The sequence below is a fragment of the Glycine soja genome, chromosome 7 (assembly GCF_004193775.1).
Source record: "Glycine soja cultivar W05 chromosome 7, ASM419377v2, whole genome shotgun sequence".
In the NCBI taxonomy this organism is placed as follows: Eukaryota; Viridiplantae; Streptophyta; class Magnoliopsida; order Fabales; family Fabaceae; genus Glycine; species Glycine soja.
The window spans coordinates 25,236,490-25,308,578 of record NC_041008.1 but is presented as its reverse complement, the minus strand read 5'-3'; the positions used below and the strand labels follow the sequence as shown (position 1 = coordinate 25,308,578).

Here is a 72,089-nt window from a genome sequence, read left to right as displayed (position 1 = left end):
TCATGCCGTAACCACGTTGGAAACCAAAAAAGAGGTAAAATAATAATACAATAATCAAAAATATCTTTTAGTAAAATAAATCAAAAAAATCAATCGGACGTTTTTCTTTGGGATTTCTCTTTCTTAAATCGAATCGACTAATAACCAAAGTGAAACTAAGCCTAAAATCAATATGTAACTTTGTTACCTCTTTCAAAAATAAAGAAATCATTAATGGTCCAATGCCTTAATGTTTTCTCACTTTTCAAATGAATCGAAAGATTGTCTAATGGTCCAACGCCTTAAATGACCTTTCCTTCAATAAAAACTAAAAAATAACTTAACCAAAACGCTTTGTTCACAAAAGAACTACGTAGGTCTGTTTTTATCATCACAATTGAGGAATACGTAGGAGCAAAGGGAAACACCCTTGTCGACCACAAAAAGATAAAAAATATAAAAAGGCATAAAAAAGACATAAGAACGTAAAAAGGGAAGATAACATAAATTGAAGTCATATTTGAACATTTGATTAAAGGCTACCGTGTCTTGTGACGGACGCGTGGGGCGCTAATACCTTCCCCGTGCGTAAATACAACTCCCGAACCTTTCACTTAAAGTTCTTAGATCACGTCTTTTCCATTTTTTCTAGACGGTTTCCTCAAATAAATGTTGGTGGTGACTCCGCGCGTATTCCTTTCTTGGAACACGCACCCGCGAGTCACGCGTCGCCCTCCCGCTGAAGGGTAGGTTGCGACAGTGCTCTTGAAGGATTGCTCACCATATTGAAGAGGAGATAGAAGGTTTTAAGAGTAGAAGATGTTTGGTTTCAGAGAAGGGAAGTAATGGGGGTTTTAGAAAAGGTGTTGGTGCAATTTGTGGATAGGATAAGGTTGGCTTTTAAAGAGAGGCTTTGGCGTTTTGGTTGGCTGAGGTGAGTGGCGGGTGGTGGGAGTAAATTTTGTAATAATGGTGGTTGATGAGGTCAAGATGAAGAGGTGTAACAAAGTACAACACACATAGAACACACAAGTAATCGATTAAAATTACATGGTAATTGATTAAATTTGACGTAGCTCCATGTGGAGCTTATAGGCCTTGGATCTTCTTCATCAATCGAGTCCTTTGCCTCTTGAAGATCAATGGAAGTGGAATGGAGAAGGAAGAAAGATGATTGCAGATGCCACTACAAGGAGAAGATGAGTCAAGAACAAGCTCACCACCATAGGAAGCCATAGATAAGAGTTTGAAGGTAGGAGAAAATGAGTGGAGGGAGAAGGAGAGAAGGAGCATGAAATTTTGTGCCTCAAATGAGATCTGAAATTTGAAGTGTAATTCTCAAATGATCAAAGTTGAAAAAAATGCACACACATGGCCTCTATTTATAGCCTAAGTGCCACACAAAATTGGAGGAAAATTTGAATTTCTATTCAAATTTTCACTTGAATTTGAAATTGAATTTGTGGAGCCAAAATTTCACTAATTATCATTAGTGAATTTTAGCTATGGGTCTGTCCACTAATCCAAAATCAAGTCCAAGATTCTCCACTAAGTGTGCTTAGGTGTCATTAGGCATGTAAAGCATGAAGGACATGCACAAAGTGTGAATATATGATGTGGCAATGGGGTGTAGCAAGCAAATGTTCACTTACCCCTCTAAAATTTTATTGGATTGGGCTTCTCCCAATTCCATTAAATTTATTTCCCAACACACACATCAAATATTCACTTAATGCCCTTGAAATTACAAAACTACCCTTAATACAAAAACTAGTCCAAGTGCCCTAAAATATAAGGGCTGAAAAATCCTACTTTTCTAGGGTACCCTACCTACATTATGGAGCCCTAAATACAAGGCCCAAAAATAATGAAATCCTAATCCAATATCTACAAAGATAAGTTGACCCAACCTTGGCCCATTGGCTCAAAAATTTACCCCGAGGTTCATGAGAACCTTAAAGCCTTCTTCAGCAGCTCTAGCCTAATCCTTTTGGAGCCTCTTGCTCATGGCTGTAGTGACTGGTCCCTTCCTAGGAAGGATTGCATCAAAGTTGGCCCTTGTTTTCACCAAAAACCAAAAGTTGATGTAAGTAATTGATTAAAATGAAGAGTAATCGATTAAATATGGCATAAAAACTCCCCCTGAGGGCTTTGTAATCGATTAAGATGTAAGGTAATCGATTAAAATAGAAAGCAAAGCCAAAAGAAGCAATAAACCATAACAAGTAATCGATTAACAAGAAGTTGTAATCGATTACAATAGAAAGCAAAGCCAAAAAAGAGTTGTAAGCCAAAGCATGTAATTGATTAATACGATGTAGTAATTGTTTAAAACCAATATTTGATCAATCACCCATACACAATATCCTTTTGTTAAAGTTTTTTCAAAAAGAAATTCTCTTTAAACTCAACAATACAATGAGAGGGAGAGAGATAAGATCAAGAGAAGAAGTACAACAATTTTTACATTGGTTTTCTATCTTTAGAGAAGCTACTATAGTATCTAATTCAATTTGAATTAGATTTCCACTATGCGCTTTGTGTTCTTACAAGCTATCTTATCAATCTTAGTTCCTACCCAGAAAAAGAGACTAAGATGCCTAACCCTAGGGTCCTTTGTGAATAAGAGACTAAGAGACATCTACCCTTAGCCCAAACTAGAAAACTCTATTCTAGCTTGCCTTAAGAAACCCATGCATATGCTAGCAACATGTAAAAACACATGAAAAACTGAGTCAAGGAGATATACAACCTAGTCATTCAAATGCAAGAACCTATGTTTGATTGAATGGATCTCTTCTTGATCTTACAAGATTTTAACAACTCACTTTTACCATGAACGCTTTAGAAACGAAGACTAGAATGTGTGAGTCACACAAACTTATTCTGAAACACTTATTCTGATCTCTTAAAAAGGAGAACATAAGCGGTTGTTTATAGAGAAAACAATTATATCTGCTTGTAATCAATTAAGTTTCCAATGCAATTGATTATCTCAAAGAAGTAATCGATTAGATTATCATTTTAATCGATTAAAGTGTTCTTCCCACAACCTAGAAGGCTTTCAAGAACATTGTAATCGATTAAAGTCTTAAAGATGAAGGAATTTCTCTCTGGATAATATGGCTAAGGACTGGTTGTACCTTCAACTAGATACCATCAACATCTGGACAGATATAAACAGAAAATTCTTAGAGAAGTTCTTCCCTACATCCAAAACAACATCCATTTAGAAAGAAATTTGTGCCATAAGGCAGCAACCTAGAGAGACATTATATGAGTTCTGGGAGAGATTCAATAAGTTGTGTGCTTCCTGTCCTCACCATCAAATTAGTGAGCAATTGTTGATCCAATATTTTTATGAGGGACTGATGTTAATGGATAGAAGCATGATTGATGCAGCCTATGGAAGCGCTTTAATGGACAAGACTCCTATTGCTACGAGACAATTGATTTCCAACATGGCAGCAAATAATCAACAATTTGGAACTAGAGTTGCTACACCATCTAAAGCAGTTGCAAGTGAAGTTTTTGTTTCTATGGTGGCTGATAATCAGAGGCTGGAGAATAAACTTACAAAGTTAACATCCCTTGTGAGGCAGTTAGCTATTGGTCAACAACATAATGTGATGGCAGCCAATCAACCAAGGTTGTGTGGAGTACGTTGTTCTCTTGATCATCAAATAGATGCATGTTCCACACTCTAGGAAACAAAACAAGCTACTAATGTTAATGCCATGCAACTTGGGAAGCTATTCAGACCTCAGCAGCAACAATAAAATCGTCACTCCAACACCTATAATCCTGGTTGGAGAGATCATCTGAACTTGAGGTATGGTCCTAGTCCATAGCAGCAACCATTCAAACAGCCACAGTTCCAACCGTCCACCAACAAATATCAAGCTCCTCCTTTCAAACAACAACAACAAAAATTCCAACAGTCTAAATCTTCACTTGCACAACCTATGCAAAAACAGTAGTGCTGGACCATCCTTAGAGGAGCTGATGTAGCAAGTGGCTACCAGCAACATGCAGTTTGAGTAGAATATGAATGCCATCATCAAAGACATGTAGATTCAGATTGGACAACTAGCTACAACTATTAACCAATTGCAACGACAAGATTCTGGAAACATTCTCACACAACCAATTATCAATCCAAAGACAAATGTGAATCATGCAAGTTTTGGTGATGCCAAAAGAATTTACTTGATGATGGTTGTCATCATCAAAAAGGGGGAGAATATGAATCATGCAAGTTTTGATGATGCCAAAAGAATTACTTGATAATGGTTGTCAATATCAAAAAGGGGGAGAATGTGAATGTATGTATACAGGTTTTTGATGATGCCAAAGTATAAGAAAACAAGATTGGTTCAAGAAATATTCAAGGTTAAGCAAACAAAGATTGCTTTAAGATTAATTCAAAGTCAAGAAAACAAGATCAAGAAAAAGATAAGGCCTTAGTTTATTTGTTAAAAGAATTTCACACTGGTTGATCAGTTTTGGCCTCAAACAATTATTTTCAACAACTCAAGGCATTGGTAATCGATTACCAAGTATTGTAATTGATTACCAGAGACAAATTGCAAATGGTCTTTTCAAAAAGGGTTTTGAAATTTGAATTTTAAATCTTGTAATCAATTACCAAATATCTCTAATCGATCACCAGTAACGACACTTCAGAAAATACTTTGAAAAGTCATGACCCTTCAAAATATAATTGTGTAATTAATTACCAGAAACCTGTAATCAATTACCAGTGAGAAAATTTCAAAAAACTTTTTGAAAAGACATGTCTCTTCAAACTATTTTGAAAAGGCACAATGGGCCTATATATCTATGTGTCTGACTTCGAAAAGTACAAGATAGATTTTTCTAAGAGAACTTAATTGTCAATTGCTCTCTAAATAACTATTGGCAAAATACTTGCAAATCTATTGAGAATTCTTCTAGAAACTTCAATTTGTATTATCTACTCTAAAGGAGAGAAATCTTTTTGTTCATCTCATAAACTCAGTTACAATCAAGAGACTTTTTGTCTCTTGGCTTGAGAGAATCTTGAACACAAGGGTGATGGATCCCAAGGTGTGTCCAAATACTATAAAGGATTTACAGGGATATTGGAAAATTTCAAGTGGGTTGCTTGAGGACTGGACATAGGCACAAGAAGTGGCCGAACCAATATAAATCAAGTTAGCAATTCTCTCTTCGCTTATCTCATTTATTTTATTGCAACTGATTTTGTCTTGCATGTTTAAAGAGCATTGGTTAACTTAATTGCTTCTTCTTCTTCTGCATTCTGAGCCTATCATATATCATTTAAAAGGGGATTAAAATTTGTTACTAGGAAAATTTTGAAACTTAATTCACCACCCCCCCTCTTAAGTTATTAAGGCCTTTTGTCCAATAGTGGTATCATAGTAGGATTCTTGTTTAATGTTTAAAAACTTCAAGAATAATAATGGCCACATCAAACTTTCCATTTCCTGAGGGAAACTCCATTAATAGGCCTCTTATTTTCAATGGTGAGGGTTATCACTATTGGAAAACCCGTATGTAGATCTTTATAGAAGCCATAGATTTAAATATATACGAAGCCATTGAAAGTGGTCCCATAATTTCTACAATGGTAATGGGAAATGCAACTATTGGAAAACCTAGAGAACAATGGGATGAAGATGAAAGAAGAAGGGTTCAATATAATTTAAAAGCCAAGAATATAATTACTTCTGCATTAGGCATGGATGAGTATTTTAGAGTCTCAAATTGTGAAAATGCAAAAGAAATGTGGGATACATTACAAGTAACACATGAAGGCACAACTGATGTTAAAAGATCTAGAATAAACACTCTCACACATGAATATGAACTTTTTAGAATGAATCAAAATGAGACCATACAAGATATGCAAAAGAGATTTACACATATAGTTAATCATCTTGTATCATTAGGAAAAATATTTCCTAATGAAGATCTCATTAACAATGTGTTGAGATGTTTAAGCAGGCAATGACAACCAGAAGTAACTGCAATTGTGGAATCAAAATATTTCCTATTTCTTTTGATGGACTTCAAGATGCATTCATTGACTTGCATAAAGAATCAGTCAAACTTGCCAAATTAGTTTCATTTTCTAAGAAAACTATTTCAAATTTAGAAAAGGAAGTTTTGAAATTAAATGTAGAATTAGAAAATCTCAAATCTAAAGTTAAAACATTAAAACCAATAGATACAAACCAATCCTCTACTAAATGCTTAATAAAAGAAAACACTAAAGTATCTCATTCACGTGAATGTCCTGATAAATTTATAGAAGAAATTGTAGATTTAAAAAATTGCTCTTGCCAAATTTACTCTTAGAAAAAATAATTTAGATATTATATTAGGCAAACAAAGATATGTTTTTGATAAAGCTGGATTAGGATATAATGCTGAAAATCAACAAAAGATGTATATTTTTTTTTTGCCTCCACCCGAAAGACTAGTTCTCCCTTCTTAACATGCTTTTACTATGGTAAGAAAGGTGATAGTGCATCAACATGTTATATTAGAAAGAATGGTAGTAGCATTGGAAAAATGGTATGGGTTCCAAAAGGATCCTTAGTCCAAAACTAACATTCAAGGGCCCAAGAAAATTTGGGTACCAAAATCAAATTATGATTATATGCATGAAGGACTCCTTGAAGCAAAGTTGGTACATTGATAGCAGTTGCTCCAAACACATAACGGGAGATGCATCAAAGTTTATTCATATTTCTCTTAAAAATAGTGGACATGTGACCTATGGAGACAACAACAAAGGTAAAATTCTTGGTGTTGGAAAAATAGGTACGAATCCCTCTACCTCCATAGAAAATGTTTTACTTGTTGATGGTCTTAAGCATAGTTTATTAAGTGTTCATCAATTATGTGATAGGCTTTTAGGTATCATTTGATTCTCATAATTGCTTTTGATGTGACTAATTCTATTAGACCAAGAAATGGTACTTTGAGCAGTATGGCATGCTCTGCTCTATTAATTCATTATAAATTGCAGAATGCTTTTTTTCTCTTTGCTCATGATTTGTTTTTTATGTTGGCAAAGGGGGGGAGATAGATAAGATAGTAAGGGGAACTATCTATTTTTTTGAAAAACCTTTTTCTATATATGGAATCTTCAATTTTTTCATATAAGCAATCATTGCAAAATCAAGGGGGAGTGAACGAAACAAATAGATATTCTTTTTACTGCTTACCTACAGATGGTTGTCATCATCAAAAAGAAAGAGAATGTGAATCATGTTGCTTATGTTGATGCCAAAAGAATTTACTTGATGATGATTGTCATCATTAAAAAGGGGGAGAATGTGAATCATGTAGGTTTTGATGATGCCAAAAGAATTTACTCGATAATGGTTGTCATCATCAAAAAGGTGGAGAATGTGAATGTATGTATACATATTTTTTATGATGCCAAAGTATAAGCAAACAAGATTGCTTCAAGAAACATTCAAGTTGAAGCAAACAGAGATTGCTTCAAGATTAATTCAAGGTCAAGCAAACAAGATCAAGAAAAAGATAAGACCTAAATTTATTTGTTAAAAGAATCTTACACTGGTTGATTAGTTTTGGCCTTAAACAATTATTTTCAACAACTCAAGGCACTGGAAATCAATTACCAAGTATTGTAATCGATTACCAGCGATAGATTGCAAATGGGCTTTTCAAAAAGGGTTTTGAAATTTGAATTTTAAATCTCGTAATCGATTACCAAATGTCTCTAATCAATCACCAGTAACGACACTTCAGAAAATACTTTGAAAAGTCATGACCCTTCAAAATAAAACTTTTTAATCGATTACCAAAAACCTGTAATTGATTACCAATAAGAAAATTTCATAAAAACTTTTTTAAAAAACACATCTCTTCAAACTATTTTGAAAAGGCACAATGGGCCTATATATATGTGTGTTAGACTTCGAAAAGTACAAGAGAGATTTTTCTAAGAGAACTTATTTGTTAAATGCTCTCTAAACAACTATTGGCCAAACACTTGAAAATCTATTGAGAATTCTTCTAGGAACTTCAATTTGTATTATCTACTCTAAAAGAGAGAAATCTTTTTGTTCATCTCATAAACTCAATTGTAATCAAGAGACGTTTTGTCTCTTGGCTTGTGAGAATCTTGAACACAAGGTTGAGGAATCCCAAGGTGTGTTCAAAGATTGTGAAGGATTTACAGAGATAGTGGAAAATCTCAAGTGGGTTGCTTGAGGACTGGACGTAGGCATGGGAAGTGGTTGAACTAGTATAAATCGAGTTTGCAATTCTGTCTTCTCTTATCTCATTTATTTTATGGCAACTGATTTTGTCTTATTGCTTCTTCTTCTTTTGCATTCTGAGCCTATCATATATCATTTAAAAGGGGATTAAAATTTTTTAGTGGGAAAATTTCGAAACTTAATTCACCCCCGCTTAAGTTATTGAGGCCACTTGTCCAACAAATGTGAGTGTTATTACCTTGAGGAGTGGCAGAGAGCTTCCGAAGGCAACAAATGTTGGTGCCAAAATTGATGATAGTGCCAAAATACATTCTGCCCCAAAGCAAATTCCTTTACCTATTACTTAAATTAACAGAAAGTAATTATACAAAGCAAGATTGTTGGGCAGAAATCTTCCTATTATGTACTCATAATAGGAAGCTAATAGGGGATGGGAAAGTGAAGTTGGGCAGAAATGTTTTTGCAATTATACAAAGCAAGATTGTTGTTACCATTCCATCATCCTCCTTGCCATAGAAGAGCAAAGATCCTGGCACTTTTACTATCCTTTGTACCATTGCAGATTGCTCTTTCACAGATGCCATGCTTGATTGTTTGATAGCCAACAAGTGCACCGGATCATGCAAGTATTATAAAATGGTAAGCCAATACCGAGTGTCGAACTCTCGGGGAACTTGTTTTACTTGGTAAAGCTTTGGTTCAGTAAATAAGTGTCTTTGGATGAAAGTTTGGTATGTGGTATGGACAAGTATGCAAACTAAACTATTCAAAAATAAATCATGTGAGTAGCGGTGTGTGAAGACAGATAGACAAATTATTGGTCTTCTTACAGGGTGGACTGATGTTATCAAGGATGTTCTCTACCTAACATTGTTCCTGTGTTCTATGTTATCTCCTAGAATACTAAACATTGATGTCTCGTGCATGTTTAGCCTAATCCTGATCAAGCGTCGTCCTCAGATCCCTCTTATTGGACTAAACTTAACCAAAATCACATTAAGACATAACATACCAAAAACTAAGTTACCATACCCTGATGTCTCATGAAAATATAATAAGCTAACCCTATCCTGTCAGGTTCTAAGGATCAAACCATTCCCCAATGTTGAGTGACCCTAACTAAGCATGCACGTGCGTGATCGAGGCAAAGGCACACTAGAATTAAGTATTGATAGCACAGTGAACACATAAAGCATCATTAGATAGATATACAAATATTTACATCAAGTACTCCATAGGAAGAACCAACTGAGGGTTTAGCTCTCCATAGCAGGGAAGCTTCCTTTACAACAATGAGAAGAGAAGATGAAAGATAGAAGAAATACAAGTAGTGGGGATGTCTCCTCCACCTCTAGAAACCTCACAATCTCATCCAAAGCTCCGCAAGATGGCTTCCTCATCAAGCTTAGCTCTTTCTCAGTCTCTCCACAACCAAAAACTCACAAAAAGCTCAACAACCCCTTAGAAATCGTGATTTTAGCTTAAATAGGCAATCCTGTCGGTGGATGCGTGCTTAGCACATGTAAGTAACTTCTGACTTAGCGCCAGTCATACTCGCTCAGCCTAAAGGTGAAGACGGTGTGTGTCATACCCTAATTTCGTCCGGGGATTATAATTTGATGATAAACAACCATTGATTGGCTGCTTCGAGATATTTGACACCCTTTGTTGCACAATATGTGAAGTCCCGAGACGTGCCGAAAATCAAAAGGAAGGAGGCTTACGCGATCCGTGAAAATTCCGTGATGTGACGGAAATCGAAAGGAGGTATTTTTCACAATCCGTGAGTTTCCATAACTTCTTCGAAAGCTAAAAAAGAGTAAATATATAATCCGTAAGGATTCGTAACCTTGCGGAAGGAAAATAAGTATCGTTACGAAATTCGTAAAGTTTCGTAACGTTACGGAAAAAGAATTACCAAAAAAATAGAAGGGGGTGCATTTAGTAAAAAGGGGGTACAAATAGCAATCTGGCCCACTTGGGCCTTCCAGATCCTTCCTCCAGAAGGCTGTTGCTTCTGGAGGAAGCAACCTTGCTCGCCTGGGCGAGCTAGGTGGCAAGCTCCTCCCCTATTTTGCTATAAATAGGGGGAGGAGTGAAGAAGAAAAAGGTTCAGCCTTCTTGGCACTTCTTATACTCTCGAAATTGCTGAGGAAAATTATTTCCGTGAAGAAAATCCAAGCCGAGGTGCTTCCGTAACGTTTCCGTGAGTAATTCCGCAAAGATTCTCGACCGTTCTTCAACATTCATCGTTCGTTCTTCGTTTTCTTCAGTCTTCAACGGGTAAGTACCTCAAACCGAGCTTTTCAATTCATTCTATGTACCCGTGGTGGTCCACATTTTGTTTCATGTATTTTTATTCTCGTTTTCATTCGCTTTTTATACCCCCTTTTGACGTGCGTAAGCTATTTATTTAAGTCATTTCTCGCCTAATCTAAAAATAAAATAAATTTCCACCGATCATTTGAATTGTATCATCCGTTAATTTTGATTAAAATGAATTCCGACCGTTCGGTCGTGCCGTAACCAAGTTGGAAATCAAAAAAGAGGTAAAATAACAATATAATAATCAAAAAATACCCTTTTAGTAAAATAAAGCGAAAAATCAATCGGACGTTTTCTCTTTGGGATTTCTCATTCCTAATTGAATTGACTAATAACTAAAGTGAAACTAAGGCTAAAATCAACTCGCCTAGTCAAGCTCGTCCACAAAAAAATAGGGTTTTGAAAGTTTATCATTTCAGTTTCTTACCAAGTAAAATGGATCATTTTTAAGGTCCAACGCCTTAAAATGATCACCTTTCAAGTAAAAAGAATCACTTGATTCACGCATAAGAAAGAACTACGTAGGTCTGATTTCCTCTTCAATGGAGGGTACGTAGGAGCAAAAACCCCGCTTTTGTCGACCTCAAAAAATAAAAAGAGCTAAAAGTTAAGATAACACAATTTCCACAATTCTGAAAAATAGGCTGTTGTCCTTTGAGACAAACGTAAGAGATGCTAATACCTTCCTTGAACGTAAATACAACTCCCGAACTTAGAATTTTCATTTCGACCGGTTTCCTTCGGTTTTTCCGACGTTTCCCACAAATAAACGTAAGAGATGCTAATACCTTCCTCGAACGTAAATACAACTCCCGAACTTAGAATTTTCATTTCGACCGGTTTCCTTCGGTTTTTCCGATGTTTCCCACAAATAAACGTTGGTGGCGACTCCGCGCATCTTTCCTCCTTTGGAAAGCGCACCCGTGAGCCTCGCCTTCACTCGCCCACAAAAGGGCACGTTGCGACAGTTGGCGACTCCACTGGGGAGCTTTTTGTGAGTTAGGCCTATTTTAAGGAATTGTGGATTTGTGAAACTTCGTGTGTGCTTTTGTTGAACTGTGTAAAATGTAAATAATTGTTGTCTATTTCGCATTCTTTACACTGCATTCTAAGCACCCACGGGTTTGAGTAAAAAAAGGGGCCCTACACCCGGGTTCATGGGAATTTAAGGAGTGGAGGTGAATCTGATGCAATCCTACTCCGCAAGGGCATTGGATAGAAAAACTCCAAGTAGATTGGGCCAGAGATGCAAGAGAAGGCCCTAGGGTTCTTATGAGCCTTAGGGTAGATTTCGGGCCCATGGGCTAAGTACGAGCCCGCTTATCTTTGTAAATATTAGATTAAGGTTTCATTATTTTTGGGCCTTGTATTTAGGGCTCCATAATGTAGGTAGGGTACTCTAGAAATATAGGATTTTTCAGCCCTTGTATTTTAGGGCACCTAGACTAGTTTTTGTATTAGGGGTAGTTTTGTAATTTCACATGCACTAAGTGGATATTTGATGTGTGTGGTTGGAAATAAATTTAATTGAATTGGTAGAAGCCCAATCCAATTAAATTTTAGAGGGGGAGGTGAGCATTTGCTTACTACACCCCATTGCCACATCATATAGTCACACTTTGTGCATGTCCTTCATGCTTTTCATGCCTCATGACACCTAAGCACACTTAGTGGAGAATCTTGGAATTGATCTTGGATTAGTGGGCTGAACCATAACTAAAATTCACTAATCATAATTAGTGAAATTTTGGCTCCAAAGTTTGGCTCCACAAATTCAATTTCAAATTCAAGTGAAATTTGAATTTCCCTCCAATTGTGTGACACTTAGGCTATAAATAGAGGTCATGTGTGTGCATTTTTTTTGAACTTTGATCATTTGAATATTAAACTTCAGATTTCAAAGCTCATTTAGAGCACAAAATTTCGTGCTCTTCTCTCCCTCTCCCTTCATTCATCTCCTTCTTCCTCCAAGATCTTATCCATGGCCTCCTATGGTGGTGAGCTTCTTCTAGACTCATCTTCTCCTTGAAGTGGCGTCTCCTCTCTCTCTCCCTTTCTCCATTCCGCTGCCATTCATATTCCAAGAAGCAAAGGAATCCATTGATGAAGAAGATCCTAGGCCTACAAGCTCCAATGGAGCTTGCATCATGGGAATTTAAGGAGTGGAGGTGAATCTATCATCATGCTAGGTCTCCGACTTGCTTGATAATAGTGAAACCTCGTCTAGAGCTTTCTCTCTTTATAATGTGTTGTCGCTGGTATTCCATACCGCCACAATATTATTATCTTGAGTGATGATACCTCTAGAGAACGGTCGTGTGAGTTATAAATTGTTGGGAAGTAGTTATTAGAGACCCCTAGATATTATCCTATAGGTTCCCAAATAGGGGCAAAGAGCAAACACGCTCCGTGCCATTTGTTCTCATGCATTTTTTTGTAAATGGCACTAGTTTATAGTTTTGCTAGCAATGTTTGGTTTCTTTAAGAGTAATACGTAACCTTTTTAATACTACGTTGAGGCGCCATCATGCCCAAAAACGTAGCATTAAAGTTGGATCTCTGCGGTCTCGTATGTATGAATTACCCCTTTATCTTGTTTTCCTTCTGTTTCATGCATACGCATTGCATCATTCATGTCAGAGTCTTGATCCACCCCTTTTTTAGGTAAATGATGGGGACAAATCAAAGCGGCAAAAGGTTTTATCAAGTCAAGGTTAAAAGTCTAGATGTCACTAGCCTCAAGGAATTGGGACGATTGATGGGACCCCTCCAAAGGCAAGCCTTCCGAAAAATCAACGGGAAGATTCTAGATTTGACCGCAGCGGAGGTATTTATAGAAGCTGTCGTAACCCTCGCCCAATACTATGACCAGCTGTTGAGGTGTTTCACGTTTAGGGACTTCCAAATGGTACCAACTATTGAAGAGTCTGAGGAGATATTAGGATGCCCTCTTGGGGAGAGAAAACCGTATCTTTTCTCCGGCTTTCTTCCTTCCTTGAGCAAGATTGCAGCTATGGTTGGAGATTCCGCAAAAGAGTTGGATTGCATGAAGCAAATTCGGAACGGCGTAGTGGGCCTGCCTCGGAAATACTTGGAAGGCAAGGCAAGGGATATGGCGAGCCAAGAGAAGTGGGGCCCGTTTGCAGATATTTTAGCTTTGCTGATTTTTGGGGTTGTCCTCTTTCCGAACGTTGACGGTTTGGTAGACTTAGCTGCCATTGATGCTTTCCTCGCATATCACCATAGCAAGGAAAGTCCAGTGGTGGCTATCTTGGCAGATTTGTTTCACACCTTTGACCGGAGGTGTGAGAAAAACAGTGGACGGATTGTCTGTTGTTTACCCGCTCTCTGTGTGTGGTTGATTTCACACCTATTCCAACAAGATACGAGACACCCGTGTCCGCTTCAAAGCTATCGCTCATGCGCCAAAAAAGGAAGAGTCGATTGGGACCAACATTTGGCTGGGATAGGGGGCAGCGCTGTTAGACAAGTGGCCTCAGATATCTTAAGAAGGGGGGGGGTTGAATTAAGATATTCCAAACTGTTTCCCCAAAAAAAAATCTATTTCACTTTTTACTCAAGTTATGAATTCCCTTAATAACAATCTTCTTAAATATTAATTCAAACGAAGCAACTTGAATATGAATATAAAGCAATAATAAATAAAGGAGATTAAGGGAAGAGAAAATGCAAACTCAGTTTTATACTGGTTCGGCCACACCCTTGTTCCTACGTCCAGTCCCCAAGCAACCCGCTTGAGAGTTCCACTATCTTGTAAATTCCTTTTACAAGTTCTAAACACACAAGGACAATCCTTCCTTTGTGTTTAGAGATCCTTTACAACAAGAGACTCACAGTCTCTTAATCCCTTAGAGAATGAGAAGAAGAAGAGGAACAAATCTCTCTAGAAAGAGATGGATTTTACAGATTGGGCACTCAATTAATTCCTTAATGAATTGCAATTGAATTGGCCAAGGAATTCTTAAGAGGATAAAATGAAATTGCTCTTTGAGAGGATAAACACTTTTTTGTTCTGAAAATCTCTGAGCAATTTCGTGTTTAAGTCACATATATATAGACCATTGGTGGTCATGAGTAAAGCCTTTGAAAAGTTGTGACTCTTGAAATTATTTTTCTGAAATTCCTGTCTGGTAATCGATTACAGTAATTGTGTAATCGATTACAGCTTTTAAAATTTGAATTAAAACGTTTACTAACTGCTGGTAATCGATTACCAAAATTGTGTAATCGATTACACAGTCTAAAATTTCGAATTCAAATTTTTATAGCTGTTATAAAACGTATTTGGCCACTGGTAATCGATTACATCCTCTGGTAATCGATTACCAGAGAGTAAAACCTTTGAAAAACACTTTTTATTTTAAATCACTTGGCCAAACCTTTGCTAATTCAATTAGGAATTCCCTTCCTAATATTCTAGTGATCATCTTGATGTTGTGACTTGTAATCTTGAAGTATTGTCTTGAATTTTAATCTTGAAAAGCCCATTTGCATCAATTGCAACACATCATCATGATCATCATCAAAACATCAATGCCAATTGCATCTACAAGCGCGATCAATTGGTTTCCTCGTTGGAAGGAAGGCAAGGAAGGAGTTATCTTCTCGTGTGGGGACTACCCTAATGTTCCACTGATAGGGACTAGGGGTTGTATTAATTATAATCCCGCACTCGCCATAAGACAGCTAGGGTATCCCATGAGGGGAGCGCCAACCGAAGAAAGTCTCTCGCCTTTCCTTGTGAGGAATCTAGGCGCACAAAGTCTCAAGGTGATACAAAGAGTCCACAAGGCGTGGAGAAGTCCGTTGAGGAAAGACAAGGAGCTTAGGGGCATCCGTAATGGCGTCATCGGAGGTTATCATGGATGGCTAAGAATTCACACGCGGGGGTTAGATTGGCTCTCCAAGTTGAAAGTTATTGGTGAGGAGGACTTCGAAGCTCCGGAGGAAGATGAAGAAGTCCGAGCTCTAAAATTAGAGCTAGGGAAGGCAAGACTCGCCAAGGAGAAGTTCAAGTCAGCTGCTACACACATCCGGAAGGAGTGCACCGAGTTACAAGAGGAAAACGTGGCCACTGCAAGAGCCCTTGAACAAGAAACCAAAAGGGCCCGCAAGGAGGAATATGGCCGAGAGAAATTCCGAGGAGCATTGTGGGGTAGCAACAATGAGCTCAAGCTCCGAAGAGAGGAGAGAGATCGGTCACGGGTGCATGACATGATCTTAAAAGAAGAGTTAGTTGCTTGCGCGAGGTCCAAAAGGAGTTTGGCTCAACACTTGGAAGCCACGAAGCAAAGCATGCTAGCTATCATAGGGCAATACAAGGAAGAGTTGAACCAGTCTGTGGCCCATGAACAAAAGCTAGTGGAGGATTTTGCACAAGTGTACGCCGAAAAAGAAGCAAGAGGGAGGGTGATTGATGCATTGCATCAAGAAGCGACTATGTGGATGGATAGGTTCGCCTTAACCTTGAATGGAAGTCAAGACCTCCCGCGTCTATTAGCCAAAGCAAAAGCCATGGCCGAAGTGTGTACGGCCCCCGAGGAGATTCATGGGTTAATCAATTACTGTCAAGACATGATAGATTTGATGGCCCATAAAATTAGAAATCGTTAGGTTCTCTTGTAACACCTTTGTATAATCTTGGCTAGATGAAAGCTTTGTTCTTTTTATAAAATGAGAAGTTCTGGACTCATCACGTTACCTAAAAACCTTTGGGTGGATCCAAGTGCCCCGATCATTCATTTGCATATTCATGTTTTGGTGGCATACTCACCTTTGTTTATTTCTTTAGGAAATTCATCATAACTAAGAAAACACCAAGGCACCCCTATAACACTCAATCCAGAAAAATGGATAATGAAGAGGGCGTGCAGGAACAGATGAAGGCCGATTTATCGGCCTTAAAAGATCAAATGGCTTCCATCTCGGAGGTCATGTTAAAACTCCAGAAAACTATAGAGGATAAAGCCACGGCAACCGCCTCCAGTACAGTTAGGGAAGTGGAGCCGGTGCTGCAACCCGCCTTAAATCCGGGCCGAGACAGAAACACGGCAGTGTTTGGTCGAAGGTATAGCCCGCAAGCTTATCCTTATGGCTTGCCTTCGGACTTCACTCCCCGTGCCACCCCGGAAGATTTAAGCCAAGCCTCTACTTTTGAGGGGCAACTCCCGCCTTATGACGACTATCCCGAGCAAGACGATGAGGAAGGAGATACCCATCTTGGCCCCCTGCTCCACCTCAAAGATCCGTCCCCACATGAACTACCCCAACCGAACATAGTCCGCCATATCCCGGCCTCACCCACACCCGTAAAAGAATCTGTTCCCTTCGCGGAAGATAAGGGAAAGATTGAGGCGCTTGAAGAGAGGTTAAGAGCAGTCGAGGGCCTTGGCAATTACCCATTCTCGGATTTAGCGGATTTATGTCTCGTGCCCAATATCGTCATTCCTCCCAAGTTCAAAGTACCAGACTTTGATAAGTACAAAGGGACGACATGTCCGAAGGGGCATCTTCAGATGTATTGCCGAAAGATGGGGGCGTATTCTGCGGACAAAAAATTGTTGGTCCATTTCATTCAAGACAGCTTGGCCGGGGCAGCTGTAGCATGGTATACCAATCTGGAAGCTTCCCAGATCCGATCATGGAAGGACTTGGCAATTGCCTTCATTAGGCAGTACCAGTACAATACGGATATGGCTCCCGATCAGAACCAGCTTCAGAGTATGACTAAGCGCGAGCATGAGTCCATTAAGGAATATGCCCAAAGATGGAGAGATCTCGCAGCCCAAGTCGTACCGCCCATGACGGAGAGGGAGATGATCACAATTATGGTAGATACATTACCCACGTTCTACTATGAAAAGCTGATAGGCTACATGCTAGCTAACTTTGCGGATCTCGTCTTCGCTGGAGAAAGGATTGAATCCGTACTACGGAAAGGCAAGTTCGAATATGCTTCCAACAACAACAGAAGAGCCCCAGTAGTGGGCGCGAGGAAAAAGGAAGGAGACACCCACGCAGTCACCACCGCCCCGACGTGGATGAAAGCACCCCAAAATATCCAAAGCTCATACCAGCCCAATCCCCCAAATTTTTTAATCCGAGCCGGGAATTCTCTCCCGACTCAAGTAAAAGGACCACCCGCAGCAGAAAGAGCGCCGGTCCCTTCAACGCTTCACCAGAAATTGAAGTTCGCAGTGGGTGGACTTTTAGTGATAGTGTCGGGTGAAGAGGACATGTTAGTGAACTGCCCCTCCTCCGCACCGTACGTAGAAGCGGCGGAAGAATCATTGGAAACGGCTTTCCAATCCTTTGAGGTGGTGAGCTGCGCCTCTGTGGAACCAAGTCCGTCGCTACGTTCTCTCTCCAAAGCGGCCATAATGGTGGCGCGTGTTATGCTCAGGAACGGATTTGAGCCCGGAATGGGTCTAGGCAAGGACAGCCTAGGGAATGCCGACGTGGTCAATATCAAGGGAAATCCATACAAGTATGGATTAGGGTAGTAACCCGGGATGCCAGGGAGGAGGAACGTGCCGTCAAGATTTTGGGCGGATAGGGTATGGCCCGCCCGTATTAGCCAGTGTTTCACCAGCGCTGGAATGGTGTCCGAGGAGGAGGTGGCCGCAATAAAAGAGGAGTTCCCTCAAGACCCACCACGTTTTGTGCAACCATGCCACCCCGATTCCCAAGTGGGGACTGGCGCGTGATAAGCCAGTCAGAAGTCTATACCGCTAATTCAATGTAATTAGAGCCTATAGATTTCCTTTCTCTTTTGTTTTGTGAAACCTACCTTATTAAATAAACAAAGAGATCTTGTTTCATCTGTTCTTGCGGTCTCACCTTTTCTCATATCATTTTGCATGTTTTTGTTTCTTTTGTCTTGTTTGGTATAGATATGAGGGTCAATTCTTTGAGGATCCTAACAACGAGGGTTTGACAATCGATTTCGATCGAGATATAAGCCAAACGATAAACGAGGAAGAGGAAGAGGACGTCCTGTCACCAGAGTTGGAGAGGTTGGTCGCTCAGGAAGAACGTGAAATGAAGCCTCACCAAGAAGAAACCGAATTGGTAAACTTGGGGACCACGGAGGAAAAGAAAGAAGTAAAGGTAGGAACCGGTATAACCGCGCCTATCCACCAAGGCTTGATAACCCTTCTTAAAGAGTATCAAGATGTCTTTGCGTGGTCATATCAAGACATGCCCGGTCTGGATTCCGACATTGTGCAGCATAAGTTGCCTTTGAATCTTGGGTCTTCCCCGGTTAAGCAAAAGTTACGAAGAATGAAACCCGAGATGTCTTTAAAAATTAAAGAAGAAGTAAGGAAGCAGTTTGATGCAGGTTTCTTAGCTGTGGCGCGGTACCCGGAGTGGGTGGCCAACATTGACCCAGTCCCGAAAAAGGACGGCAAGGTTCGAATGTGTGTAGACTACCGGGACTTGAACCGAGCCAGTCCTAAAGACAATTTTCTCCTGCCACACATTGATATATTGGTAGATAATACAACCAAACTGCTTCCATGATGGAGGCCATGTTAGGAATGAGGCAGCTCATGGAGAAAAATGTGGCCACCGCTGCCGCTGTCAATTCGGCTGCCGAAGCAGACCCAACTCTCTTGGCAACCGCGCGCCATCCTCCCTCAAACATAGTAGGACGGGGAAGGAACGCGCTGGGGCACGACGGCAACCCTCATCTGGGATACAACCGAGCGGCTTACCCTTATGGATTGCCGCCCAACTAGTCACCACCCGTCCTGCAAGATGATGCGGGCCATATTGCTTCTCCCGTCCTTGAAAGAGAGCCTCCTCAATAGCCCGACGAGGTCCACAAAGACCCTCGAGACTATGCTCGAAGGGATGTCGAGTTCTGTTCCCCGGTCCCCGAAGGGCCGGCAGCCAGCACGTTGCCTCAGCCCAACATCACGACACAACCAATAGTTTTGTCCATGGAAGCACCGCCCCCGGCAACTGAAGAAAGGAGGAAGCTCGATCTCCTCGAGGAGAGATTGAGAGCCGTGGAAGGATTTGGGGACTATCCGTTCACAGACATGACGGATCTTTGCCTAGTACCCGATGTTGTTATTCCCCCGAAGTTCAAAGTACCGGACTTCGACAAGTATAAAGGGACGACTTGTCCTAAGAACCATCTCAAGATGTACTGTCACAAGATGGGCGCACATTCTAAGGATGAGAAGCTATTAATACACTTTTTTCAAGATAGCTTGGCCGAAGCTGCGGTAGTTTGGTACACTAATTTGGAAGCTTCCCGTATCCGTACTTGGAAGGATCTGATTACTGCCTTCCTAAGGTAATATCAGTATAACTCCGATATGGCTCCCGATCGCACTCAGCTGCAGAATATGTTTAAGAAAGAGGGCGAAACCTTTAAAGAATACGCACAGCGGTGGAGAGACCTGGCGGCACAAGTGGCTCCTCCCATGGTTGAGAGAGAGATGATCACCATGATGGTAGACACTCTGCCAGTGTTCTACTATGAGAAGCTAGTAGGTTACATGTCGTCCAGCTTCGCGGACCTAGTGTTCGCCGGGGAAAGAATCGAGGTAGGGTTGAAAAGAGGAAAGTTCGATTACGATTCCTCCACGAGTGCGAATGCCAAAAGAATTGGGACAACGGGGGCAAAAAGGAAGGAAGGAGATGCCCATGCCGTCTCTTCAACGCCCGCGTGGGTCAAACCCCCGCAGACACCTCATGGTACCCATCAGTACGCGCAACATCACCCGAGCTTCTCGGCTCATACCGGGAACGCCTCTAGTTCAGCACCTGTGCAGCCTAAGGCACCCACCCAGAGGGAAGCTCCCCAAGTTCCAACTCCGAACACAACTCGCCCGGCCGGTAATTCCAACGCAACAAGGAACTTCCCTCCGAGGCCTTTTCAAGAATTCACCCCACTCCCAATGATGTACGAAGACCTCTTGCCATCCCTCATCGCCAACCATTTGGCCGTGGTAACTCCCGGAAAGGTTCTCCAACCCCCTTTCCCAAAGTGGTATGACCCTAACGCAACTTGCAAGTACCATGGGGGTGTCCCGGGGCATTCCATTGAAAAATGCTTGGCCTTTAAATACAAGGTCCAACATTTGATAGATGCTGGATGGCTGACTTTCCAAGAGGATCGGCCCAATGTGAAAACCAACCCGCTCGCCAATCATGGAGGGGGAGCGGTTAACGCCGTTGAGTCCGATAGGCCGCGCAGGTCTAAACCTTTAAGGGATGTGGCAACCCCTAGGAGGTTTATCTTTGAGGCCCTACAAAAGGGAGGTGTGATTCCTCATAGTGGGCGTAAGGAGGATTCCTGTTTGCTACATACCGGCGAGCTGCATGACATGGAAACGTGTTTGGGAGTAGAGGAATTGTTACAACGGATGATAGATCAAGGTCGACTGGAAGTTGGCAGTGAAGGAAGAGAGGAGCAGCACATATGCATGCAGTCCATGGATAGGAGCAGTGTTGCGAAGCCCAAACCCTTGGTGATATACTTCACCAAGGGCACAACTTCGCAAAAGCCATTCCACCCATTGGCAGCTAAACCTGTTCCTTTCCCATACCAAAATAGCCACGCAGTCCCATGGAGATATACACCTTCGAGGGGGAAGGAAGAAGAAGCCACCGACGTCAGCTCGTTGTCGGCTAAGGTAACAAATATCACGGGACTGAGTGGTGTGACCCGTAGCGGTCGTCTGTTTGCGCCTCCGGACCTACCAGTCCAACCCGCGAACGTCAAGGGGAAAGGAAAAGTGATGGAGGAACAAGATGACGAAGCACCCCTCGCTTCGAATAAAGATATTCCGGCGAAAGGTCTTCCGGAGAAAAAGGATGGTAAAAAGGAGGTGTCGCTAGAGGAAGCCAGCGAGTTCCTCCGTATAATTCAGCAGAGCGAGTTCAAGGTTATCGAACAGCTCAACAAAACCCCGGCCAGGGTCTCGCTGTTGGAGTTACTCATGAGCTCCGAGCCTCATCGGGCTCTACTAGTAAAAGTTCTGAACGAGGCCCACGTGGCCCAAGACATCTCGGTAGAAGGTTTCGGAGAGCTGGTCAACAATATCACTGCCAACAACTATCTCGCCTTCGCCGAAGAAGAAATCCCCGCCGAGGGGAGAAGGCATAATAAAGCTTTGCACGTATCAGTCAAGTGTATGGACCATATCGTAGCCAAAGTGCTCATCGATAATGGTTCCAGTTTAAACGTGATGCCTAAGAGCACTTTGGAGAAATTACCATTCAATGCTTCCCACTTAAAGCCGAGTTCAATGGTCGTTCGTGCCTTCGACGGCACCCGCCGAGAGGTTAGGGGAGAGATCGATCTCCCAGTACAGATAGGCCCTCACACCTGTCAAGTTACCTTCCAAATAATGGATATTAACCCCCCCTACAGCTGTCTGTTAGGGCGTCCGTGGATCCACTCAGTGGGAGTTGTTCCCTCTACACTCCACCAAAAGTTGAAATTCGTAGTGGAAGGGCATCTGGTCATCGTATCAGGCGAGGAAGACATCTTGGTGAGCTGCCCATCCTCTATGCCTTATGTGGAAGCCGCAGAGGAGTCATTAGAAACCGCTTTCCAGTCTTTTGAGGTGGTAAGCATTTCCTCTGTGGACTCCTTCTCTGGGCAGCCTTGCCTGTCCGATGCAGCAGTAATGATGGCCCGAGTTATGTTGGGGAACGGTTATGAACCCGGAATGGGTTTAGGCAAAGACAATGGCGGCATAACTAGCCTGATAAATGCCAAAGGAAATCGTGGGAAGTATGGTTTAGGCTATAAGCCCACTCAGGCAGATATAAAGAGAAGCATCGCGGGAAGGAAGAGCGGTAGTCAAAGCTCGCGGTTGAGACAAGAAAGTGAAGGAAGCCCGCCCTGCCACATAAGTAGAAGCTTTATAAGCGCGGGTCTGGGGGATGAAGGTCAAGTGGTCGCGATATATGAAGATGATGTTCCGAGTACATTGGATTTGGTACGACCATGCCCTCCTGATTTCCAGCTGGGAAATTGGCGAGTGGAGGAACGCCCCGACATTTACGCAATGAGCATAATGTAAACCTTTACGGTTTTAAAAACTCTATAGTTGGGCCTAGGCTTTAGAGTTTTTCTTTTGTTAAGGCTTTGTGTCTTTTGTTTTGAATTTATAATACAAGGATCTTTCTTCATCTGTTCCTACGTCTCTACCCATTCTCATCCATTTGCATGTTTACTTCTTTACTTTTTAAAACGGCAGATCCGATGACGAGTCCCTCGAAGGTACTAATACCTGGGACCCGCCTATCAACTTCGAGCAAGAAACGAATCAAACGGAAGATGAAGGGAACGAGGATGTGAGACTTCCCCCAGAATTAGAAAGGATAGTCGCCCATGAGGACCAAGAAATGGGGCCTCATCAAGAAGAAACAAAACTAGTAGACTTGGGAATTGGCAGTGGAAAAAGGGAAGTAAAGATAGGCACAGGTATTACCGCACCTATCCGTGAAGAATTAATAATCCTGCTAAGAGACTACCAAGACATCTTTGCTTGGTCATACCAAGATATGCCCGGTTTGAGTTCTGACATTGTACAGCACCGATTACCTCTAAATCCCGAGTGTTCCCCGGTAAAGCAGAAACTGAGAAGGATGAAGCTCGAAACATCCTTGAAGATAAAAGAAGAAGTGAAGAAGCAATTTGACGCTGGTTTTCTGGCCGTCGCTCGGTACCCAGAATGGGTCGCCAACATTGTACCGGTCCCTAAGAAGGATGGGAAAGTACGAATGTGTATGGATTATCGGGACCTGAATCGGGCCAGTCCCAAGGACAATTTTCCTTTACCACACATCGACATCCTCGTAGATAATACGGCCAATTTCGCTCTATTTTCCATCATGGATGGTTTCTCTGGTTACAATCAGATAAAAATGGCACCAGAGGATATGGAAAAGACTACCTTCGTCACCCTGTGGGGAACATTCTGTTACAAGGTGATGTCCTTTGGACTCAAGAATGCCGGGGCAACTTATCAACGGGCCATGGTAGCTTTGTTCCATGATATGATGCACCAAGAGATCGAGGTCTACGTGGACGACATAATTGCTAAATCTAAATCCGAGGAAGAACACCTTGTCAACTTGCGGAAGTTGTTCGAAAGGCTTAAGAAATATCAATTAAGGTTGAACCCCGCCAAGTGTACCTTTGGGGTCAAATCAGGGAAATTGCTTGGTTTCATCGTAAGCCAGAAAGGGATAGAGGTAGATCCCAAAAAGGTGAAGGCTATCCTTGAGATGCCGGAACCCCGTACAGAGAGGCAAGTCCGAGGTTTCCTGGGACGCTTGAATTATATTGCCAGATTCATATCGCAGCTCACCGCCATTTGTGAGCCATTGTTCAAACTCTTACGCAAAAACCAAACTGACCGCTGGAATGAGGGTTGCCAAGAGGCTTTTGGAAGGATCAAGAAGTGTCTTATGAATCCCCCTGTGCTTATGCCACCAGTACCTGGAAGGCCTCTCATCTTGTACATGAAAATCTTGGACGAGTCAATGGGGTGTATGTTGGGGCAACATGACGAATCCGGAAAGAAAGAGCGCGTTGTTTACTACCTAAGTAAGAAGTTCACGACATGTGAAATGAATTACTCCTTGCTCGAAAGAACGTGTTGTGCTTTAGTATGGGCATCCCATCGCCTAAGGCAGTACATGCTGAGCCACACTACCTGGTTGATATCCAAGATGGACCCGGTTAAGTACATCTTTGAAAAGCCAGCTCTCACGGGACGAATCGCCCGGTGGCAAGTCCTGCTATCCGAGTTTGATATAGTTTACGTCACCCAAAAGGCGATAAAAGGAAGCGCCTTAGCATATTATTTGTCTCAACAGCCTCTTAACGACTATCAGCCCATGCATCCTGAATTCCCGGATGAGGACATCATGGCCTTGTTTGAGGAAAAATTGGACGAAGTTCGGGACAAATGGACCGTATGGTTTGACGGAGCGTTAAACATTCTAGGCCATGGCGTTGGAGCAGTATTGGTCTCTCCGGACAATCAATGTGTACCTTTCACAGCCAGGCTAGGATTCGATTGCACCAACGACATGGCCGAATATGAAGCATGTGCCCTGGCCGTCCAGGCAGCGATTGACTCCAATGTCAAACTACTCAAGGTGTACGGCGACTCAGCGTTGGTAATCCATCAGCTGAGAGGGGAATGGGAAACTAGAGATCCCAAGCTGATACCCTACAAAGCCTATATCAAGGAATTGGCTAAAACCTTTGATGAGATCTCTTTCCATCATGTTCCCCGCGAGGAAAATCAAATGGCGGATGCGCTTGCTACTTTGGCGTCTATGTTCCAGCTAACGCCGCACGGAGACCTACCGTACATTGAATTTTGGTGTCGTGGCAAACCCGCGCATTGTTACCAAGTAGAAGAGGAACGGGACGGTAAGCCTTGGTATTTCGACATCAAGCGATATGTCGTAAGCAAAGAATACCCGCCAGAGATTGCCGACAATGATAAAAGGACATTGAGAAGGTTGGCGGCCGGCTTCTTCATGAGCGGAAGCATACTGTATAAGAGAAACCATGACATGACACTCCTGCGGTGTGTGGATGCTAGGGAGGCGAATCACATGATCGAGGAAGTCCATGAGGGCTCGTTTGGAATGCACGCCAATGGGCATGCTATGGCCAGAAAGATCCTAAGAGCAGGTTATTATTGGCTTACCATGGAAAGTGATTGTTGTGTCCATGTAAGGAAATGCCACAAATGTCAAGCGTTCGCAGACAATGTCAATGCTCCACCGCATCCTCTGAATGTCATGTCCGCCCCTTGGCCTTTCTCCATGTGGGGGATAGATGTCATTGGGGCCATTGAGCCCAAGGCCTCGAATGGTCATCGCTTCATCCTCGTAGCGATATATTATTTTACCAAGTGGGTCGAGGTGGCCTCCTACACCAATGTCACGAGGGGTGTGGTGGTTAGGTTCATTAAGAAAGAGATCATCTGCCGATATGGTTTGCCAAGGAAGATTATCACGGACAACGGCACCAACCTGAATAACAAGATGATGGGGGAAATGTGCGAGGAGTTTAAAATCCTGCATGGACAATTCCAGCTTACCAACATGGATGGCGAAGAGCTACCTTCACCCGTGAATTCTGATGTCGTCAAGCGGTATTATGCTTAGAATCTGGGGCAATTAAGGATGTCGTTGCATGTTCTTTATCTTTATGTGTTTTCTGGATTTCCCCCAGGGATTCCCCGTCTACTGTATCTCGCGTTACAATCTTTTAAAGAAATGAACGTGGATTCAAGGTTTTAGTCCTCACGTTGGTTTCAAACCTTGCGTTAATTTGTGATCACCTGAGCCCTTCCGCTCAGTTCATGGGATGCCCCAAGCGCTTAATTAAAATTGAACCTAAACCAACTTTCACTAAAATTTGCTGCGTTTGAAAAAATTCAAGCATACGCATACGCATGCATATTGTTGTGGTAAAACAGGGGCAGGATCATCTTGAGCTACCTTCTGGGGTAGAGACAAAACATGAACAGCAGAAACCAATCAAGGTAAGACAACGACGCGGTCAAAGGTTGGCCACACCTGGTTGTTTCTTACTTGGAGGTACATAGGGACGGATGCGAGTGGGGGTGGGGTCACGACCGACCGATCGTTGCCCCTTCTCTGCGCTAAACAAGCAGAGAACGTCGCTGCAAGGCAGCCCAGTATCCTTTGTATTCACAATTTTCTTTTACTATTTGTTTGTTTTAAAATAAGTAATCGACGCCTAATTCTAACTTAAGTAAGTTCAAGTTAGGCGAGACGCTAACCCATGAAAAAGGAGGGGACATGGTTAATGTTCCCCTCAAAAAAAAAAAAAAAAAAGGGGCAGGTTAGCTCGCCTGGGCGAGAAACCCCTGCACTCAAAATAAAAAAACAAAGGAGGGGAACATTTTTGTATCCAAAAAACTTCCCCCCCTTCATTCAAGAAAAAGAGAACACGAAGGCTTGCGGTTTCTTGCTCCCCTAAGCCTTTTGATCGCGTTTTGCTTTCGTTTTTGGTGTTTCAATTCATTCCAACAAGTAAGTATTCCATCCTTGAGGTTTTTTGCTTCCCATTGATGTGTTTTCTTCATCTTTTGGTGCCTTAAATTGTGAGAACATGCTTATAATTGTGAGGCAGTTTTGGTTTGCTTTGATGCTTGTTTTCTTGAATTAAGGATTTGAATGAAAAGGCCTTAGGCCTAGGTCGTATTCTGAAGCAATGGGGCATCCCACATTGCTCCCATTCTCTTGCAATTTATGTCCAAACATGCGCCCACCAAGTGCTCGATGAAATGCCTCAATGACATATGAGCATGGTTTTGAAAGCTTGGGATTGTGGGACTGTTTCATATACATAGGGACAGCATGAAGGATTTAAAATGAGAGTCCGAATGTAATTCTAGGCTTAGGAACCCAAGTTTTTAATTTCAATGCAAGGAAGCATGACTTAGGCCTAGGAATCTAATTTTTGGTTTTGAATGTAAAAAAAAGGGGCATGAATATTAGGACATGTTTGAGGGTCTTTTATTAAAATTTGGCTGCCCCATGAGGAATACCTTGCACCTAGGTAGCATGGAAAATACCTTTCAACGGTATATATATATGTGAATGAATGAGATGAAAATGCCTTTCAAATATGTGTATTTGTGGATAGGTAGCATAAGGAGCCTCTAAAAAAAAATGTGTACCCATGCCAAAGATGGCACAAGAATGCTTCCCAAATGAATATATGATGTGGAATTGCCCCTCAAGTGTAGATTAAATGAGATGAAAATCCATTTTGAATGCAAAAGTGTGTGCATAATGTAATTAGCTTTCCGACATGCATATAAATGAATATGAGAGAAACAATAAAAATTTGTATGATATACATTTCAAACATGTATAGGTAGTTTGTAAATAGCAAATGTTTAGGATATGAACATATGCAATTTTGGGCACAATACCTTGAGCATGCGTGTAAGTATTCTTTCCAAAAAAATATATATGTGTGGTAACTAGAATGTTTTGAATATCCTTGTATGTTGATATAAATAATAGGGTATTTTCTACACATGCGTGTATGCATGGATCATATGAGTTTAGTCTAAATTAGAGAGATTGGCATGACATTTTTTGCGTTAAGATAAGCATTATCTTGTAAAACTAACTTCTGAATGTTTGTTCTCGCAGGAAATGGCCCCGAGGAAACTTGCCTCAAAAAGATCCAGGAAGGATAAGGCGGCCGAAGGAACTAGTTCCGCTCCTGAGTATGACAGTCACCGCTTTAGGAGCGCTGTACACCAGCAGCGCTTCGAGGCCATCAAGGGATGGTCATTTCTCCGGGAGCGACGCGTCCAGCTCAGGGACGATGAGTATACCGATTTCCAGGAAGAAATAGGTCGCCGGCGGTGGGCATCACTGGTTACCCCCATGGCCAAGTTCGATCCAGAAATAGTCCTCGAATTTTATGCCAATGCTTGGCCAACAGAGGAGGGTGTGCGTGATATGAGGTCCTGGGTGAGGGGTCAGTGGATCCCGTTTGATGCAGATGCTATCGGCCAGCTCCTGGGATATCCGTTAGTGCTGGAAGAGGGCCAGGAGTGCGAGTATGGCCAGAGGAGGAACCGGTCTGATGGTTTCGATGAGGAGGCCATCGCCCAGTTGCTATGCATACCGGGGCAAGATTTTGCCCGGACTGCTGCCGGGAGATGGGTGCGAATCATGCGCACCAACATGACCACCCTGACTCAGATATGGATGACTTTGCTGCTCAACAACATCCTGCCCACCGATCATAATTCCAACCTCCCCCTGCCGAAGTGTCAGCTGGTGTACTCCATCCTGACGCGGATGAGCATCCATGTGGCTCAGTTAATCCCTGATGCCATCTATATTTTTGTAGGTATGGCGCCTACCAGACACCCTTTGGATCCAGATAAGTCCAACAGGGCCCTGGGATTTCCCGCGCTGATCACAGGACTCTACCAGTCGTTTGGAGTCTCCGTTGCACCTACCAAGGTGATTCGGCCGCCCATCACCCGGGCTTTTATTGAGAAGTACTGCACCTAGAGACAGGCTCAGGGTGATGCTCCATAGGACGTAGGCGCGCCACCACCACCTCATCAGGCTGGCCCGGCTGGGTCGTTTGACATGGAGCAGTATTTACGGCATTTGGTTCGCCAGCAGGCAGCCAACCACCGGGCACATGTACAGACCCATGATTGTCTTTACCAGCTGAGCCTCAGCATGCAGAGCCAGGGCTTTGCTTCTTTTTCATGCCCTACTCCAGACCAGTTCAGGGCAGAGGTCGCATGGCCCGGGGATTGGCCCGAGGCCCAAGCAGGAGAGGCGCCCCCAGAGGCTCCCGACGATGGAGAGGAGGCCCACGAGGACGAGGAGATGGCCGATTTGCTTGACTTCTTGGGAGGGAGTGGAGCTACATGATTGGGAGATCCCCAGATTCATGTTTTCTTTCATATTTCTTTTATCATTTTTATGTTATGTTATTTTTTGACTTGAGAGACTAATGTTTGTTTTTGTTGTTTCGGTTGTCATTTGTACAGCGCATACATTTTTGTTTGGATTGTTGCGTTAGTGTTTATATCGTTATTATCAATGATGTTTGAAATTCTGGAACCGTGTAGAGTTTTTCGTTTAGGAACATCGTCCAAAAAATAAAACAAACAAAATCATAATAAAAATAATAAAAAGAAAAAGAAAGAGAGAGCAAGTAAGGAGAAAAAGAAGGAAAATAGAAGATAAAGAACCAACGTGTTTTTGAAAGAGATGATTTCCGACTTTTGATTGAAAAAAATTCGTTGATCATAGCTAGTTTTTGAAAAAATGTGTGTACACCCGAAGGGTGAACGCTGTGAAATTTCCCCGGACGCCCAAAATAGACTCGGATGAATGCACAAATGGATAAAAGAACATATTTTGGAAACATTGGGTTGATTTAAAATAGAGGAAATGAATCCTGAGCCCTAGCATCACATGACCATAAAAATTTGACACTTGAGTGCCCACATAGGTGCATGCATGACCAGTTTTGCATAAAGTTTCCAAATCATCATTTTTGCATTTGTGTCATGGAAATAATGTGGGGCATCCCTTTTTATCCTTGAACCAAACCAAACCCTGACATGTATCATGTCCAGCCATCATACTCTTGAGCCAAAATCCTAACTCACCATAAACCTTGACCCAGGGTGAGAATGTCAATCCTTACCCTCGGAAGCAAAAAAAAAGAAAAGAAGGAAAATTTCCAATCAAAGAGAAAGCAAAAAGAAAAGAAAGGAAATTCCCAATCAAAGAGTGGGAGAAAGCAAAAAGAAAAGAAAGAAAATTCCCAACCAAAGAATGGGAGAAAGTAAAAAAAAAAAGGAAGGAAAGAAAGTTCCTGATCAAAGAAACTAGAAGAAATGTGCAGAAAGGTCTTTTGACCAGACAATATCTGAACAATACAGAATTGTCACCAAATGAACAAAAGGAAGGAAAGGAAACCATGACCTAAAGTGGTCTTCTCCCTTTGATTACCAACCAAAATCCTGTGCGTCAGTGACTTGCTCGCCTCGCGTTAAACCAAAAACAGAAAAGGAAAAGGCCAAAAACACACAAAGGCCGAAAAACCCACCAAAAGAACCCATTCCCAAGGGAAGTCCTATTGATCCATGATCACGCATGTAATTTTTGATTTGATAGGAAATAATTTGCAAAGTCAAGTCGTGACATATCTATGGTTCGGAATTAGGATGAAACACTTACCTGTGCGAGATTGATACACTTTGAGTGGATTTCTTCAATTTTTGTCGAACCCAATGTTTCCTCTAAATGGTCATTTAGAAACGAAATGCTAACATCCAAAATCTCATTTATGGTTATGGGGGGGTTTCATCAGCAGACTCTCCTTCCCCGGTAGACGCATTGTTTTTCACTCAAAAAAGCATATGCTGCTCTAATCAGTTGGAATATTTGTCTCTTTACTAAGGCATGTTTGCATTTTAGTGGAGAAAACACCGAGACTTTTTCAAGTCTCACAAGTTATCCAGAACTACGTAGGTCTGAGTTCCTCATTGGAGGATACGTAGGAGCAAGAGCCCCGCTTTTGTCAACCACACCGCTTTTTGTTACCATGACCCAAGAGCTGGTGGCTCGCGGAGACACCTTACGGTTATCCGCACCTCGTCATTCAGTGACCCCAAGTGTGATTGACGAGCAGAGGCCAATGTGGTCATCTGCGCCCTTTCCGGAGATGTCAGCATCTTCTGGTGGAGACTTTTTCAAGTCTCACAAGTTATCCAGAACTACGTAGGTCTGAGTTCCTCAATGGAGGATACGTAGGAGCAAGAGCCTTGCTTTTGTCGGCCGCCCCACAATCTCTGTCATACTGACCCTGAGGTCATATGACATGCGGAGACAAATTATGGTCATTCCGCACACCTTTTTGCCATTCAGACACAGTTGTGTCCGATGGCACGCAGAGACAAATTATGGTCATTCTGCACCCTTTTGTCATCCAGAGGCGGCGGGCCCGATGACATGCGGAGACAAATTATGGTAATTCCGCACACCCTTTTTCCATTCAGACACAGTTGTGTCCGATGGCACGCAGAGACAAATTATGGTCATTCTGCGCCCTTTTGTCATCCAGAGGCGGCGGGCCCGATGACATGCGGAGACAAATTATGGTCATTCTGCACACCTTTTTGCCATTCAGACACAGTTGTGTCCGATGGCACGCAGAGACAAATTATGGTCATTTTGTGCCCTTTTGTTATCCAGAGGCGGCGGGCCCGATGACATGCGGAGACAAATTATGGTCATTCCGCACACCTTTTTGCCATTCAGACACAGTTGTGTCCGATGGCACGCAGAGACAAATTATGGTCATTCTGCGCCCTTTTGTCATCCAGAGGCGGCGGGCCCGATGACATGCTGTCGCAACCTACCCTTCGGCGAGAGGGCGACGCGAGACTCGCGGGATGCATGTTCCACGAAAGGAATACGCGCGGAGTCGCCACCAACGTTTATTTGAGGAAAACGTCGGAAAAACCGGAAAAGACGCGATCTACGAACTTTTAAGTGAAAGGTTCGGGAGTTGTATTTACGCACGGGGAAGGTATTAGCACCCCACACGTCTGTCCCAAGGGACGGCAGCCTTTAATCGAATGTGCAAACATGACTTTGATTTTTACGTTCCCTTTTATGTCCTTATATCCTTTATACCCTTTTTATATTTTTTTCTTTTTGTGGTCGACAAGGGTGTTTCCCTTTGCTCCTACGTATTCCTCAATTGGGATGAGGAAATCAGACCTACGTAGTTCTTTCTTATCAAGTGATTCTTTTTTACTTAAATGGTGATCATTTTAAGGCGTTGGACCTTGAAAATGATCCATTTTACTTAGTGAGAAATTGAAATGACAAACTTCAAAAACCTATTTTTGTGGACGAGCTTGATTAGGCGAGTTGATTTTAGCCTTAGTTTCACCTTAGTTATTAGTCAATTCAATTAAGAATGAGAAATCCCAAAGAGAAAATGTCCGATTGATTTTCCGCTTTATTTGACTAAAAGATGTTTTTTTTTTATTATTATATTATTTTTTATCTCTTTTTTTGATTTTCAACGTGGTTACGGCACGACCGAACGGTCGGAATTTATCTTAACCAAAGTTTACGGATCATACAATTCAAACGTTCGGTGGAAATTTATTTTATTTTTAAGTTAAGCGAGAAATGACTTAAGTAAAATGGCTTAAGCACGTCAACAGGGGGTATAAAAAATAAATGAAATGAGAATAAAGATACACGAAACACAATGTGGACCACCATGGGTACATAGAATGAATCGAAAAGCTTGGTTCGAGGTACTTAACCGTTGAAGATCGAAGAACGATGAAGAACGAATGAAGAACGTCGAAGAACGGTTGAAACCTTTGCGAAATTCTTCACGGAAAACGTTACGGAAACGTTTCGGAAGCGCCTCGGCTTAGATTTTCTTCACGGAAACAATTTTTCCAAGCAAATTCGAAAGAGAAAGAAGTGCCTAAGGGGCTGAACCCTTTTCTTCTTCACTTCCTCCCCTATTTATAGCAAAATAGGGGAGGTGGTTGCCGCCCAGCTCGCCCAGGCGAGCTCAGCTCGCCCAGGCGAGCCAGGTTGCTTCCTCCAGAAGCAACAGCCTTCTGGAGGAATATTCTGGAGGGCCCAAGTGGGCCTGGGTGCTATTTGCACCCCCATTTTTACTAAGTACACCTCCCTCTGCTTTTTTTGGTGATTCTTTTTTCGTAAAGTTACGGAAACTTACGAATTTCGTAACGATACTTGTTTTCTTTCCGTAATGTTACGGAACCTTGCGGATTACATAATCATCCCCTTTTTGACTTACAGAATGTTATGGAATCTCACTTAATTATGCAACGATGCTTCCATTTGATTTCCGGTGTGTCACGGAAACTTACGGATTGTGCATCAATATTTTTTTTGGTTTTCCGGCATGTCCTGGAATTTCACAAATTGCCTAATGATGGGTGCCAAGCACCTCACAAGGACCAAAGAAAGGTCGCATGTCATCAAGCAAAGGTCCCCGGACGAAATTAGGGTATGACAGTTTCCCCTCTTTACTTGTCTTTAATTGGAGATAAAAGGAAAGTAAAGATAAGACACTAATTTCGTTCCTCTCGATTTGACGAGAGTCGCGGGTGACCATAAAATCTCCACATGCAAATGACTTGTTGTTCCCAGAATTTCACAAATTGCCTAATGATGGGTGCCAAGCACCTCACAAGGACCAAAGAAAGGTCGCATGTCATCAAGCAAAGGTCCCCGGACGAAATTAGGGTATGACACTAATTTCGTTCCTCTCGGTTGACGAGAGTCGCGGGTGACCATAAAATTTCCGCATGTAAATGACTTGTTGTTCCCGGAGGAACAAAAGGTGCAGAAGACTATGTCAGTCTCTGCATGTCATCGGGCCCGCCGCCTCTGGATGACAAAAGGGTGCGGATAACCGTAAGGTATCTCCGCGTGTCATCGGGCCCGCCACCTCTAGATGACACAAGGGTGCAGAATGACCAAATTTTGTCTCCGCGTGTCATCGGGCCTGCCGCCTCTGGATGACAAAAGGGTGCGGATAACCGTAAGGTATCTCCGCATGTCATCGGGCCCGCCGCCTCTGGATGACACAAGGGTGCGGATAACCGTAAGGTATCTCCGCATGTCATCGGGCCCGCCGCCTCTGGATGACACAAGGGTGCGGATAACCGTAAGGTATCTCCGCGTGTCATCGGGCCCGCCGCCTCTGGATGACACAAGGGTGCAGAATGACCAAATTTTGTCTCTGCGTGTCATCGGGCCCGCCGCCTCTGGATGACAAAAAAGGTGCGGATAACCGTAAGGTATCTCCACGTGTCATCGGGCCCGCCGCCTCTGGATGACACAAGGGTGCGGATAACCGTAAGGTATCTCCGCGTGTCATCGGGCCCGCCGCCTCTGGATGACACAAGGGTGCAGAATGACCAAATTTTGTCTCTGCGTGTCATCGGGCCCGCCGCCTCTGGATGACAAAAAAGGTGCGGATAACCGTAAGGTATCTCCACGTGTCATCGGGCCCGCCGCCTCTGGATGACACAAGGGTGCGGATAACCGTAAGGTATCTCCGCGTGTCATCGGGCCCGCCGCCTCTGGATGACACAAGGGTGCAGAATGACCAAATTTTGTCTCTGCGTGTCATCGGGCCCGCCGCCTCTGGATGACAAAAAGGGTGCGGATAACTGTAAGGTATCTCCGCGTGTCATCGGGCCCGCCGCCTCTGGATGACACAAGGGTGCATCTCACATGACCTCAGGGTCAGTATGACAAAGATTATGGGGCGGCCGACAAAAGCAAGGCTCTTGCTCCTACGTATCCTCCAATGAGGAACTCAGACCTACGTAGTTCTAGATAACTTGTGAGACTTAAAAAGTCTTGGTGTTTTCTCCACTAAAATGCAAACATGCTTTAGTAAAGAGACAAATATTCCAGCTGATTAGAGCAACATATGCTTTTTGGAGTGAAAAACAATGCGTCTACCGGGGAAGGAGAGTCTGCTGATGAAACCCCCCCATAACCATAAATGAGACTTTGGATGTTAGCATTTCGTTTCTAAATGACCATTTAGAGGAAACACTGGGTTCGACAAAAATAGAAGAAAATCACTCAAAGTGTATCAATCTCGCACAGGTAAGTGTTTCATCCTAATTCCGGATCATAGATATGTCATGACTTGACTTTGCAAATTATTTCCTATCAAATCAAAAATTACATGCATGATCATGGATCAATAGGACTTCCCTTGGGAATGGGTTCTTTTGATGGGTTTTTCGGCTTTTGTGTGTTTTTGGCTTTTGATTTTTTTGTTGGCTTTTTTCCTTTTCTGTTTTTGTTTGACGCGAGGCGAACAAGTCACCGACGCACAAGATTTTGGTTGGTAATCAAAGGGAGAAGACCACTTTTAGGTCATGGTTTCCTTTTCTTTCTTTTGTTCATTTGGTGACAATTTTGTATTGTTCAGATATTGTCTGGTCCAAGGACCTTTCTGCACATTTCTTCTGGTTTCTTTGACCAGGAGCTTTCTTCTTTTTTACTTTCTCCCATTCTTTGGTTGGGAATTTTCTTTCTTTTTTTTTTCTTTCTCCCACTCTTTGATTGGGAATTTCCTTTCCTCTTCTTTTCTTTCTCTTTGATTGGAAATTTCCTTTCCTCTTTTTTTTTTTTCTTTCTTTGATTGGAAATTTTCCTTCTTTTCTTTTTTGCTTCCGAGGGTAAGGATTGACATTCTCACCCTGGGTCAAGGTTTATGGTGAGTCAGGATTTTGGCTCAAGGTTTGTAGAATGGCTAGACATGATACATGTCAGGGTTTGGTTTGGTTCAAGGATAAAAAGGGATGCCCCACATTATTTCCATGACACCAATGCAAAAATGATGATTTGGAAAATTTATGCAAAACTGGTCATGCATGCACCTATGCGGACACTCAAGTGTCAAATTTTTGCGGGGCTGCCTTGCAGCGACGTTCTCTGCTTGTTTCGCGCAGAGAAGGGGCAACGATCGGTCGGTCGTGACCCCATCCCCACTTGCATCCGTCCCTAAGTACCTACAAGTAATAAACAACCAGGTATGGCCAATCTTAACCGCGTCATTGTCTTACCTTGATTGGTTTTTGCCGTCCACATTTTGTCCTCACCCCAGAAGGTAGCTCAAGATGATCCTGCCCCTGTCTTACCACAACAATATGCATGCGTATGCGTATGCATGAATGTTTTCAAACGCAGCGAATCTTAGCACAAGTTGGTTTAGGTTCAATTTTAATTAAGCGCTTGGGGCATCCCACGAACTGAGCGGAAGGGCTCAGGTGATCACAAATCAAATGCAAGGTTTGAAACCAATGTGAGGACTAAAGCCTCGCATCCACGTTCATTTCTTTGAAAGATTGTAACGAAAGATACAGCAGACGGGAAATCCCTGGGGGAAATCCAGAAAACGCATAAAGATAATGAACATGCAGCGACATCCTTAATTGCCCCAGCTTCTAAGCATAATATCGCTTGACGACATCAGAATTCACGGGTGAAGGTAACTCTTCACCATCCATGTTGGTAAGCACCAGGGCTCCTCCGGAGAAAGCCCTCTTCACAACAAAAGGCCCTTCGTAGTTCGGGGCCCATTTCCCTCGATTGTCCTTGACAGCATGGGACATTTTCTTTAGCACAAGGTCTCCCTCATGGAACTTGCGCAAACGTACTTTCTTGTCGAATGCACTCTTCATTCTTTGCTGGTACAAACGCCCATGACTCATGGCTGTTAAGCGCTTACCCTCAATGAGGTTGAGCTGGTCATAGCGCGTTTGAGCCCACTCTGATTCCTTTAATCCGGATTCTGCCAAGATCCTTAATGACGGGACTTCTACCTCAAACGGTAACACAGCCTCCATCCCATATACCAATGAGAACGGCGTTGCCCCAGTTGACGTTCGCACTGAAGTTCGGTAACCGTGTAATGCGAATGGGAGCATTTCGTGCCAATCCTTGTATGACACGGTCATCTTTTGGATAATCTTTTTGATATTCTTATTGGCCGCTTCCACGGCTCCATTCATCTTTGGCCGGTAGGGCGTGGAATTGTGATGCTGGATTTTAAACTCCTCGCACATTTCCCCCATCATCTTGTTATTCAGGTTGGTGCCGTTGTCCGTGATAATCTTCCTTGGCAAACCATATCGGCAGATGATCTCTTTCTTAATGAACCTGACCACTACACCCCTCATGACACTGGTATAGGAAGCCGCCTCGACCCACTTGGTGAAATAATCTATCGCTACGAGGATGAAGCGATGACCATTCGAGGCCTTGGGCTCAATGGCCCCGATGACATCTATTCCCCACATGGAGAAAGGCCAAGGGGCGGACATGACATTCAGAGGATGTGGTGGGGCATTGACATTATCTGCGAACGCTTGACATTTGTGGCATTTCCTCACATGGACACAACAATCACTTTCCATGGTAAGCCAGTAATAACCTACTCTTAGGATTTTCCTGGCCATAGCATGCCCATTGGCGTGTGTTCCAAACGAGCCCTCATGGACTTCCTCGATCATGTGATTTGCCTCCCTGGCATCCACACACCGCAGGAGTGTCATGTCGTGATTTCTCTTATACAATATGCTTCCACTCATGAAGAAACCGGCTGCCAACCTTCTCAATGTCCTCTTATCATTGTCGGCAATCTCTGGCGGGTATTCTTTGCTTACGACATATCGCTTGATGTCGAAATACCAAGGCTTTCCGTCCCGTTCCTCTTATACTTGGCAACAATGCACGGGTTTGCCACGACACCAAAATTCAATGTAGGGTAGATCCCCATGCGGCGTTACCTGGAACATAGACGCCAAAGTAGCAAGTGCATCCGCCATTTGATTTTCCTCGCGGGGAACATGATGGAAGGAGATCACATCGAAGGTCTTAGCCAATTCCTTGATATAGGCTTTGTAGGGTATCAGCTTGGGATCTCTAGTTTCCCATTCCCCTCTCAGCTGATGGATTACCAATGCCGAGTCGCCGTACACCTTGAGTAGTTTGACATTGGAGTCAATCGCTGCCTGGACGGCTAGGGCACATGCTTCATATTCGGCCATGTTGTTGGTGCAGTCGAATCCTAGCCTGGCTGTGAAGGGTACACATTGATTGTCCGGAGAGACCAATACTGCCCCAACGCCATGACTTAGAATGTTTGACGCTCCGTCAAACCATACGGTCCATTTGTCCCGATCTTCGTCCAATTTTTCCTCAAACAAAGCCATGATGTCCTCATCCGGGAATTCAGGATGCATGGGCTGATAGTCGTTAAGAGGCTGTTGAGCCAAATAATCTGCTAAGGCGCTTCCTTTTATCGCCTTTTGGGTGACGTAGACTATATCAAACTCGGATAGCAGGACTTGCCACTGGGCGATTCGTCCCATGAGAGCTGGCTTTTCAAAGATGTACTTAACCGGGTCCATTTTGGATATCAACCAGGTAGTATGGCTCAGCATGTACTGCCTTAGGCGATGGGATGCCCATACTAAAGCACAACACGTTCTTTCGAGCAAGGAGTAATTCATCTCACAGGTCGTGAACTTCTTACTTAGGTAGTAAACAGCGCGCTCTTTCTTCCCGGATTCGTCATGTTGCCCCAGCATACACCCCATTGACTCGTCCAAGATTGTCATGTACAAAATGAGAGGCCTTCCAGGTACTGGTGGCATAAGCATGGGAGGATTCATAAGGCACTTTTTGATCCTTCCAAAAGCTTCTTGGCAATCCTCATTCCAGCGATCAGTTTGGTTTTTGCGTAAGAGTTTGAACAACGGCTCACAAATGGCGGTGAGCTGCGATATGAATCTGGAAATATAATTCAAGCGTCCCAGGAAACCTCAGACTTGCCTCTCTATACGGGGTTCTGGCATCTCAAGGATAGCCTTCACCTTTTCGGGGTCTACCTCTATCCCTTTCTGGCTTACAACGAAACCAAGCAATTTCCCTGATTTGACCCCAAAGGTACACTTAGCGGGGTTCAACCTTAATTGATATTTCTTAAGCCTTTCGAACAACTTCCGCAGGTTGACAAGGTGTTCTTCCTCAGATTTAGATTTAGCAATTATGTCGTCCACGTAGACCTTGATCTCTTGATGCATCATATCATGGAATAAAGCTACCATGGCCCGTTGATAAGTTGCCCCGGCATTCTTGAGTCCAAAGGACATCACCTTGTAACAGAACGTCCCCCACAGGGTGACGAAAGTAGTCTTTTCCATATCCTCGGGCGCCATCTTTATCTGATTGTAACCAGAGAAACCGTCCATGAAGGAAAATAAAGCGAAATTGGCCGTGTTATCTACGAGGATATCGATGTGTGGTAAAGGAAAATTGTCCTTGGGACTGGCCCGATTCAGGTCCCGATAATCCACACACATTCGTACTTTCCCATCTTTCTTAGGAACCGGTACGATGTTGGCAACCCATTCTGGATACCGAGCGACGGCCAGAAATCCAGCGTCAAATTGCTTCTTCACTTTTTCTTTTATCTTCAAGGATGTTTCGGGCTTCATCCTTCTCAGTTTCTGTTTTACCGGGGAACACTCGGGATTTAGAGGTAATCGGTGTTGTACAATGTCAGAACTCAAACCGGGCATATCTTGGTATGACCAAGCAAAGATGTCTTGGTAGTCTTTTAGCAGGATTATTAATTCTTTACGGATAGGTGCGGTAATACCTGTACCTATCTTTACTTCCCTTTTTCCACTGCCAATTCCTAAGTCTACCAGCTCTGTTTCTTCTTGATGAGGCCCCATTTCTTGGTCCTCATGGGCGACCATTCTTTCTAATTCTGGGGGAAGTCCCACATCCTCGTTTCCTTCATCTTCCGTTTGATTCATTTCTTGCTCGAAGTCGATAGGCGGGTCCCAGGTATTAGTACCTTCGGGGGACTCGTCATCGTATCTGCCGTTTCAGAAAAAGAAGTAAACATGCAAATGAATGAGAATGGGTAGAGACGTAGGAACAGATGAAGAAAGATCCTTGTATTATAAAATCAACAACAAAAGACACAAAGCCTTAACAAAAGGAAAAACTCTAAAGCCTAGGCCCAACTATAGAGCTTTTAAAACCGTAAAGGTTTACATTATGCTCGTTGCGTAAATGCCGGGGCGTTCCTCCACTTGCCAATTTCCCAGCTGGAAATCAGGAGGGCATGGTCGTACCGAATCTAATGTACTCGAAACATCATCTTCGTATATCGCGACCACTTGACCTTTGTCTCCCAGACCCGCGCTTATAAAGCTTCTACTTATGTGGCAGGGCGGGCTTCCTTCACTTTCTTGTCTCCAACGCGAGCTTTGACCACTACTCTTCCTTCCCGCGATGCTTCTTTTCATGTCCGCCTGAGTGGGCTTATAGCCTAAACCATACTTCCCACGATTTCCTTGGGCATTTATCAGGCTAGTTATGCCGCCGTTGTCTTTGCCTAAACCCATTCCGGGTTCATAACCGTTCCCCAACATAACTCGGGCCATCATTACTGCTGCATCGGACGGACAAGGCTGCCCAGAGAAGGAGTCCACGGAGGAAATGCTGACCACCTCAAAAGATTGGAAAGCGGTTTCTAACGATTCTTCTGCGGCTTCCACATAAGGCATAGAGGATGGGCAGCTTACCAAGATGTCTTCCTCGCCTGACACGATGACCAAGTGCCCCTCCACTACGAATTTCAACTTTTGGTGGAGTGTAGAGGGAACAACTCCCACTGAGTGGATCCACGGGCGCCCCAACAGACAGCTGTAAGGGGGGTTAATATCCATTATTTGGAAGGTGACTTGACAGGTGTGAGGGCCTATTTGTACTGGGAGATCGATCTCTCCCCTAACCTCTCGGCGAGTGCCGTCGAAGGCACGAACCACCATTGAACTCGGCTTTAAGTGGGAAGCATTGAATGGTAATTTCTCCAAAGTGCTCTTAGGCATCACGTTTAAACTGGAACCATTATTGATGAGCACCTTGGCTACGATATGGTCCATACACTTGACTGATACGTGTAAAGCCTTATTATGCCCTCTCCCCTCGGCAGGGATTTCTTCTTCGGCGAAGGCAAGATAGTTGTTGGCAGTGATATTGTTGACCAGCCCTCCGAAACCTTCTGCCGAGATATCTTGGGCCACATGGGCCTCGTTCAGAACTTTTACTAGCAGAGCCCGATGAGGATCGGAGCTCATAAGTAACTCCAACAGCGAGACCCTGGCCGGGGTTTTGTTGAGCTGTTCAATAACCTTGAATTCGCTCTGCTGAATTATCCGGAGGAACTCGCTGGCTTCCTCTAGCGACACCTCCTTTTTACCATCCTTTTTCTCCGGGAGGCCCTTTGCCGGAATATCTTTATTCGAAGCGTGGGGTGCTTCGCCATCTTGTTCCTCCACCACTTTTCCTTTTCCCTTGACGTCCGCGGGTTGGACTGGTAGGTCCGGAGGCGCGAACACACGACCACTACGGGTCACACCACTCAGTCCCGTGATATTTGTTACTTTAGCTGACAACGAGCTGACGTCGGTGGCTTCTTCTTCCTTCTCCCTCGGAGGTGTATATCTCCATGGTACTGTGTGGCTAATTTGGTATGGGAAAGGAACAGGTTTGGCTACTAAGGGGTGTCTGGGCTTTTGCGAAGCTGCGCTTTTGGTGAAGTATATCACCAAGGGTTTGGGCTTCGCAACACTGCTCCCATCCGTGGACTGCATGCATATATGCTGCTCTTCTTTTCCTTCACTGCCGACTTCCAGTCGACCTTGATCTATCATCCGCTGTAACAACTCCTCTACTCCCAAACACATCTCCATGTCATGCAGCTCACTGGAATGTAGCAAACAGGAATCCTCCTTACACCCACTATGGGGAATCACACCTCCTTTTTGTAGGGCCTCAAAGATAAACCTCCTAGGGGTTGCCACATCCCTTAAAGGTTTAGACCTGTGTGGCCTATCGGACTCAACGGCATTAACCGCTCCCCCTCCATGATTGGCGAGCGGGTTGGTTCTCACATTGGGCCGATCCTCTTGGAAAGTCAGCCATCCAGCATCCATTAAATGTTGGACCTTGTATTTAAGGGCCAAGCATTTTTCAACGGAATGCCCCGGGACACCCCCATGGTACTTGCAGGTTGCATTAGGGTCATACCACTTCGGGAAAGGGGGTTTGAGGACCCTTCCGGGAGTTACCACGGCCAAATGATTGGCAATGAGGGATGGCAAAAGATCTTCGTACGTCATTGGGAGTGGGGTGAATTCCGAAAATGGCCTCGGAGGGAAGTTCCTTGTCGTGTTGGAATTACTGGCCGGTCGAGTCGTGTTCGGAGTTGGAATTTGGGGAGCTTCCCTCTGGGTGGGTGCCTTAGGCTGCACGGGTGTTGAACTAGAGGCGTTCCCGGTATGAGCCGAGAAGCTCGGGTGATGTTGCGCGTACTGATGGGTACCATGAGGCGTTTGCTGGGGTTTGACCCACGCGGGTGTTGAAGAGACGGCATGGGCATCTCCTTCCTTCCTTTTTGCCCCTGTTGCCCCGATTCTTTTGGCATTCGCATTTGTGGAGGAAACGTAATCAAACTTTCCTCTTTTCAATCCTACCTCGATTCTTTCCCCGGCAAATACTAGATCTGCAAAGCTGGACGGCATGTAACCTACTAGCTTCTCATAGTAGAACACTGGCAGAGTGTCTACCATCATGGTGATCATCTCTCTCTCAACCATGGGAGGAGCTACTTGTGCCGCCAAATCCCTCCACCGCTGCGCATATTCTTTAAAGGTTTCACCCTCTTTCTTGAACATATTCTGCAGTTGAGTGCGGTCGGGAGCCATATCAGAATTGTACTAATACTGCCTTAGGAAGGCAGTAATCAGATCCTTCCAAGTACGGATACGGGAAGCTTCCAAATTAGTGTACCACACTACCGCGGCTCCGGCCAAGCTATCTTGAAAGAAGTGTATTAATAGCTTCTCATCCTTAGAGTGGGCGCCCATCTTACGGCAGTACATCTTGAGATGGTTTTTAGGACAAGTCGTCCCTTTATACTTGTCGAAGTCCGGCACTTTGAACTTCGGGGGAATAACAACATCGGGTACTAAGCAAAGATCCGTCATGTCTGCGAACGGATAGTCCCCAAATCCTTCCATGGCCCTCAATCTTTCCTCAAGGAGATCGAGCTTCCTCCTTTCTTCAGTTGCTGGGGGCGGTCCTTCCGTGGACAAAACTATTGGTGGTGCCGCGATGTTGGGTTGAGGCAACGTGCCTGGTGCCGGCCCTTCGGGGATCGGGGGATAGAACTTGACATCCCTTCGAGCATAGTCTTGAGGGTCTTTGTGGACTTCGTCGGGCTGCTGAGGAGGCTCTCTTTCAAGGACGGGAGAAGCAATGTGGCCCGCATCTTCTTGCAAGACGGGTGGTGAGTAGTTGGGCGGCAATCCATAAGGGTAAGCCGCTCGGTTGTATCCCAGGTGAGGGCTGCCATCGTGCCCCAGTGTGTCCCTTCCCCGTCCAACTATGTTTGAAGGAGGATGGTGCGCAGTTGCCAAGAGAGTCAGGTCTGCTTCGGCAGCCGAACTGACAACGGCAGCGGTGGCCGTGTTCTTCTCTATGAGCTGCTTCATACTTAACATGGCCTCCATCATGGAGGCCATTTGTTCTTTCAGAGCCAACATGTCGGCTTTCATCTGTTCCTGTGTCTCCTCTTGATCACCCATCGTTCTAGATTTGGATCTGGTGCGATAGGGATGCCTTGTGGCGCGTTTAGTTATGGTGTTTTTCCCTAAAAAACCAAACGTGAGGAGTGGGTAAGGAAAAAATGCATGCTAGAGATGAAATGTAGGAGTGATTTGATTTGCACAAGCTTTTTGGAGTAGAAACATGGGACCAACTCATTTTATTTCAAAAAGAAAGTCGTATCTAGTCAAGGTCTGAGAGACCATACAAGTTTCCTAACGATTTCTAATTATGTGGGCCATTAAGTCTATCATATGTCTGCCATCGCCTTGGCCTTGGCTAACAAGCGGGGAAGTTCTTGACTCCCGTTCAAGGTAAGAGCAAACCGATCCATCCACATGGTTGCCTCTTGGTGTAAAGAGTCGATCACCCTTCCTCTAGCCTCTTTTTCCGCGTATACTTGAGCATACTCGTCCGCGATTCTATGCTCGTGGGCCGTGGCTAGACCTAACTCTTCTTGGTACTTGGCAATGATAGCTAGCATGTTGGTCTCCGTCTCGCATAAACGCTGAGACAAGCTTCTTTTGGACCTTGAACAAGCAACTAACTCCTCTTTCATAACCATGCTATGTGCTCGCGACTGGTCCCTCTCTTCCCTTCGCAGCTTGAGTTCACTATTGCTACCCCATAGAGCTCCGCGAAATTTATTCCGGCCATACTCTTCCTTGCGAGCCCTCTTGGTCTCTTGTTCAAGGGCTCTTGCGGTAATTGCATTCTCTTCCCGTAACCCGGCACACTCCTTCCGAATGTGTGTAGCGGCCAACTTGAACTTCTCCTTGGCAAGTTTCGCCTTTCCTAACTCGCTTTTGAGAGCTTGGACTTCTTCGTCCTCTTCCGGTGCTTCAAAACTCTCTTCGCTGACGACTTTTAACTTGGCGAGCCAATCTAAACCTCGTATATGAACTTTCAGCCATTCGTGGTACCCACCAATGATGCCATTACGAATGCCCCTAAGCTCTTGATCTTTACTTAACGGGGTTTCCCATGCCTTATGGATTCTTTGTATAGCCTTGAAATTTTGTGCGCCAAAATCCCTTACAAGCAAAGGAGACATGCTTTCTTCCGTCGGGGCTCCCCTCATGGGGTACCTTAGTTGTCTTATAGCGAGCGCGGGATTGTAGTTAATACAACCCCTCATTCCTACCAGCGGAATGTTTGGGTATCCTCCACATGAGAAAAGGACTCCTTCTTTTCCTTCCTTCCATCGGGGGAACCAACTGATTGTTCTACCTCCTATCCCAGCCAAAAGCTGGTCCCAATCTATTCTCCTCTTTTCAGTACACGAGCGATGGCTCAGGAGCGGACATGGATGCCTTGTGTCCTGTTGGAACAAGTGCAAAACCAACCAAACACAGAGGGCGGGCAAGCAACAGATGATCCGTGCGCTACTCTTTTCGCATCTTCGGTTAAATGTGTCAAACAGATCTGCCAAGACAGCTACCACCGGACTTTCCTTGCTATGGTGGTATGCAAGGAAAGCGTCGATTGCTGCTAGGTCCACCAAACCATCCACGTTTGGAAAGAGGACGATCCCAAAAATTAGCAAAGCTAACACATCCATAAACGGGACCCAATCTCCTTGATTGGCCATACCCCTCGCCTTGTCTTCTAGGTACCCCCGTGGTAGGCCCGCTATGCCGTTCCGAGTCTGTTTTATGCGGTCCAAACTTCTTGCTGAATCCTTGACCACAGTTGCAATTTTGCTCAAAGAGGGGAGACACCCGGATGAAAGATATGGTTTTCTTCCCCTGAGAGGACATCCTAGAATTTCCTCAAATTCTTCAATGGTTGGTACTAATTGGAAGTCTCCGAATGTGAAGCATCTCAAAGGCTGGTCGTAGTATTGGGTGAGTGATGCAATGGCTTCTATGGATACCTCTGCTAAGGTCAACTCTAAGATCTTTCCGTAAGTCTTGCGGAAGGCTTGCATTTGGAGAGGTCCCATCAACCGCCCTAATTCCTTGATGCTGGTGGTATCTAGGTTTTTAACCTTGACTTGGTAAAACCTCTTGCCGGTTTGATTTGTCCCCATGCTTACTAAAGTGAGACAAAAAACTGGTGCAAATCAAAACTCCGATATCTCATGAATGGAATGGATGAATGCATGAAGGAATGCATATGACACAGATGTAACCTAGGAATGCGGGGGCCCGAGGAATTGTCTCCTTCTTAGATACAACGTCTAGGGGTAGCAAAGTGCCCCAACGTACGTTTTTAAGAAGGCGACACGGACCCTCCGTTGGTTTGTTTACAGAGGGGATCAAGACAAAACCCATATGTGATGCATATGCAAAAGACGCAATGCGGGAATGTACATAGTATGACAATATTCACTGATCATAAGCAAAAGGGTATATGATACTTATGCATGGCAGTGTGAAAAATGGCACGCAGCGTGTTTGCTCCGTGCCCCTATTTAAGGGACCTATAAGGGAGAGAACTAACTAGGCATTTAGCGATAACCCCCCTAAGGTAGTCATATCTCTCTTGATGGTTTCTAGAGGTATTATCCTCTTTGAAGAACATATTGTAGCAGTAGGGACTACTAGCAATAATAAGTTTTCAAAGAGAAAAGCTCTAGATGAGGGTTCACTGTAATCAAGCAAGTCGGAGACCTAGCATGATCATAGATTCACCTCCACTCCTTATGTTCCCACGAACCCGGGTATAGGGCCCTTTTTCACTCACAGTGTGTGCAAATAGTGTTGGTGTTTGTGTGCATCAAATGAATAAATATTTACCTCATGCATACATTTTAAAATGCACTAAAAGCAATACAGAGCTTATACACACAAGAACATAATGAAGGGAAACTAACAAAGGGATATGTCATGGTAAAACATTGCACAAAATTAAATGGCCTAACTCTCTAAAAACTGTCCCCAGTGGAGTCGCCAACTGTCGCAACCTACCCTTCGGCGGGAGGGCGACGAGAGACTCGCGGGATGCGTGTTCCACGAAAGGAATACGCGCGGAGTCGCCACCAACGTTTATTTGAGGAAAACGTCGGAAAAACCGGAAAAGACGCGATCTACGAACTTTTAAGTGAAAGGTTCGGGAGTTGTATTTACGCACGGGGAAGGTATTAGCACCCCACACGTCCGTCCCAAGGGACGGCAGCCTTTAATCGAATGTGCAAACATGACTTTGATTTTTACGTTCCCTTTTATGTCCTTATATCCTTTATACCCTTTTTATATTTTTCCTTTTTTGTGGTCGACAAGGGTGTTTCCCTTTGCTCCTACGTATTCCTCAATTTGCGATGAGGAAATCAGACCTACGTAGTTCTTTCTTATCAAGTGATTCTTTTTTACTTAAGTGGTGATCATTTTAAGGCGTTGGACCTTGAAAATGATCCATTTTACTTAGTAAGAAATTGAAATGATAAACTTCAAAAACCTATTTTTTATGGACGAGCTTGACTAGGCGAGTTGATTTTAGCCTTAGTTTCACCTTAGTTATTAGTCAATTCGATTAAGAATGAGAAATCCCAAAGAGAAAACGTCCGATTGATTTTCCGCTTTATTTTACTAAAAGATGTTTTTTTGATTATTATATTATTTTTTATCTCTTTTTTTTATTTTCAACGTGGTTACGGCACGACCGAACGGTCGGAATTTATCTTAACCAAAGTTTACGGATCATACAATTCAAACGTTCGGTGGAAATTTATTTTATTTTTAAGTTAAGCGAGAAATGACTTAAGTAAAATGGCTTAAGCACGTCAACAGGGGGTATAAAAAGTAAATGAAATGAGAATAAAGATACACGAAACACAATGTGGACCACCATGGGTACATAGAATGAATCGAAAAGCTTGGTTCGAGGTACTTACCCGTTGAAGATCGAAGAACGATGAAGAACGAATGAAGAACGTCGAAGAACGGTTGAAACCTTTGCGAAATTCTTCACGGAAAACGTTAAAGAAACGTTTCGGAAGCGCCTCGGCTTAGATTTTCTTTACGGAAACAATTTTTCCAAGCAAATTCGAAAGAGAAAGAAGTGCCTAAGGGGCTGAACCCTTTTCTTCTTCACTTCCTCCCCTATTTATAGCAAAATAGGGGAGGTGGTTGCCGCCCAGCTCGCCCAGGCGAGCTCAGCTCGCCCAGGCGAGCCAGGTTGCTTCCTCCAGAAGCAACAACCTTCTGGAGGAATATTCTAGAGGGCCCAAGTGGGCCTGGGTGCTATTTGCATCCCCATTTTTACTAAGTACACCTCCCTCTGCTTTTTTTGGTGATTCTTTTTTCGTAAAGTTACGGAAACTTACGAATTTCGTAACGATACTTGTTTTCTTTCCGTAATGTTACGGAACCTTGCGGATTACATAATCATCCCCTTTTTGACTTACGGAATGTTACGGAATCTCACTTAATTATGCAACGATGCTTCCATTTGATTTCCGGTGTGTCACGGAAACTTACGGATTGTGCATCAATATTTTTTTTGGTTTTCCGGCATGTCCTGGAATTTCACAAATTGCCTAATGATGGGTGCCAAGCACCTCACAAGGACCAAAGAAAGGTCGCATGTCATCAAGCAAAGGTCCCCGGACGAAATTAGGGTATGACAGTTGCCCCTCTTTATTTGTCTTTTATTGGAGATAAAAGGAAAGTAAAGATAAGACACTAATTTCGTTCCTCTCGATTTGACGAGAGTCGCGGGTGACCATAAAATCTCCACATGCAAATGACTTGTTGTTCCCGAAATTTCACAAATTGCCTAATGATGGGTGCCAAGCACCTCACAAGGACCAAAGAAAGGTCGCATGTCATCAAGCAAAGGTCCCCGGACGAAATTAGGGTATGACACTAATTTCGTTCCTCTCGGTTGACGAGAGTCGCGGGTGACCATAAAATTTCCGCATGTAAATGACTTGTTGCTCCCGGAGGAACAAAAGGTGCAGAAGACTATGTCAGTCTCTGCATGTCATCGGGCCCGCCGCCTCTGGATGACAAAAGGGTGCGGATAACCGTAAGGTATCTCCGCGTGTCATCGGGCCCGCCGCCTCTGGATGACACAAGGGTGCAGAATGACCAAATTTTGTCTTTGCGGATGTATGGTAGTATGATAGTATGCAGTTGTCAGAACAAAAGAGCATGCTAAATGCAGATGTATGGTAATGCAGTGATTTATGCAAATGCAATGCATGAATATGATAAATGACAAATGCAGGACTGATATGTCCATTGCGATGCCATGAAGAGATGCATGATGCAATTAAGGAATATGTCAGAGTAAGTTTGCTATGTGCCCCCTAATGGAAATGATCCAAAGGTCCACTTCTAGTGATAACTCCAAAGGGTGGTTTCAAGTAACTTTACTGGCTTCTAGAGATATCATCCTCTTAGGTAATACATTGTGGCGATAGGGACTATTAGCGACAACGCATCACTAAAAGAGGAAAACTCTAGATGAGGCTTCACTGTCATCAAGCGAGTTAGAGACTCAGCATGACCGCAGGTTGACCTCCACTCCTTATGGCTCACATAGACCCGGGTATAGGGCCTAACATCTCAATGTGTGTGCGAGGTATAGGTGTCATGTGTGTGTAGAAAAAGTATTTCTAACTATGAAAGTAATCAATAGATAAACACACACCAAACACAACAACATAGCAAAGATTATAACACATATGGACAAACAAAAGATAAAATGGAAAATAAATAAATAAAGAAGTCATGATAAAAACATTGCACACTGACTGAGTGGCCTAACTCCCTAACAGTTCCTAGTAGAGTCGTCAACTGTTGCAACCTGCTTTCCGGCGAGGGCGTCTTCCAAGGAAGGAAAATGCGTGGAGTCGCCACCAACATTTATTCAAGGAAAACATCAGAAAAACCAAAATAAAAGACAAAAAGGTCGAAAGTCTGTGTATTTTGAAAATGAGGGTTCGAGAGTTGTTTACGCACGGGGAAGGTATTAGCATCCCATGCACCCGTCACAAGGGACGGCAGCCTCTAATCAAGTGTGCAAATCATGACTTCAATATTATTTATTTTCCCTTTTTATACTTTCCCTCGCTTCTACGTATCCTCAATTGCGATGAGGAAATCAGACCTACGTAGTTCTTTAAGAACTGAACATTGGTTAAATTGATTTTATCTTTTTTGAAAGATTTATTTTAGTTGTGAACAAAAGTCGTTTAAGGTGTTGGACCTTTGAAACGATCTTTTGATTTTTGAAAAAGGGAGAGAATCATTAAGGCATTGGACCTTGAAACGATCTTCTCAAGTTTGAAAGGCGAGAATAGTTAAGGCGTTGCACCTTTGAACGATCTCTTGATTTTTTGTTGAAATAAAGAAGTTTATGAGTTGGTTTTATTTGGTTTTGGCTCACTAATCTTCAATCCCTTTTTTAAGATAACTTGCGACGTTAATGACCGGTTAAAACTTATTTTTCATTGATGAAAAGATTTTGATCGAGGCCGTACCCGAATCAAATAAATATTAAAATGTAGTAACTAGGAAGTGATCCTAGGTCGTTTCCCAACGAGCAATGATAAGCCAAATGTTCATAACAGATAGTAGGAAATAGTAACAAATTGGGGGTTGTTTGCTTTTGTAAATTAAACAGTGAGTAAAATTTAATTAGAAAATATTAGAATTAAAATATGTTGCTTCCCCTTGATTCACAAGCAAATCTCTTATCCTAGGTTGCGAAAATTTATCCTTATTCAGTTCAACCACTTAATCCAACCCTAAATTAAATTACTAAGCGAAAATCAACATAAGGCATTCATTATGCGATTAAGCATCACATACACCAATTACTCATAAACGATCATTAAGCATGAACGTAAATTAAGCGCAGAGACAATTAATCAAGCACTAAGCATGCATGAATTAGTAACAATAAATTCAGAGTAATTAATGAAGAGGAAAAAGAACTGAACAGAATTTAACAATAATAATAAAACCTCAAAGAGAACTGTGCTTGATCCTCAAGAGAAAACAACGTTGGGACTTAGCCTTCCATTAATCAAATAGAGAACAAAATTTTATTGATAAAAGTAAAAGTCTGAACTGGAATTGTAAAAAACGAAAATAAAAGAGAAAGAGAAGAGAGACCAAAACTAAAAACGAAAAATAGAAGAGAGAGAGAGGTGAGAGAGAGAGAGAGAGAGCTAAACTAGAACCTTGGTGCTGTTATATAGTTTTTCAGCCTCAAAGCTTACAAATCTGTTTGAAATCCAAGCCCATAAGTAAAATCAAATCAAATCTAGATAAGATAAGATCAAGATGAAATAATATCTAGATGTGATCAAATCTAAATAATATCTAGATAAGATAAGATAAGATAAGATCTAATTTTGTAGAACAAATTAGTCTGCCGTCTTCAAGTCCAAGCCCAATTCTGGATTCAAGCCCAAGCCCAATTCTAGATTCAAGCACAATGCTTCATTAATTCCTGAAATTAGATTAAAAACATCAAATTAGCTGAATGGGCCCAAATAATAAAACTGCCTAATAAATTTGACAATTAAGACTAATCAGTATTTAAAATGGTGCAAAAAGGGTTAAGAAATAGGAGAAAATAATGGCACATCAAAACCCCACATACTTAGCCTTTTGCACTCTTGGGAAAAATGAAATAAAGAACAAAATCCAAGGATATCAAAGAGAGACAAACAAAAACATTTACATATTTCTCAATGAACATCAAGGAATGATAGGAATGGGTAACATCTAACATGAAGAGATCCAAAGAGTCAAGACATTCGTGAAAAACATCCAAGCAACCCAATTATGGCAAAATAGTTAATCAACCCAATAATGAAAAATGATTAAGCCTCACAAGATATACACTCTATCTCTCAAGTATCTAGGCTACTGTTCACTCTCGAAGCACCCATGAAAACAAACACCACATAGACTTGGCAAAATTCTAAAATTGACAAACGACTTGACAACACATGCATATGAGGATCAAAAGGTCTTTAAAGGTTGTAATGGGGCCAAGGACAAGGTAGGGAAGAAAAATATGGAATAAGTAGCTAAATCGCAAAGGAATAGAGGAGCAATGGGGAATAAGTGGAAATTAAGCACAAGTAGTAAACCCAAACCCTCTAATATCAACAAAATCAACCAAGGCTCCCAAATCAAGTTCTCATATCAAGACCTTATTTATTCAACTTCATTTCTTTTCTTCTTCTTCTTTTTTTTTTATTTTTTTTATTGAATATTAAAGAAAGAACTAGGCAATATATATATATATATATATATATATAGATATATATATATATATATATATATATATATATATATACACACATCAAGCATGGCCAAAATAAAACATTAAGCATGGTCAAAAATCATATCTTCCAATGAAACATACCCCCCCCCCCCCCCCCACACTTATTCCCAGCTTATTCCCAAAACAATTCCAAAGCTCCAAAATTCCTTAAGGGTAAGGTGATATCATGGTTTTTCACTTAAGGCTTGTAATGAGCTTCAAAACAAAGAAATGGGAAACTAGGCTCAAAGGGGCTATCAAAGGAATTAATTCAAGGTAAGTCCATTTGGCTAGAAGCTTATAAGAATGAAATTGCCTAAATCATTTCCAAATATGCATGTGAATTAGGAAGCATCAACAAGAATCAAGCCAAGGATATTGTGCAAGCATTCAAACGGGCAAAACACACCAAAAGATTATGATGATGGATGGCTCGAATTCTCACAAAGGTAAACTTATCACTTTCAAATTGAGCTTTCAAAACTATCATGACATGTAAAGGAAAAACAAGGATTTCAAGTCACAAAATGTCAAGAGTTTATTTTCAGAACAATTACCCATTACTTGAACATATCCTATAATTCAAAGACAAACATGCAAATTTAACACAACAAAACTAACAAAATTAAACTAGAACCCAACAAAACTAACAAAATTAAACTAATTTAACATGACTAACAAAACCAAAACCAAAGAACACCCCCCCATACTTAAACAACACATTGTCCTTAATGTGGCACAATTAAAAGATTAAAAGCAATTAAACCATCAAATAGAATCAGACAAATGTAATAGAAGTAAAGAAGGAGGTAGGAAAGAAAAACTCCCTAAGTCATGGTAGAGGAAGAGTAGGGAGGAGTAAAGAAGTCTCTTCCACCACTACGTCCACTAAAGAAGGGTTTGTGAGGAATGTCTTAAGTCGGTGTCCATTGACCTTGAAGCTCTTGTTTGTGGAGTCGCTTATGATCTCAACTGTACCATAAGGAAAAACATTAGTAACAACAAAAGGACCAATCCACTTAGACCTCAACTTACCACTCATGAGTCCAAGCTTAGAATTATACAATAACACTTTCTGCCCAACCATGAAGTCCTTCTTAATTATCATGCTATCATGGAACTTCTTGGTCTTTTCTTTGTAGAACTTGGCATTCTCGTAGGCTTCTAGGTGGATCTCATCTAACTCAGTTAGTTGCAACTTTCTTTCCTCACCAGCTTGATCCATAGAGAAGTTACAGGTCTTCACTGCCCAGTATGCTTTGTGCTCGATCTCCACTGGAAGATGACATGCCTTTCCAAAGACAACCCGATAAGGAGACATTCTTATGGGTGCTTTGTAGGCAGTCCTATTGATGCAATCCTACCCCGCAAGGGCATTGGATAGAAAAACTCCAAGTAGATTGGGCCAGAGATGCAAGAGAAGGCCCTAGGGTTCTTATGAGCCTTAGGGTAGCTTTTGGGCCCATGGGCTAAGTACGAGCCCACTTATATTTGTAAATATTAGATGAAGGTTTCATTGTTTTTGGGCCTTGTATTTAGGGCTCCATAATGTAGGTAGGGTACCCTAGAAATATAGGATTTTTTTTCAGCCTTTGTATTTTAGGGCACCTAGACTAGTTTTTGTATTAGGGGTAGTTTTGTAATTTCACATGCACTAAGTGGATATTTGATGTGTGTAGTTGGAAATAAATTTAATTGAATTGGTAGAAGCCCAATCCAATTAAATTTTAGAGGGGGAGGTGAGCATTTGCTTACTACACCCCATTGCCACATCATATAGTCACACTTTGTGCATGTCCTTCATGCTTTTCATGCCTCATGACACCTAAGCACACTTAGTGGAGAATCTTGGAATTGATCTTGGATTAGTGGGCTGAACCATAAATAAAATTCACTAATCATAATTAGTGGAATTTTGGCTCCAAAGTTTGGCTCCACAAATTCAATTTCAAATTCAAGTGAAATTTGAATTTCCCTCCAATTTTGTGTGACACTTAGGCTATAAATAGAGGTCATGTGTGTGCATTTTTTTTTCAACTTTGATAATTTGAATATTAAACTTCAGATTTCAAAGCTCATTTAGAGCACAAAATTTCGTGCTCTTCTCTCCCTCTCCCTTCATTCATCTCCTTCTTCCTCCAAGCTCTTATCCATGGCCTCCTATGGTGGTGAGCTTCTTCTAGACTCATCTTCTCCTTGAAGTGGCGTCTCCTCTCTCTCTTCCTTTCTCCATTCCGCTGCCATTCATCTTCCAAGAAGCAAAGGAATCCATTGATGAAGAAGATCCTAGGCCTACAAGCTCCAATGGAGCTTGCATCATGTGGTATCAAGAGCATCTTCATCTAGGTGATGTTCTTTTGCTTCCTCTATCTTTTTGTTCGGTGAATTCTCTTTAATTCCTTGTTCTTCATCTTATTCTCCATGTATATCCTCCATTGTCTTGTGGTTTGGTGCTGTTTAGAGTAGATTCAAAAAAAATAAACCGATTAAATCTTAGATCTACACTTGTTCTTGCATTTCTATGGTTCAAATTTTGTAGATCTACTCTTGAATCTTGTTTTTGTGTGTATTTTAGGTTCTATCAATTTTCATTCATAATATTCTTGTGCTGAACCTTTAGATCTAAATTTTGTTCCAAAATATTGATTAGAAAAAAAAACACAAAAATCTAAGTGTAAATCACTTAATCTATGTTGTCTTAGAGTCATGTTTAGTCATAGTAATTGTCACATTATGTTCTAAGTTTGTTTTGAATTTTATTTTGTTGATTGAATTCTAGATACATTTGTTCATGTATTCTTGTCATTCTTAGCCTATCTTTTTAATTTTGAGTCTAATTCATGCATGTTATTTAGTTCATAACATGTTCTAAATCAATTCCTAGAAGTAGTCTTGTTCTTGAACTTTTTTTTTGCTTTCTAGGTTTCCTACATGATGCCTATGATGAAGTTGAGTTGTGGCTGGATTTGTGAATCAAAATAAGTCTTAAGCTCTCTTTAATTGTGTTATTCAAGATAATTGAGCATAAGCAAACACAAATTGTAACTATCCAAGCCTTAAGCAACATAAACACTACTCTTGATTTCTAGGTTGAAATCGCTGGTGCTGGCAGCTTGAACATACGAACTTGTATAAATTACTGGAAATTGGTCACTACGTTTTTTGAGCTGAAACGTTTACTGAATTTTCCAGACATCTGGAACAAAATTATCAAAAAAGAACCAAGCGATTTGGATTAAAGGAAAAAATAATAAAAATCTCACAAGTTGGCAGAAAAATCAGTGTCCAGGAAAAAAAAAAGGAAAAGTGAAAGGAAAGTGTGCTTGTTGTTTTGGCTCAAAATTTGTTCTATAATTGGTGCCTATTTTATACCAATCCTAGTTCTGAAATTTCAATTGAAAATTATTGCGAAAACAAGTGCCAAAACTAGAGGTTTCTTGAGTCTTTTTTTTAGAGTTTTTCTACTCTACTCTAGAGCCATTCTAGGTTTCTCTTTGAGTCCTAGCTTGCTTTTTTGTGCTTTTCATTGCTTTAATTGTTGAATAATCCTTGGAAATTTGTCTTGTTAAAACTCTATTGGTTTAGCTGTCATTTCATTTTTTTTTTGGTCTTTGGTTGTTGCTTGTCTCTTTGTTTCCTTGCTTGTGAGTTGCCATATAGGGAATTGGAAAGGAGGATTGGTGCCATATCTTGAAGAATTTGAGTCAAGAAGCAAGGGGCCAACCACCTTAAGAGCTATTGGACTAAGAAGCACTCCAAATTGAGTGAAATACTAAAGAGAGAATAGCCACCACAATTGAGGACTTTTTTTTTTGTAATTTTGTAATTGGCAATTTGTTTTGCTTTCAAATTTTGTAACAAAAAGGCCTTTCATTGGAAGTAAGTTGGGAGCCTACAATAGGTCACCCTACTTCCATTTGTGTGTAATAATTTTAGGCAATTTTCCCTTAGGATAGTGAGTGTTTTGTTGGGAACCTTAAATGAGGTCATCCAAACACTCTTAGGATCCGCCTAGTTTGCATTTATTGCACTTTAATTTCTTGCTTAGTTTCATAGCTTATTTCCTTTACCCTCCATTGTCAAACCGCCTAGATAGCTTGCCTTTTACCAATTAGTTTTTACCTTATCTTTCACACCTCTTTTAGTGTTTATTTTGGCTAGTTTCAACCATAGTTTCTTATACCTTTTTTTCAAACCCCCAACAAGAAAGAACCATAACTTAGGAACCAGCATGAGTCTACATTCTTCATCTAGTGTTAATGGTGAGGGTTCTACTCCTAAGGACCCCTTGTATAAGATATTAGATGAGTTGAGATCCCTTAAGTTGTGGAAAGAAAAACAGGAGAGAAAAGAAAAAGGTAAAAAAAGAGTGGAAGAAATAAGTCAAGATGAAAGAGAGAAAATAAGAGAGGAAGAAAGAAGAAAAATAAGGAAAGAAATGAAAAGAGAAAAACATGTCTCCTATAGTAGTCATAACTCTTGCAAGAGCCTAAGTGAAGAACTTCGTGACTATTATGAAGGAAGGCATAGGTCACATCTTAGACCTCACTCCCATAGGAGAGAAAATGAAAGAAAGCCTCAAGAGGTTAACATTAAACTCCCATACTTCCATGGGAAGGACAATGTAGAGGCTAATTTAGATTGGGAAATAAGGGTAGAGCAACAACTTAAAAGGAAGTCTACTTCAAAATCTTATGGCTCTCACTCTTATCCAAAGAAAGACCAAGGTCAAGGAATATTAGGGGTGAGACCTTCTAAGCCCAAAGATGATAAGGGGAAGACAATAGAAAAGCAACCCCTTAAGGCTAGTATGCAAGAGAAGACTAGCTCCATGAAGTGCTTTAAATGTCTTGGAAGAGGACACATTACTTCTCAATGCCCCACCAATAAAACCATGATTATGAGGGGCCAAGACATTTATAGTAGCCAAGATGAGGCTACTACTTCACCTTCCTCTAGTAAAAGTGAAGAAGCAAAAGGGGAAGAATCTAGTGAAGAGATCTACCCCCAAGAAGAAGGACAACCTTTAATGGTTAAGGAGGAGTGTAAGGAGGTAAGTGTCTCCTCCAAGAGGTTAGCTAAGAAGGAAAGACATTTTGAAATAAAGACAAATATTAAAGAAATTTCCATTCTTAGACAACCTCCACATTTTCTCCTTTGTAAAAAGACACTTGTTAGCATTGCCACTGATCGAGGCCGTACCCGAATCAAATAAACATGAAAATGTAGTAACTAGGAAGTGATCCTAGGTCGTTTCCCAACGAGCAGTGACAAGCCGAATGTTCATAATATACTTGCAGTAACAGTAACAGTAACGATGGGGGGGGGGGGGGGTTGTTTGCTTTTGTAAATTAAACAGCGAATATATGTGAATTAGAAAATATCAGAATTAAAACACGTTGCTTCCCCTTGATTCACAAGCAAGTCTCTTATCCTAGGTTACGAGAGTTTATCCTTTATCAGTTTAACCACTTAATCCAACCCTAAATTAAATTACTAAGCGAAATTCAACATAAGGCATTCATTATGTGATTAAGCTTCACATACACCAATTACTCATAAACGATCATTAAGCATGAACGTAAATTAAGCGCAGAGACAATTAATCAAGCACTAAGCATGCATGAATTAAAAGCAACAAATTCAAAGTAATTAGTGAAGAGGAAAAACTAAACAGAATTTAACAGTAATAATAGAACCTCAAAGAGAACTGTGCTTGATCCTCAAGGGAAAACAACGCTGCGGACTTAGCCTTCCATTAATCAAATAGAGAATGAAAAAGTCTGAACTGGAATTGAAAAAAAATGAAAATAAAAGAGAAAGAGAAGAGAGACTAAAACTAAAAACGAAAAATAGAAGAGAGAGAGGAGAGAGAGAGAGAGAGTCTCCCGCGAGGGAGAGAGGGGGGGGCCCTAAACTAGAACCTTGGTGCTGTTATATAGTTTTTTTCAGCCCCAAAGCTTACAAATATGTTTTAAATCCAAGCCCATAAGTAAAATCAAATCAAATCTAGATAAGATAAGATAAGATAAGATCTAGATGAAATAATATCTAGATGAGATCAAATCTAAATAATATCTAGATAAGATAAGATCTAATTTTATAGAATAAATTAGTCTGCCCTCTTCAAGTCCAAGCCCAATGCTAGATTCAAGCCCAATGCTTCATTAATTCCTGAAATTAGATTAAAAACATCAAATTAGCTGAATGGGCCCAAATAATAAAACTGCCTAGTTAATTGACAATTAAGACCAATCAATAATTAAAATGGTGCAAAAAGGGTTTAGAAAATAGAAGAAAATGATGGCACATCAAAACCCCCCATACTTAGCCTTTTGCATTCCTGGGCAAAATGAAACAAAGAACAAAATCCAAGGATATCAGAGGGAGACAAACAAAAACATTCACATATTTCTCAATGAACATCAAGGAATAAAAGGAATGGGTAACATCTAACATAAGGAGATCCAAAAAGTCAAGACATTCATGAAAATCATCCAAGCAACCCAATCATGGCAAAATAGTTAATGAGCTCAAGAATGAAAAGTGATAAAGCCTCACAAGATATACACTCTATCTCTCAAGTGTCTAGGCTACTATTTACCCTCAAAGCACCCATGAAAGCAAACACCACATAAACTTGGCAAGATTCTAAAATTGACAATCAACCATAAACACAAGCACATGAGGATCAAAAGGTCTTTTAAGGTTGTAATGGGGCCAAGGACAAGGTATGGAGAAATATGGAATAAGTGGCTAAATCCCAAAGGAATAGAGGAGCAAAGGGGAATAAGTGCATATTAAAAAAAATAAGAAAATAAAAAGAAGTAAAGATAAAAATTAAACATGAAGAGTAGAACCAAGAGTTTCATCATTCTTGTGCCATTTAAGATCTTATTCACTCAACTTTATTGCTTTTCTCTTTTTTTTTTTTTCGAATTTTTTTTTTTTTTTTTTACCTTTGAGAAACAACATTTCATTCAGCATGTCCAACATTTAACCAATATACAATGTACATCAAGTATGGCCCAAAATACATCATGAAGCATAGCCAACAAAACAAGTTGTCCAATGAAACAAAAACCCCCCACACTTATTCCCAAAACAATTCCAAAGCTCCAAAATTCCTTAAGGATATGGTAATATCATGGTTTTTCACTTAAGGCTTGTAGTGAGCTTCAAAACAAGGAAAGGGAAACAAGGCTCAAAAGGGCTATCAAAGGAATTAATTCAAGGTAAGTCCATTTGGCTAGAAGCTTATAAGAACAAAATTGCCTTAATCATTTCCAAATATGCATGTGAATTAGGACGCATCAACAAGAATCAAGCCAAGGCTATTGTGCAAGCAATCAATGGGGCAAAACACACCAAATGATTATAATGATGGATGGCTCAAATTCTCACAAAGGTAAAATCATCACTTTCAAATTGAGCTTTCAAAACTATCATGACATGTAGAGAAGAATCAAGGATTTCAAGTCACAAAATGTCAAGAACTTTTATTTTCAAAACAATTACCCATTTCTTGAACATATCCTATAATTCAAAGAAAAACATGCAAAGTCGTACGTGCACACAAAATTGACCCAAAATATTAAACTGAAAATCCGACGAAACTAACAACATTAACAAATTAACACAACTAACAAATTAACAAAACCAACAAAACTAGCAAAACCAAAGAACACTCCCCCCCCCCCCCCATACTTAAACAACACATTGTCCTCAATGTAGCACAATTAAAAGATTAAAAACAATTAAATCATCAAAGAGAATCGGACAAGTGTAATAAAAGAAAAGAAGGAGATAGGAAAAGAAAAAACTCCCTAAGTCATGGTGGAGGAAGAGTAGGGTGGAGTAAGGAAGTCTCTTCCACCACTACGTCCACTAAAGAAGGGTTCGTGAGGAATGACTTAAGTCGATGTCCGTTGACCTTGAAGCTCTTGTTTGTGGAGTCGCTTTTGATCTCAACTGTACCATAAGGAAAAACATTAGTAACAACAAAAGGACCAATCCACTTAGACCTCAACTTACCACTCATGAGTCCAAGCCTAGAATTATACAATAACACTTTTTGCCCAACCACAAAGTCTTTTTTAACTATCATGCTATCATGGAACTTCTTGGTCTTTTCTTTGTAGAACTTGGCATTCTCGTAGGCGTCTAGGCGGATTTCATCTAACTCACTCAGTTGCAACTTCCTTTCCTCGCCAGCTTGATCCATAGAGAAGTTGCAAGTCTTCACTGCCCAGTATGCTTTGTGCTCAATTTCCACTGGAAGATGACATGCCTTTCCAAAGACAACCCGATAAGTAGACATTCCTATGGGTGCTTTGTAGGCAGTCCGATGTGCCCAGAGAGCATCATCAAGCCTGGTACTCCAATCTTTCCTGCTTGGCTGCACAATCTTCACAGCAAAACACCCAAGACTGAAACAGGGACTTTGTTTGTATTTAGATTAATGCAACCCAATTTAAAAGCAAGAGATAAGAATTTAAAATAGAAGATAGAAGATAAGGTAAAGAAAAGATAAGATATTTAAAGATAAAATTAGAAGATAAAAGAAAAGATAAGATATTTAAAGATAAAATTCGAAGATAAAAGATTGAAAGATCAAAATAGAAGATAAATATAATAGATAAGATAAGATAAAAAATTTAAAGATAAGATATGATAAAATATTTAAATTGCGATAAAGATAACTACTTCTAAGAAATTCAAATAAATAAGATCTAAATCTACTAAATCTAAATACTTACTCCTAAAACCTAACAGTAAAAAATAAGGAATAACTACTTCTAAGGAAGACCGACAATGAAAATAAGGACTAAAATCTATATATTAAAATCGCTAAAACCTGACAAGTCTAATTAGCCTAGATATATGGATTCTGGATTTGTCTGTTATCAATACCAGTGAACTAATCAACACTAACACACATACTAACACAATACTAACAATTAAACATAAAACACGAAAGGATTAAACACACAACAATAGCTAGCTATTATGAACCTTTGGACACTGCTCCCCGGCAACGGCGCCAAATTTGATCGAGGCCGTACCCGAATCAAATAAACATGAAAATGCAGTAACTAGGAAGTGATCCTAGGTCGTTTCCCAACGAGCAGTGACAAGCCAAATGTTCATAATATACTTGCAGTAACAGTAACAGTAACGATGGGGGGGGGGGTTGTTTGCTTTTGTAAATTAAACAGCGAATATATGTGAATTAGAAAATATCAGAATTAAAACACGTTGCTTCCCCTTGATTCACAAGCAAGTCTCTTATCCTAGGTTACGAGAGTTTATCCTTTATCAGTTTAACCACTTAATCCAACCCTAAATTAAATTACTAAGCGAAATTCAACATAAGGCATTCATTATGTGATTAAGCTTCACATACACCAATTACTCATAAACGATCATTAAGCATGAACGTAAATTAAGCGCAGAGACAATTAATCAAGCACTAAGCATGCATGAATTAAAAGCAACAAATTCAAAGTAATTAGTGAAGAGGAAAAACTAAACAGAATTTAACAGTAATAATAGAACCTCAAAGAGAACTGTGCTTGATCCTCAAGGGAAAACAACGCTGCGGACTTAGCCTTCCATTAATCAAATAGAGAATGAAAAAGTCTGAACTGGAATTGAAAAAAAATGAAAATAAAAGAGAAAGAGAAGAGAGACTAAAACTAAAAACGAAAAATAGAAGAGAGAGAGGAGAGAGAGAGAGAGTCTCCCGCGAGGGAGAGAGGGGGGGGCCCTAAACTAGAACCTTGGTGCTGTTATATAGTTTTTTTCAGCCCCAAAGCTTACAAATATGTTTTAAATCCAAGCCCATAAGTAAAATCAAATCAAATCTAGATAAGATAAGATAAGATAAGATCTAGATGAAATAATATCTAGATGAGATCAAATCTAAATAATATCTAGATAAGATAAGATCTAATTTTATAGAATAAATTAGTCTGCCCTCTTCAAGTCCAAGCCCAATTCTAGATTCAAGCCCAATGCTAGATTCAAGCCCAATGCTTCATTAATTCCTGAAATTAGATTAAAAACATCAAATTAGCTGAATGGGCCCAAATAATAAAACTGCCTAATTAATTGACAATTAAGACCAATCAATAATTAAAATGGTGCAAAAAGGGTTTAGAAAATAGAAGAAAATGATGGCACATCAGCCACATCTCTTAGGCTTGAGTTTATTCCTCAAGTAAAGGAGTTGTTGGATGAGGGTTTGGTTCGCAAGAGATTAAATCCTTGTGCTTTGTTGGTGCCCAAAATAGGTATTATTAGGCACCAAATCCCTAAAATAGGTGGTGTGATGAATGCTTTGGGTGGTGCAACACTCTTTTGTAAAATCACTCGTGCACCCAACATCTTCATGATTTGTGTACATAGGGACTCATTAGGTAGGTTTGTTCTTATTTTTAGTTTCAATACAAACTTAGGCACTCATATGGGACACCTTAGGTTTGTCATACTTTTTGGTAGGAATAATCAACATGAAAATACAGAAAAAGGTATGTTCCATTGCTTTACTTTTCTTAATTTTTTAAATTGTGATCAAGGGGTTCCCATGAACCCTAAGAGAATAAAGGTCATTCCTGAGTGGCCCGCTCCACCAAGTGTAAGAAAAATTTGGGGCTTCCAAGACTTAACAAACTTTTACAAAAGGTTTGCCCCATATTTTTCTATACTTGTAGCACCACTCATTGAGTTGGTGAGGAACCATGTTCCTTCATGGGAAGATGCCCAGGAAATGAGTTTTCAGACCTTACCTTACTTCAACATACTAAACACCACTAATACATATGTTTTTGTTCTTTTTACAAGTGTTGAGGAAAAAAGCCCAGAGTTTCAAGAACCTCGGGATTTGAGGTCAAATCCTTTTCAAAGGGGAGGGAACATGATGCAAGCTCCATTGGAGCTTGTAGGCCTAGGATCTTCTTCATCAATGGATTCCTTTGCTTCTTGGAAGATGAATGGCAGCGGAATGGAGAAAGGAAGAGAGAGAGAGGAGACGCCACTTCAAGGAGAAGATGAGTCTAGAAGAAGCTCACCACCATAGGAGGCCATGGATAGGAGCTTGGAGGAAGAAGGAGATGAATGAAGGGAGAGGGAGAGAAGAGCACGAAATTTTGTGCTCTAAATGAGCTTTGAAATCTGAAGTTTAATATTCAAATTATCAAAGTTGAAAAAAAAATGCACACACATGACCTCTATTTATAGCCTAAGTGTCACACAAAATTGGAGGGAAATTCAAATTTCACTTGAATTTGAAATTGAATTTGTGGAGCCAAAATTTCACTAATTTTGATTAGTGAATTTTAGTTATGGTTCAGCCCACTAATCCAAGATCAATTCCAAGATTCTCCACTAAGTGTGCTTAGGTGTCATGAGGCATGAAAAGCATGAAGGACATGCACAAAGTGTGACTATATGATGTGGCAATGGGGTGTAGTAAGCAAATGCTCACCTCCCCCTCTAAAATTTAATTGGATTGGGCTTCTACCAATTCAATTAAATTTATTTCCAACCACACACATCAAATATCCACTTAGTTCATGTGAAATTACAAACTACCCCTAATACAAAAACTAGTCTAGGTGCCCTAAAATACAAGGGCTGAAAAAAATCCTATATTTCTAGGGTACCCTACTTACATTATGGAGCCCTAAATACAAGGCCCAAAAATAATGAAACCTTAATCTAATATTTACAAAGATAAGTAGGCTCGTACTTAGCCCATGGGCCCGAAATCTACCCTAAGGCTCATAAGAACCCTAGGGCCTTCTCTTGCATCTCTGGCCCAATCTACTTGGAGTTTTTCTATCCAATGCCCTTGCGGGGTAGGATTGCATCACCTATGTGCCCAAAGAGCATCATCTAGCCTGGTACTCCAATCTTTCCTGCTTGGTTGCACAATCTTCTCTAAAATTTTCTTGATCTCCCTGTTAGAAATTTTTGTCTGTCCATTGGTTTGGGGGTGGTATGGTGTGGATACCCTGTGGACAACCCCATACTTTTTAAGCAAGGCATGCATTGATTTGTTGCAAAAATGGGTTCCTTGATCACTAACGATTGCTTTAGGTACTCCAAACCTGCAAAACAGATTAGATCTGACAAAATCTACAACAACCTTAGCATCATTAGTTCTAGTGGGCTTGGCTTCCACCCACTTTGAAACACAATCAACTGCAAGGAGAATGTAAACATAACCAAAAGATATAGGAAAAGGGCCCATGAAATCTATACCCCAGACATCAAACACCTCACAGAATAGCATAGGTTGCTGAGGCATTTGTTGTCGCCATGTAAGTGCACTTCCTGCTCTCTGACACTGCTCACAAGTGCTACAAATCTTCCACGCATCTTTAAAGATGGTGGGCCAATAAAAGCCACAGTCAAGCACTTTGCGGGCTGTCCTTTGAACACCCAGATGACCTCCCAATGCGGAAGAATGACAGAACTGCAGGACTGAGTCAGTCTCATGATCTGGAATGCATCGTCTAATAACCTGATCACTACACAATTTCCACAAGTAGGGGTCATCCCAAATAAAATGCTTAGCATCACTTTTAATTTTATCTTTTTGGGCCTTAGATGCTAAGGGAGGAAAAACAGAAGCAACTAAATAATTGACAATGTTAGCAAACTAGGGAGTAGAAAGAGAATCAGAAATACTATACAATATATATAAATGATCATCCGGGAAATAATCCCGAATGGGTGAGTCCTCATCAGACACATGTTCGATCCGACTCAAATGATCAGCAACTAAATTTTGTGCTCCGCTCCTATCACGGATCTCCAAGTCAAACTCTTGGAGCCAGAGCATCCATCGGATCAACCTAGGCTTTGAATCAGCCTTCTGCAACAAGTACTTTAAAGCTGCTTGGTCAGTATAAAAAATAATGTGAGTACCAAGCAAATAAGAACGAAATTTTTCAAGAGCAAAAACTATGGCTAGTAGCTCTTTCTCAGTAGTAGTATAATTCGCTTGGGCAGCATCTAAAGTCCTAGAAGCATAATATATCACCCTAGGAAATTTATCAATTTTCTGTGCAAGGACAGCCCCCAATGCATAATTTGATGCATCACACATAAGCTCAAAAGGGGCTGTCCAGTCGGGTGCCTAGATGATGGGGGTGGTAGTCATTGCTCTTTTGAGGCGATCAAAAGCCTCTTTGCATTTATCATTAAAGTCAAACTCCACCTCCTTTTGCAACAAGTTGCATAGTGGAAGGGCTACTTTGCTAAAATCTCTTATAAAGCGCCTGTAGAATCCTGCATGACAAGAAACTATCGCACCTCTCACACGCAAGAGGGGTAAGGCAATTGTGAAATAACCGAAATTTTTGCAGGATCTACTTCAATGCCCTTACTGGAAATAATGTGGCCTAAAACTATACCTTGCTCAACCATAAAATGACATTTTTCAAAATTTAGAACAAGGTTAGTTTTGGTGCATTTATTCAAAACCTTTTCCAGACTATCCAAACAAACATCAAAAGAGGATCCATATACAGTGAAATCATCCATAAACACCTCTATGCAATTTTCTAAAAATCACTAAAAATACTAATCATGCACCACTGGAAGGTATCGGGGGCATTGCACAGGCCGAAAGGCATCCTCCTATAGGGGAAAGTGTCGAAGGGGCAGGTGAATGTGATCTTTTCCTGTTCCTTAGGAGCAATAGTGATTTGCATCTAACATGAAAAACCATCAAGGAAGCAGTAGTAAGATTTACCTGCTAGGCGTTCAAGCATCTGGTCAATGAATGGCAGTGGAAAATGGTCCTTTTTGGTAACCTAGTTCAACCTCCTTTAGTCGATGCATACTCTCCAGCTGTTCTACACCCGAGTAGGAATCAGCTCCTCCTTCTCATTTTTTATCACGGTGAGACCGGTTTTCTTTGGAACTACCTGGACGGGACTCACCCATTGGCTATCGAAGATAGGATAAATGATTCCAGCTTGCAAAAGCTTGGTTACCTCCTTCTTCACTACATCAAGAATCACCGGGTTGAGTCTTCTCTGTGACTATCTTACTAGTTTAGCCCCATCTTCTAAATTTATTCGATGCATACATGTGGATGGGCTAATACCAGGAATGTCCGCCAGGGTCCAGCCTATAGCCTTCTTATGCTTCTTGAGAACTGATAACAGCTTCTCCTCTTGCTTATCAACAAGGGAGGCAGATATAATTACTGGAAAACTTTTGCTATCATTCAAGTAAGCATATTTTAAATTTGATCCCAGAGCCTTCAATTCTGGTGTGGATGGCTGGATAGTGGTAGAAAGAGATGGTTTCTCAGCCTGTACCTCATAAAGAAAGTAAGAGGTTTGTGTACTTCCTGAAACATGGCTAGTTCTATCTGACTCTATAAAATCAATCTCAAGAGGTAAAACATCAGCAAACATGTAATCAATATCAAATTCAGATTCACTCTCAGCATCAAATTCAGACATATGATCAAGTACAAATTCATCAATAATATGGTCAATTATTTCAACACGAAATACCGAAAGATCTTCAGATGGGTGTTTCATAGCATCAAGAATATTAAAATGAACAGTTATATCATCAAACTCCATAGATAGTGTGCCTGCATATACATCTATCTTAGTTCTAGTAGTTTTCATAAAAGGTCTGGCTAGAATGATGGGAACTGATCCTTTAGAAAATCCCTCCATATTTAAAATATAAAAATCAACAGGGAAAATCAGCTCACCAACTCTAACTAAGACATCCTCTATGAAACCAGCAGGATAGGCAACACTTCTATTAGCTAAATGAATTACCACATCAGTTAACTGCAAAGGACCTAGAGATAAAGAATTAAAAATAGACAGAGGCATAACACTAACAGAAGCTCCTAAATCTAGCATGGCATTGTCAAACTTATTATTCCCTATAATACAAGGTATGCTGAATGTACCTGGATCTTTACATTTTTCAGGGATTTGGGGAACAGATTTACCAATCAATGCAGAGACACTTCTGCCCATACTAATTCTTTCACTTCCTTTAAGCTTTCGCTTATTAGTGCACAGCTCCTTCAAGAATTTAGCATATCTTGGAATTTGCTTTATTGCATCCAGCAGAGGTATGTTTACCTCTACTTTCCTAAATGTTTCCAAGATCTCCTTCTTTGCCTCTTCCATTTTTTTGTTGGAAAATGCTCTTGGAGGGAATGGAAGAGGGATATGTTGCTTCTCTTTAGATTCACCTACATAGAAATTGTTAGGTAACTTACTCTTTAAATTTTTGTCATCATATTTTTCTGGAGTAGAGTGAGGTTGGGCAAGTTCATTGGCGGATGAGGAAGATGCTACTGGTTGAGGTCCTTGACACTGCTTTTCTGACCCCAATGTAATGGCACTCACATTTTTGGGATTCTGGACAGATTGAGAAGGTAATCTATCAGAATTATGGGACTGTTGTTGATTGAACTGTGTAGCTAACATTCCCATCTGATTAGTTAAGCTCTGAATGGAGGCTCTGGTCTCTTGCTGAAACTGCATGTTTTGCATAGTCATTTGCCTCACAAGTTCTTCAAGGGAAGGTTGCGGAGGGGCCTCAACTGTTTGCTGTTTCTGGGGCTGTTGTTGTTGTTGCTGGATTGGTGGAGGAACGTATGGTCTGCTTGGGCGAACAACATTTTGAAAATAAGGCTGTTGTTGTTGCTGCTGTTGTGAAGGATTCAACCATCTAAGGTTGGGATGATTCCTCCATCCGGGATTGTACCTGTTGCTGAAGAGATCATAGTTATTCTGTTGTGGTTGATTTTGCTGTTGAGATTGAGGAGGTATGTTGTAGATGTTTGTAGCATAAGCTTCAGGCTGTTCAATTGCTTCAGATTGTTGCCCAGAAGGGAAAAGGTTTGTGTGGTGGTCGGCAGAGGAGCATAAACCATAGATTCTGGCGACATGTTCAGATTTTTGATTCATGGCCAGTTGGGTTACCAGGTTAACCAAGGCATCTAGTTTACCTTCAAGCTTCTTAGTCTCAACTGATGAAGATGAATTCGTGGCTACTTCATGCACTCCTCTAATGACAATAGCATCATTTTTGGCACTGAATTCCTGGGAGTTGGAAGCCATCTTATCAATTAAATTTATGGCTTCAGCAGGGGTCATGTCTCCAAGGGCTCCACCACTGGCAGCATCTATCATACTTCTCTCCATGTTGCTGAGTCCTTCATAAAAATATTGGAGGAGAAGCTGCTCTGAAATCTGGTGGTGAGGGAAACTAGCACATAATTTTTTAAATCTCTCCCAATATTCATATAGGCTCTCTCCACTAAATTGTCTAATGCCTGAAATATCTTTTTTGATGGTCGTGGTCCTGGAAGCAGGGAAAACTTTTTCTAAGAATACTCTGTTGAGGTCATCCCAGCTCGTGATGGACCTTGGAGCAAGGTAATATAGCCAGTCCTTTGCCACTCCCTCTAAAGAATGAGGAAAGGCCTTCAGAAATATGTGATCCTCCTGGACATTTGGTGGTTTCATGGTGGAGCAGACAATATGAAATTCTTTCAGATGCTTGTGTGGGTCTTCACCTACAAGGCCATGAAACTTTGGAAGCAAATGGATCAGTCCAGTTTTAAGAACATATGGGGCATCCTCATCAGGGTATTGGATGCACAAGCTTTCGTAGGTGAAATCAGGTGCAGTCAATTCCCTTAGAGTCCTCTCACGGGGTGGAGGGTGTGCCATGTTCTCAGAATATTCAAAATCAGAATGTTCAAAATTATAATGCTCAAAATCACCAATATCAGAATGCTCAGGATGCTCAAAAGGTACTAAATGATGTCTAACTAATCTATGAAATGTCCTATCTATCTCAGGATCAAAGGGTTGTAAGTCAGATGGATTTCCTCTAGTCATACACTAAATTCAGCATGCACAATTAGTTGCCTTCTTATGCAAGTAACAATGTAGGTTCGAACTACAGCTACCATTAAATGATATCCAAATGACTTGAAATTTTGTGAGCAACCTTATAAAATTATGAGAAGATAGCACCAAAAATTTCAAATGAAAATTCGAAGTCTAACTATATAAGCTAAAAATGATAAGTTAAGAAAAATAAGAGAATAATACTTGAAAAATAAAAAACTTTTGACAGAATCACTTTTTTTGGACGATGGAGACCTCAGCCGACACTGCCATGGCGTAGGAAATTTTTTTCTACCCCAAATACATATATAATAATTGCGATTCTGATAACCGGAGCAAAAGTTATGGCCGTTAAAAGTTTTAACAAAAATCAAATTTGCTACTGTTTTGGAACTTCAAATCTGACCAAACTAAAGGTTCTAGCTATTTTTCCCACAAAATATAGATTAAAAGAAGTTACCACACAAAAATTCAGCCAAAAATAACAACTCTAGCTACTAAAACAAAAAATCTCAAATAATTCAGCAAGGGTAGTCGCTAAAATCCATCGCTACATGATTTCCACTACTACTCTGTTTTGCCGCAAGCAAAAGTGGTCGCTAAATCCGTCGCAAAACACCCAAAACTGAAATAGGGGAAGCGCTTAACAGAAAAACTAAAACAGAACACACATTAAACAAAATACCAAGACACTAAACAACACTAACACACACACTAACACAACACTAACAATTAAATATAAAACACGAAAGAATTAAACACTAACACGACACTAGTGTCGCAACCTACCCTTCGGCGGGAGGGTGACGCGTGAATCACGGGTGCGTGTTCCAAGAAAGGAATACGCACGGAGTCGCCACCAACGTTTATTTGAGGAAAACGTCGGAAAAAACCAGAAAAGACGTAGCCTACGAACTTTAAGTAAAAGGTTCGGGAGCTGTATTTACGCACGGGGAAGGTATTAGCACCCCACGCGTCCGTCACAAGAGATGACAACCTTTAATCAAATGTGCAAATATGACTTCAATTTATATTCTTTTCCCTTTTTATGTTCTTATGTCTTTTTTATGCCTTTTTATGTTTTTATCTTTTTGTGGTCGACAAGGGCGTTTCCCTTTGCTCCTACGTATTCCTCAATTGTGATGAGAAAATCATACCTACGTAGTTCTTTTGTGAACAAAGCGTTTTGGGTTAAGTTATTTTTTATCCTTTTTTGCAAGATATGTTTTCATTGAATGAAAGGTCATTTTTAAGGCGTTGGACCATTAGACCATCTTTCGATTCTTTTGAAAAGTGAGAAAACATTAAGGCATTGGACCATTAATGATTTCTTTATTTTTGAAAGAGGTAACAAAGTTACATATTGATTTTAGGCTTTTTAGAAATCTACACTTAACCAATAAAAGCGGAAAATACCATTTCAAGGCGTTGGACCTTTGAAAATGGCCTTTTTTAGGCGTTGACAAAAGTTTGGTTTATGAATTGATTTTAGCCTTAGTTTCACTTTGGTTATTAGTCAATTCAATTAAGAAAGAAAAATCCCAAAGAGAAACGTCCGATTGATTTTTTTTTTATTTATTTTACTAAAAGATATTTTTGATTATTATATTATTATTTTACCTCTTTTTGGTTTCCAACGTGGTTACGGCATGACCGAACGGTCGGATTTCATTTTAACAAAAATTAACAGATGTTACAATTCAAATGATCGGTGGAAATTTATTTTATTTTTTGATTAGGCGAGAAAATGACTTAAGTAAATGACTAAAGCACGTCAAAAGGGGTACGGAAAGTAAATGAAATGAAAATAAAAGTACGTGAAAACAAATGAGGACCACTAAGGGTACATAGAATGAATTGAAAAGTTCAATTTCGGGAACTTACCGATTGAAGACCGATGAACGACGAAGAACGAACGAAGAACGGTTCAAAATCTTCCCGAAATCACCCACGGAAACGTTACGGAAGCGCCTTGGCTTGGATTTTCTTCACGGAAACAATTTTTTTCACTAATTTCAAGTGATCTCGAATTACCAGGAGGGCTGAACATTTTTTCCCTTCACTTCTCCCCCTATTTATAAGAAAATAGGGGAGAAGCTTGCCACCCAGCTCGCCCAGGCGAGCTAGGTTGCTCCCTCCAGAAGCAACCACCTTCTGGAGGAATATTGTGGAAGGCCCAAATGGGCCTGGTTGCTATTTGCACCCCCATTTTTACTAAATACACCCCCTTGCTCTTTTTTGGTGATTTTTTTCCGTAACGTTACGAAACTTTACGAATTTCATAACAATGCTTGTTTTCTTTCCGTAATGTTACGAAAACTTATGGATTACGTAATCATCCCCTTTTTTGCCTTCCAGAACGTTACGAAACTATATGGATTGCGCACTAACACTTCCTTTTAACTTTCGGCATGTCACGGAACTTCACGGATTGTGTTACAATGCTTTCTTTTGACTTCCGGCATGTCACGAAACTTCACAAATTGCCTAACGATGGGTGCCAAGTACCTCGAAGTGGCCAAACGAGGGCCGCATCCCAACAACGGATGGTCCCCGGATGAAATTAGGGTATGACAACTAGCTATTATGAACCTTTGGACACTACTCCCGGCAACGGCGCCAAATTTGATCGAGGCCGTACCCAAATCAAATAAATATTAAAATGTAGTAACTAGGAAGTGATCCTAGGTCGTTTCCCAACGAGCAATGATCAACCAAATGTTCATAACAGATAGTAGGAAATAGTAACAAATTGGGGGGGGGGGGGGGTTGTTTGCTTTTGTAAATTAAATAGCGAGTAAAATTTAATTAGAAAATATCAGAATTAAAATACATTGCTTCCCCTTGATTCACAAGCAAGTCTCTTATCCTAGGTTACGAGAATTTATCCTTATTCAGTTCAACCACTTAATCCAACCCTAAATTAAATTACTAAGCGAAATTCAACATAAGGCATTCATTATGTGATTAAGCATCACATACACCAATTACTCATAAACGATCATTAAGCATGAACGTAAATTAAGCGCAGAGACAATTAATCAAGCACTAAGCATGCATGAATTAATAACAACAAATTCAGAGTAATTAGTGAAGAGGAAAAAGAACTGAACATAATTTAACAATAATAATAGAACCTCAAAGAGAACTGTGCTTGATCCTCAAGAGAAAATAGCGTTGGGGACTTAGCCTTCCATTAATCAAATAGAGAACGGAATTTTATTGATAAAACTAAAAGTCTCAACTGGAATTGTAAAAAACAAAAATAAAAGAGAAAGAGAAGAGAGACCAAAACTAAAAACGAAAAATAGAAGAGAGAGAGGAGAGAGAGAGAGAGAGAGCTAAACTAGAACCTTGATGCTGTTATATAGTTTTTCAACCCCATTGCTTACAAATCTGTTTTAAATCCAAGCCCATAAGTAAAATCAAATCAAATCTAGATAAGATAAGATCTAGATGAAATAATATTTGGATGAGATTAAATCTAAATAATATCTAGATAAGATAAGATAAGATCTAATTTTGTAGAATAAAT

The 72,089-nt window shown here is 41.3% G+C and overlaps 1 non-coding gene and 1 pseudogene across 1 annotated transcript; one reads left to right on the top strand and one right to left on the bottom strand.

The window, feature by feature from the left end:
- Positions 1-59,691: 59,691 nt before the first annotated feature.
- On the bottom strand, positions 59,692-65,594 carry LOC114420531 (annotated as a pseudogene).
- Positions 65,595-67,886: 2,292 nt separating this feature from the next.
- Positions 67,887-67,993, top strand: LOC114420791. The gene has a single exon (XR_003668424.1). It is a non-coding gene; the product is annotated as a small nucleolar RNA R71 (small nucleolar RNA).
- Positions 67,994-72,089: the final 4,096 nt, after the last annotated feature.